Source organism: Callorhinus ursinus, unplaced genomic scaffold (genome assembly GCF_003265705.2).
Source record: "Callorhinus ursinus isolate GAN/ISIS: 27379988/994484 unplaced genomic scaffold, GSC_fseal_2.0 scaffold3, whole genome shotgun sequence".
Taxonomy (NCBI): Eukaryota; Metazoa; Chordata; class Mammalia; order Carnivora; family Otariidae; genus Callorhinus; species Callorhinus ursinus.
The window spans coordinates 16,746,772-16,818,860 of NW_027397065.1; the positions used below are offsets into that span (position 1 = coordinate 16,746,772).

The 72,089-nt window shown below is 35.8% G+C and overlaps 1 protein-coding gene across 3 annotated transcripts; it reads left to right on the top strand.

The window, feature by feature from the left end:
- Positions 1-4,430: 4,430 nt before the first annotated feature.
- On the top strand, positions 4,431-39,164 carry FAM174A (family with sequence similarity 174 member A). Of its 3 annotated transcripts, none has more exons than XM_025866841.2 (3): positions 4,431-5,068; positions 23,906-24,040; positions 38,555-39,164. In XM_025866841.2, exons 1-3 carry the CDS (start codon positions 4,629-4,631, stop codon positions 38,556-38,558), a joined length of 579 nt encoding a protein of 192 aa, XP_025722626.1. In that variant the 5' UTR covers positions 4,431-4,628; the 3' UTR covers positions 38,559-39,164. The 3 variants fall into 3 exon arrangements, with proteins under 3 accessions (XP_025722626.1, XP_073744667.1, XP_025722627.1); XM_073888566.1 differs by lacking the exon at positions 38,555-39,164 and adding an exon at positions 30,380-32,093; XM_025866842.2 differs by lacking the exon at positions 38,555-39,164 and having other exon boundaries at positions 23,906-24,044.
- The last annotated feature ends 32,925 nt before the right edge of the window (positions 39,165-72,089 follow it).

The window sequence follows — 72,089 nt, forward strand, 5'->3', positions numbered from 1 at the left end:
TCTCAGTATGCAGATTAATTTAAGTAAATTTACACAAATTCCTTGTTATAAGATTTTTTCTTCCCTATGGTTGGCACAATTTTGTTTGCAAGCCAAATGAAAACAAGTAAATTAACATGAGTTATTATTATTAACAGAACCAATTCAGAAACATTAATTATACCTAGTATAATAATGTTTTTTAAATAGACATGTGTGGCACGAATTGTCATTTTATATTACACAAGCAAAATACAGTATTTTCTCCCAGGGTTCCTGCTCCTAGTTCCTGTGATGAAATTGAAAATATTTTTTTTCCATTACACTTTGCAAATAATACTGTTCTTCCAAGGACACAATAATTTGTAGATGCTTTGCATGCTTAAGATCACTGGTGCTGAGGACTCAGAATCTCTGTGAAAAATCTACTTGGTGTTGGTTTTTTTTGTTTGTTTGTTTGTCTGTTTGTTTTAAGAGAAATATGAGCTTGAAAGCAACCTCTTCAACCTCAGCTGCAGCAACTTCTTCCGAGAAACATCACCAAAGGCAAGGGAAGCAAGGGCAAAAATGAACTATTGGGATTTCATCAAGATAAAAAGCTTTTGCACAGCAAAAGAAACAGTCCACAGAACCAAAAGACCACCGACAGAATGGGAGAAGATATTTGCAAATGACATATCAGATAATGGGCTAGTATCCAAAATCTATAAAGAACTTACCAAACTCAACACCCAAAGAACAAATAATCCAATCAAGAAATGGGCAGAAGACATGAACAGACATTTTTCCAAAGAGGACATCCAAATGTCCAACAAACATGAAAAAGTGCTCAACATTGCTTGGCATCCAGGAAATCCAAATCAAAACCTCAGTGAGATACCACCTCACACCAGTCAGAATGGCTAAAATTAACAAGTCAGGAAACAACAGGTGTTGGCGGGGATGCAGAGAAAAGGGAACCCTCCTACGCTGTTGGTGGGAATGCAAGCTGGTGCAGCCACTCTGGAAAACAGTATGGAGGTTCTTCAAAAAGTTGGAAACAGAGCTACCATATGACCCAGTATTTGCACTACTGGGTATTTACCTCAAAGATACAAATGTAGGGATCCAAAGGGGTATGTGCACCCCAATGTTTAGAGCAGCAATGTCCACAATAGCCAAACTGTGGAAAGAGCCAAGATGTCCTTTGACAGATGAATGAATAAAGATGTGGTGTATACACACACACACACACACACACACACACACACACACACACACACACTGGAACATTATGCAGCCATCAAAAGGAATGAGATCTTGCCATTTGCAACGATGTGGATGGAACTGGAGGGTATTATGCTGAGTGAAATAAGTCAATCAGAGAAAGACATGTATCATATGATCTCACTGATATAAGGAATTCTTAATCTCAGGAAAGAAACTGAGGGTTGCTGGAGTGGTGGTGGGTGGGAGGGATGGGGTGGCTGGGTGATAGACATTGGGGAGGGTATGTGCTATGGTGAGCACTGTGAATTGTGTAGGACTGTTGAATCACAGACCTGTAACTCTGAAACAAATACTACATTATAAGTTAAAAAAAAAAAAAAGAAGATAGTAGGAAGGGAAAAATGAAGGGGGGGAATCGGAGAGGAAGACAAACCATGAAAGACTATGGACTCTGAGAAACAAACTGAGGGTTCTAGAGGGGAGGGGGTGGGGGATGGGTTAACCCGGTGATGGGTATTAAAGAGGACATGTATTGAATGGAGCACTGGGTGTTATACGCAAACAATGAATCATGGAACATTACATCAAAAACTAATGATGTAATGTATGGTGATTAAAATAACATAATAAAATTAAAAAAGGAAAAAGAAAAGAATGTTTACCCTCACAGTAATATATAAAGTTTAATTGAAGGTAGAAAGGGCTGGGACCCAAGGAGGCTACAGGACAACCTTAGTAAAATAAAAAATGATTCCTTGTCAGAAGCACAGGAGAAAATCGTTAATTAATGAAAAAGATGTTAGGAAAGTGGATAATTTGACAACATCTGGAGGCAGGTGGCAAGAGAAAGGAAAGAAATCTTTAAACTTTAGTGCAAATGAAAATCACTCTGAGAGCTTAGTAAAAATGCTTAGATAGTCCTTGTCCCCATTCCCAAGAATTCTAGCTCAGAATTTCTGGAAGAGTGACCTAGAACCTACAGTTTAAACATATTCTATTTCCGATTCTTTTTTTTTTTAAGATTCTATTTATTTATTTATTCATTTGAGAGAGCGAGAATGAGAGAGAGAGAGAGCACATGAGAGGGGGTAGGGTCAAAGGGAGAAGCAGACTCCCCGCTGAGCAGAGAGCCCAATGCGGGACTTGATCCTGGGACTCCAGGATCATGACCTGAGCCGAAGGCAGTCGCCCAATCAACTGAGCCACCCAGGCGCCCCCATTTCTGATTCTGATTCAGGTGGTTGAGAGTCACATTTGGAGAAAAATTAGAACATAATATACTCTAATCATTTGGAAGCATTAGTTTGACTTTGTACTTCAATTATTTACCACTTTGTATGTCCCAGTTACTGGCAAGGATTGATGCAGATGGTAAACCGATGGTGAAGGATGACTCCGAGATTTCATGCTTAAGCATATGAGAGAAGAATAATGCCATCAATGAAGATGAAGTACACACTGATAAAATGACATACTGGAAGGATGGAAAGATGATGCATTTTTTTTTAAATTTGTTGTATACTGGACTTTTTGAAAGGTGGAGGGGAGCATTAAATACCAACCCTCTTCCGTATATGGCTCTGAAGAAAGTTGTGAATAAGCTAAAATTACGGTGTGTCACTGATGCTCTTCACACTGCAACACAGCATTAAGATGCCTAGTCCCTGCAATCTTACCAGACAGGAGCAATTGCATTACTCTGTTACTTCCAGCTAAAGCATAAAGTTGCTAAAAGATATTATCCCATCCATGCTAACTAAAATAGTCCTTTACCAAAGTTTTACTATAGACCTTGTACTTGTCATTTATAACACACACTTCAGAGTTCAGAAAGAGTGCAATTACTTTTTGTGCTATTAAGATGCACTTAAGTGCTATAAGAACAAGGATCACATCTTATTTGTCTACTGTCAGATACTCATATTTTAGCACACAGCTAAGCAAGGAGTAGAAATTCTAATCAACTTGTTGAATGAATAAGTTTTTTTTTTTAAAAAAAAGAACAATGATGGGCGCCTGGGTGGCTCAGTTGGTTAAGTGTCTGTCTTAGGCTCAGGTCATGATTCCAGGGTCCTGGGATCAAGCCCCCCATGGGGTTCTCTCCTCAGCAGGGAAACTGCTTCTCCCTCTGCCCCTCCCCCTGCTCATGCTCTTGCACTCTCTCTCTCTTTAATAAATAAATAAAATCTGGGCGCCTGGGTGGCTCAGTTGGTTAAGCGACTGCCTTCGGCTCAGGTCATGATCCCGGAGTCCCAGGATCGAGTCCCACATCTGGCTCCCCGCTCAGTGGGGAGTCTGCTTCTCCCTTTGACCCTCTCCCCTCTCATGCTCTCTCTCTCTCTCTCAAATAAATAAATAAAATCTTAAACAATGAAATAAAAAAATAAATAAAATCTTTAGAAAAAAATGTTAACTTCTGGTTCTGGTCAGGCGTTTTTTGTTAATTATCCGCTCAAACCAAAATTCCATGTTACTGATGTCAAAATTAAATAGATAAGGAAGGTTTGATTCAAGATTATGGCAAGAGAGAGGTCACAACTCTATTCCAGCTTACGTCCTTGGAAACTGCTGGAGATTTTAAAAGCTGGGGTAGCGTGCATCATAAACCACTAATTGGCCTTCCCCCAAGGAAATGCTTCCTTTTTACCCTAATTTCGTGACAGAAGGTAGTTTTACAATTTGGCACAAGGTGCGAGCCTGAGTCAGGCTCTCCTACCCTTCCACAGGGACTGGGAGAGAGAAGGGTGGCTGTCTTCTTTGATTACATTTCAAAAAAATGTTCTTTTAAAAAGACAGCCCTTGGTTGTAAAACTGGCACGAACTTTTAAAAGTATTTCTATCTCAGAAGGACAGAGAATGAATTTACAATCACAAGTTTCTAAAGTAAATGCTCTAAGGAAAGGGAGGTAGTCTTAGAGGCAGTCAGAAAGAGGTCCATAATTTATACCTGAGCTGAGGGAAAGTCAAGCTCGTCTTGACCAATGATTAGCTGTTTCTGCAGTTTTGTACCAAGGAACTCAATTATGAGCTTCCAATCTCTCATGGTTCCCTAAGCATCGTTGCTGTTCACTTTACACAACCTCCTTTTGCTTACTTTCCTACTTTCTACTTCTGACCAAAGCGCAGAGCTTGTCCGTTCTTTCTGGCAAGGCGCGTGCGCAGAAGACCGTGCGCGCCTGACGTCATTGAACGCGCCTGCTCCTACTTGTTAGCAACCTAAAGCGTCCGTAGTATCACCGGCTGCTGAGATGTACGAACTTCCGGTTGTCCTGGCAGCTGTCGCTACCGCTGCTGCTGCTCCTGCTCCTGCCACCTGCCAGGGCCGGGCCTCAGTTCAGGGTTTGGTCACTTCTTCGTTCTCCACTGCGCCCATGGTTCCTCCTGGAGCCAGGGCGGCGGGCCCGGCGGCTCCCGCGTGGTGAGAGGGCAGTCCAGGGACGATGAAGGTCCCGCACTGCAGTTGCTGTCTCAGCCACCTCTTGGCCTCCGCCCTCCTGCTGCTGCTATTGCTGCCAGGTTTGGGAGGGCCTTTGACTTTGCTGTTGCAGGCGGCCGAGGCCGCACCGGACCCTGGGCCTCCGGACCGCGGGCCGCGGACCCTGCCGCCCCTGCCTCCCGGCCCCACTGCCGCCCAGTTGCCGGGCGGCGCCCCAGCACAAGCCGCAGGGCCGCGGGGCGCTGAGGGCAGCAATGGCAGTAGCCCCCGGGCGGGGCTCTCAGCAGAAGACTCCGGAGGGAAGGCGGGGGAAGAAGACTCAGTGGGTGGGAGGCTTGCTGTGAGCCCCAACCCCGGCGACAAGCCTATGACCCAGCGGGCCCTGACCGTGTTGATGGTGGTGAGCGGCGCGGTGCTGGTGTACTTCGTCGTCAGGACAGTCAGGTGAGGCTAAGCCTCCATGAGTTTCCCCTGCAGGCCTGGGATGGGCTGCCTGGTGACCTAGCAAGGCAGATTTCTGTGACCTGGCGTTGCACCTGCTTGCCCCCATTATCAGGGATGCCTGCCTGAGTGCGATTGTGATGTTTGTCTTTAAAAGCCTGTGGGTACCATTGGAAGAAGTTAAACCACCAAGTAGTTACTCTCTTTCATTTATAAATTATAAATTAATACCTCACCTCCAAATCTCTTTACTTTGCTCAAAGGGCACACTTTCCTTGAAGACGAAGCAATCTTGTATTGACCACACTATCTTCTAATACTTCCCTTTTTTTACTCTCTATATTGTTGTGTACTTTGTTTTTTTGCCTGTCAATGCAAGCCTCCTAAGGACAGGATTCCTATTAGTAACATCTGTGAGACTTAGAGTTCTTTGTAAAATACTCTCACTTATTAGAAAATTAGTATTACTTGGATTAATAGTAGTGCAGAAAGACCTTATGGATATTTTATAAAATTTAAAATTTATAAATTTAAAAATTTTTAAAAATTTATACAATTTAGAAGAAAAGTTATTCCTTATGAGCAGTTTCTCATATTGGTCTTTAATCGGCCATATAAATAATTAGATTATAATATATGACGTTTCCCACATTCCACTGTTTTTGACCTGGAAAAGTAACAGTTTTGTATGGTTCAGTCTATGCCATGTACCCCATTAATCGGAAAGATTTAGCACTCATTTTGCATGGCACAAAGTATTTCAGTGCAAAATGTTAACAATTGCATGATAAGATGGAAAACCTATGCAACAAAAGAAAAAAATGTCAAATATATTCAATTTTAATATTGGAGCAAATATTTAATACCTAATGAAACTAAACATATCTGACTTCAAATTTACAAAATTTTGAACTCGTAAATGGGTAAATTTGATATTTCACTTACCAAAAAAGCCTTTCTAAAATGAATTCATCTATAAATAATAGTTCTATGTCATTCAAGAGTTTAAATTTATCAAATAAGTCATTTGAGCCTATTCTTATTATAGAATGGTAGATTATGGAATTCTTTAAATTTCAAATTTGGAACACTATGGTGACTTAAAATGACACCTTTCACCTTAACTGTGAGGAAAATGACTCAGAGGAATAAAGTGATTTATCTTGTGTCCCATGGGGTCTAATATCTATGATTATAAATTCCACTGTCTGTTTGAATGTTTTTCCCTCTTTTTCCCCGTTAACAAGAAGTCTAGGTCCGACATATGATCAACCTTTGGATTAAGTAGACCAGGTCATTATGTTGTTTAAGTACCAGGTTATGAATCAGTAGATGATTGATTGCTACTTATTATTCTACTTAATGCCATATAAAGTAGAAAAGGAATTATGTAATCAAATTAATGACATTTATTATTGTTATCTGTCACCTTCATTTGATACATTTTATTACTGAAGTAAAATCGTTTTATGGTGTCAATTGTGATATTTAAATATTCCATGTAATAAGATGACGTGGAAGAAATCTATTGTAAGATTGTAAGGTTGAAAATCTATAATAAGATTATTATTTAAGTGGCTTAGATGGTGACTATCTTTCTGAAGAGCTGACATATAGAGCCAAGACATAACTATTTGAAGGACTCAGCCAAGAAAAGAGCTGAGGGAGCAACTGTCTAAGTAGTTTTTATCTCTTGTGGAGTTTTGGTGTAGTATTAAAAAAAACACTAGTATTTGAGAAGACTATTAAAATGCTGCTCCCTTTTCCAGGTTCATATGTATGGGAACCTGGATTTTCTTTATATATTTCAACCAAACAACATATTGCAAATGATTGAATGCAGGAGAAAATATGAACACCTGGCTGTTTTCCTTTTTCTATCTAGTTCTGTTTGTTTAAGCCAGACATTAAAGGGATTTGAAAAAGTCTCTATCAGTGCCATTTTTCACCTTTTTTCGTTTTATTTTTGACAAGTATATATTTTTTTTATTTTATTATGTTAGTCACCATACAGTATAGTTTTTCATTAAAAAGATATGTTAAAATGTAATGGACTTATTATTTTAAATGATAAATATCATAATGTGTCTTAGGTTTCATATATTAAATATTGATATGTATAATCCACATAAAACATAAGTTCTTTGGAGTACTGAATAATTTTTAAGACTGTAAAGGAATCCCAAGACCAAAACATTTGAGAACCACTGGTGTAAACAGCATTATCTAATCTAGATACTATTGGTTCACAAAGCCAGCAAATCCAGATCCACTTTCTGTTAAAGGGGAAGTGAGAACATGTTCATGAGGTGTTAAAGACATAGCTAGCCACCATATGAGACTTTCTTCTTGATATAAAGATTGAAGAAAATTGAAGCAGAAATTATTTTTCTCACTGTTATTTAATACTATCTGTATAGTTCCTATAAAGATCCAGAGTACCCTGAGTATTATGTTTCTTATGCTTGTAAATTTTGGGTCTGATGATAACTTTTTTGGGATGATCCTTATCTTTTCATTTTGCTTCTACGTAATTTATAATCTTATATATAAATGTTTATTGCCATTGATTTTCTATCTTCAGTTCTGTAAATCTTGGAAGGGTACAGTCTTCAGTATGATTTCATTGGATGGCTCACTAACATATTGTATGTTAACAGCCAAATTCTGAACTATGGCTAAGAAAAACTTCACCTAATCAGTTAACCAGCATCTAATATATTCATTTATTCATTTTTTAACCATCATCTGATATATGAACATTCAGTTCAAGTCCTAAATTTAGTTGGCTACCTGATGTTCCAGGCTTGATTGATGCCAACAGTGTTTGGGCAGTGTTTAGAACTCATATACTTGCTTCAGGATTATGGGATAAAAACTATTTATTTTGATGAATGCCCATTTTGGCTCTCCACTTTGAAAGTATGTGTAACAGCACACCAACATTAGTTTATTTGTGCCGGGGGAAAAGAATGGGCAAAAATCATTTCCTTAACTCTTAGGTGGTAACACTGAGAATATTTTATTTGTAAAATACTTTAACTCCATGAAACTTATAAGTTGTTTTGTTTTAATCTAATTGAGTTATAATGAATATGTGACTGGAAATAATAATAATTCACTTTGAGGCTGAAAATATTCCAAAAAACAATTAGATTGTCTCCGTAGAAATTTAAAAAATATATACAAGGAAAAGAGTAGGCTTCCTAAGATTAAAATATATAGTCTCTATGAGAAGAGGCTCCTTGTCTGTCTTACTCTGTACTATATCCTAAGTGCTGAACATTATGTACAACATATGATAGGCACTGAATAAGTAGTTGTCTAATAAATGAGCATTCTTTTTTTATATATTTTTATAAGTAGATGGTAAAGATTTGGAAATTTAATGGTAATTGCTTCTTATTGATAGAACAAGGAGGAATGAGGATCTCAATTAATAATACTTAGATTTCCTTCCTCTCTGTAGGGCATTCTTCCACAATAAAGCAAGAAAAAAATTGCAGGGTCATTATTTTTTTTAGCATGCATGTTGATCGTTATAAAAGCAATTTTGGTATAACTTTGTGAAGAATGGTCCTTGCCTTTAAAACAAGGAATTATTTCTTTTTTCATGCCATGGCACTGACGCTTTTTCATTTTGTATTCAATATGGTGTATTAGGAGACCAAGGCTTGGATTCCAATCCTGACACTTTTCCTCTCTGATCTTAGCAAGTCACTTAACGTTTCTAGTTTAATATCTCTTGATGTAAAATGGGGAAAGAAAGCTATTTTGTGTAGTGGAGATGAGCATGAAATTTAGTATAGTAGCCTTCATTCAGGCAGTCAGTATTTTATTCAGTTGCTCAGAACTGAGTACTGGGGATCTAATGTGAGCAAAATAGATGTTTCTGCCTCCATGGCACTTAGAGACTAGAGGAGTGGAGAGACACTAATCAAACAATCATATAGATAATAAAGAATGTACAGGATGCTCTGGAAAAGTAATAAAAGCCAGGTCCTATTAAAACTTAGTTTCTAGCAAATTCACAATATTAATTTAATGGTTCCTATACCTATAGGTTAAGACACTAAATTAGTTTTCTTTAAAAGAAACTTACTTTGTAACTGAAACATTTTTGAAATTTTACTTATCATCAGATATCTAACATTTGTTAGTTATTTATGTACCAGATGCAATGCCACATACTTCATGGGCATTTTCCATTTTAATACCTTCCAAAAACCTTGAAAATAAATAACACTATTCTTGTACAGGTAAAGAAATTGAGGTTAAATAATTTGTCCAAGGGCACATAAATAGGCCATGCAGAACTGCATTGAAACCCAGCCCTGTCTGAACTTTTTCAACATGCCTAGTTACCATACTGCTTCATGTTATTACTTAAAGTCATGAATTTAAAGTGATACTGCACATAAGGGTGGCTAGCTTATTTTAGGACAAAAATCAGGTGAATATTATATGTATAGTACCTTTCTGTTTAAAACATAATGGTTTTTGTGAATATTAAAAATCTCAAATTTTATTTTTAAGAAGTGAGTTAACCTTAGCATTTATTGATAGTGTATCTGTGCCAAACTGAAATAATTTAGCATTCTACCTCAACCCCCTACTTCCCTTTCCTCCTCCAAAGGTTTTCTTTATTTCCTAAACATAGTCAGGGAGTAGTGATATTTTACAGCAACTTCTATTAATCTGATCATACATAATTCTTTTTTTTTTTTGATCATACAGATTTCTACCTCAGTTCCTCCTGGAGCAATTCATTATTGAATTATGAATGTGGGATTGGTAATGATATCTTTCCCATCTGGTTACTTAACAAGAATCTCAGTTACAGAATTTATTTTTTTATACTCCCAGAGGACCTATGGTTTTGGCACTACTTATAAAATCATAAGACATCAATAGAAAATCACTCAATTTAAGCAAAAATAGGGAATACTTTGACTACTTAACATTTATGTATTTACTCACTGCCATTTATTCAGTAAGTATGCTTGAGCAATTACAGCATGCTAGTGGTAGGCCCTGTGGTGAGCACAGCAGTGCTCAAGATGAGAAAAGTCCCTGCCTTCTTGGAACTTATAGTCTATGTGTGGATACATCATTGGAAAGTGGATTTTTCTCAACAAGTATAAATTGTTCTGGTTTGCCATTTGTTCAGCTAGGTAGGATATATTGAATGTTTTATATAGAGACTCAGAGCTTGGAAATATATTTAACAAGTATACATTCTTAAAGAATTGATATTCTTTGCACAGATGAAACTTACCTTTCCCAAATGTTTAGTCATACTCTTAAAATATTATAAATTCTAATGTGGCTTTGTGGTCAGATGTCAAAATGTCAAGGTGATTATGTATCACTGGTACATCCAGGGAAACAAAGTTGCTGGGAGACTCATAGAAACTCTATGAGAACAGAGACTATTTACTTATTTTGTACCCAAGACTAAGTGCAGTGTTTATACCCAGATATCTGGTAAATGAAGTAGGTTTGACCAGACAGAGAAAATAAATGTTTAGGTAGGGAAAATAGTTATTAGGTTTTTCAAAAGAAATAACATCCCTCGTCCATCTCGTGTAATTTTCCTTTCCTGCTTCCTTCTAATATTAAAGGATTAGGTTACAGCTTGTATCACTCACCATTTCGGTTAAACACATGAAAACGGTCCTGCTAACTTAAACTAAAGGGTATTTTTTTAATCTCAAAAAGTCAAAGAGTAACTGAAGAATTAGGTTTTAGTAATAGGAACTAAAGCAGTTTAGGAGGTAAGAAACCAAAACGGAAGTTTCTTTCGACTATATAGATATGCAGTGATTTTCAGTCTCTTTGTCCCTCAGTTCAGGAATTGAATTCCATGGAAGGAGAAATAAATTTGGCCTACTTCTTGGCAGAGATGGTTGCAATCCTAATTATTACCTCACCAGACTGTGTTAATTGTGATATAGATACTACCAATAAAGGAATATGAGTGTAAACAGGAAAAGAATACAGTTACCAAAAACAAGAGATGTTTACCTCCCTGATCCTGATCCATCTTTGCTCTGGGTTTCAAGGAGGAATATAAATTATTCATACCCATCTTCCTAGATATTTTTTTTTAATCCAGCAGTTTAAAGTACAAGTTCCTATGACTGGCTAAAAAAGTGTACTGCAATTTGACCATCTGTCCGTAGTCACTAATCACCTTCAAACTATCAAGTGTTCTTTGTTCTACCAGAGGAGTCATTATTCTGAACAGTTTGGCTGCATTTGTTACTTATCACTTAATTCTTGAGTTATTTTTGCTGCCTTGACCTCTGTTTCATTATGCTGTCCTGATCCCATTTCAGTGTAGCCTGATGAGAAGTCAGATTCCCTGAGTTCTAACCGTAGCTTTACATGAGAGTATACTTGCTGTATATCCTTGGCTGAGTTAAATGACAGATCTAAGATTCAGCCCAGGTTTTGTAAAATAGAGAAAATGATAGGATTTACCAGAAAGGATTGTTTCAAGAATCTATACAAAGTACTTAACACAGTTCCTGGCACATAGTAACTACTCAATGAATTTTAGTAGTGATAATGACTATTATTTTTCTTCTTTCATTACTATTTTATGATTTCTTCCACTGGTCTTGTCTCTTTTCTCCTGTAATAATCTTGGCTTTAGGGAGTGCTTTTAAAAAGCTATCTCTCCACTCTGTTTTTCTACATGTGATAATAGGATTTTCTCTACTTAGGCAATGTTCATCAGGTGTGGAGTTTTGGGAGATAAATGGTTAATTCGTTGGGAGTATTAGGCCCAGGGTAACCCTTCCTGACCTTTTTCATGTCATGCCACACTTAGAAATGATATCCATGTGGAGTGAATGCTTGAGACTATTTACCCTGATCTCTGTCCACCTTGGGCCCTGTTAGCAACCCAAGGGCAGAGGGGATTTTTGTTTTGTCACATCAGTAAATCATTTGCATTTATGGCACAGTGGCTGGGGAATGTTTGTAAAATGGTGCTGAATGTGGACTATGCAAAGAAGTGGTTGGAGAAGTTATTGTGTTGGCTACCTTTAAATTCAGTCAAATCATTTCATGATAAGTTTGAGTGACTATTATGTCTCTTAATAAACTGTTCTGGGTATTGGATAAGTTTGAGTGACTTAACAGTCTAAGTATGGGAACTTAAAAGATAATTAAGATGTCTTACTTTTCCTCAAGGAGCTTCACATCTAGTGGAAGAGTATCACTGCTTTTTGTGATAAGAAATTGAACTTTGAGGAATATGGTGGCAAGAGATTAAGGTAGTTGGAGTAGGCTGCTTGGGAGTCTCATTCCCACAGACAAGGCTATTTGGACAGTCAGTTAATACAGCAAAAACTTTAATTTGTATAGAAGGCTGGGATCTTTATTCCTAATCAACATGAATGATCTCTAAGAACTTTCCCTGTAGCTGAATCTAATTTTCAATCAGACTTTTCTCTTTGGATATGTTTTGGTCACTCTTAACAATTTTGGCTGTGCCATCAGGGAGAAGTATTGAATAAGAGGGGGGGTGATGTTCATTTAAGAATATAATATTGAAGTATATTCAGATATTAATAGTAGGAAAAGAGCCAATAGAAAAAGAAATATTGAAATGAGAGGTAAGGAAGGTCCTTGAGAAGACATGGAAAGAAAGAATATAAATAAAGCCCATGTAGTGGGAATAGCATGGGTGAGAGGGAAGAGGTATCCTCCACTGAAATGCTCTTATATCCACACCTTTCATTTGCTCCTCTGGGTTGTTGCAGTCTGGTTTCTCCTTCTACCATTCTAAGTCTTTTTTAAAAATTTTTACTTATTTTATTTGAGAGAGAAAGAGAGAGAGAGCATTAGTGGTGGGGGTATGGGTAGAGGGAGAAGGAGAAACAATGCTGGGCCTAATCCCAGGACCCTGGGATCATGACCTGAGCCGAAGGTAGATGCTTAACTGACTGAGCCATCTACAGTTGTCAGAGCTTGGTAAGAGAGACTAAAGAATGTACAGGGGCTTTTGACTGCTTCAGCCTAGAAAGGAGCCTAATTGTATGAAGGACTGGGAAGTAAGAGAGAGAGAGTGTGTGTATGTTCCAGATTAGGTGAGCACTAGTAACATCTGCCTTATGAAGTGATACGGCACATCAAAGGTCATATAGCTGGAATGCGTCCAAGCTGCTGAAGAATCCAGTTTGAATTTAATTCAAACTTGGCATTCCTTCTATATTGTTCAGTGAGTTCTTAAAGTGATTAATTGATCATATTTTCACTTTTTCATTTGGATGAATTTGCATTTTACAGAATAAGAAAACAAATTCTTAATGATACTGAAAATAATAAGCAATTAAATAAAGCTTTCGCGGTTACCTTAGTCTGTACTATTTCTTACAAATTGTACACATCATAATGAATGCACATTGACACCCATTGGGAAACTATCCTAACTCTTGAAAAAGTAATGCAGCTATATAAAATTAACAAAATTTAACTTTAATTGCCTTCTCTTTTTTCGTCTTGCTTTTGACTGGCTTACTCATTCACTGTGTCGGTCTTTTTCTACTTCATAGATTCCGGCTTCTACTTTTTACTTTCTTAATAAAAATTAAGTAATTTAGTAATTTAGGGCTACTGTGACCCATTATTCCCCTTACTATGTAGACCTTGCAGTCTCTCCATGAGTTTATTAATCTCCATCACAGCTTCAAATTGTCTCATGTTCTTGTTTGCACCTATGTGCATGTGTTTTCTTCTACATTGATTTCCTGTGGTAGATATTCTGATTGGGTTATCTTTATCGACTAGGCCACATCATCAGTCACAATCCAATCTAGAGATTGACAGCCCTTAGAAAAAGTGCCCATCAGAAGGTCATATTGTGGTTGAGAGTAGGGGATTTTGCACAGTAGAATACACCATTAACTGCTGCTACCCACTCAAAAGAGCTTGTAGGCAAAGTAATTTTTCTTAGAGTAGGGCCGCATGACAGGTCCCGTGATAGCAGGCCTTGTGCATTATTTTAATGTTAGAGTCCCATCTTTTTTAGTGGTAGAAACCAGCTACACTTCCACTGAAAAACCTAGGACTCTGAGGAGTCCATTTTAAAAACAGTTGTGTTCATGAATTTGGGCAGCTGAATCTCTGAGGAGAAAAAAAAATGAAAAGGTTATGATCTGGATGGGGATGAGACTACTGGGTTACTGAAAAAAACAAGTGTTGAATGAAACTGAAAAGTTTTAGTGGACTTTTTTGTGGCACTGTGTTTTTTATTGAAAACTGCAAAGAAAAAAAAAGGTGATTGTTCAGAATGGAGGGATTGTTAATAGAACCTGCCTAAAAAATTCTTAAAAAGAAGAAAGAAGCAAATACACATTTGAGTGATGGAAGATTGGCAACCTAACTCAGAGAAGCTAAGATGCTAAGTGCTCTGATCAGTTAAGAAATTTTTACCTCTATGTAATACAATATCCTATTAAAAGTGACTTGAACGTAAAGGCATATTTTGCTGTTGTTATTTACTTATGAATATGGGCAGACTCAGAGTTGATTCAGTGATTTTGTAAGATTATCAAGAATTCTGTTTTTTTTTTTCCATCCTTGTCCCTCCATAAGATGGCTACCTCAGCTTTAACAATTCTGTTCCCACACAGTAGTGTCTCAAAAAGGAAAGAGAGGGGGCCTGAAAAGAAGCCTTCTCTTCTATGTTTTTGTTTTTTTCTTAATCGGAGAAAACTCTTTCCCAGAAACCGCACTGCTAGAGTCATCCCATTCTCTCATTTGTCTGAACTGCTTTATCTGCTCAGCCCTAGACAATGACTGGCAAAAGGAAAATTCTATTTTCATGATTGGTTTACACCAATTATTACGATCATTATATATCTCTTAGGGCTGGCCCCAGTTGCTCTCTAAACAAAATCATGATACTGTTAAAGCAGAATAAGGTTTCCTTTTGGATAAACAAAAAGCAAATTCTGCTGCTGTGATCAAAACTTAGAGATGGCTTAACCAGAATATAAATGTACTTGTTAATGCAAGTAGCTACCAGGTTATTACTTTTTATTATGAAAGGATGAACCAGAAAATGCAGTTCACTAAAATAATATATTTATTTGGTGTAAAATAAGATCATTGTATTGGGGATCAGAAGACTGTTTTGGTAGCTGATTTTGTGACCTCAGTTAAAATTACTTTGATTCATTAGGAAGACAGTCTTGCTTAATGTTTAAGATCCCAGACTTAGGAGTCTAGTGCCTGTGTTGAATCCTAGCTCTACCATGTACTATTTTAAGTTTAATTTTTTCTAAGCCCTGTCTTTCTATGTATAAAATGAAGGTACTTACAGGATTGTTGTGAGGATTATCTTAGGTAATGCTTGTAAGCTGCTTGGCTCAGGCCTGACATATGTGCACACTAGGTAACTATTAACATTATTAGTAATTTCGTATGTCTAGAGTTGCATTTGTAATATATTTTGGAGTTTTTACTGTATTTTTTTGAACCTCTTCACACCATACTCTCCATACTCTGTGTATATAGCATTTGACTTCTGAAAATAGCTGTTATCGGTGAGTGGGTAGGTCTGACAAGTTTAGAGATAGTGTGGGAGCTGGGGAGATTGTAAGAGAAATCTGCTGGGGAGGGGGATGGTTGATCATAGAGTAAGAGGTGAGGTAGAATGAACTTTGGAAATGCTGATTTGTAAATAGGACCTTAAAGTTGGTTGGGAGGGGCTCCTGTGTAGCTCAGTCCATTAAGCTTCTGACTTTGGGTCAGGTCATGATCCCAAAGTCCTGGGATCGAGCCCTGCATTGGGTTCCCTGCTCAGCTGGGAGCCTGCTCTTCCCTCTCCCTCTGCCTACCTCTCCCCCTGCTTGTGCTCTCTCCCTTTTGCTCTCTGTCAAATAAACAAATAAAATCTAAAAAATAAAAAATAAAAAATAAATAAAGTTGGTTGGGAGATAATTCCATGCTGAATTCTTAGAAGTGTAGGTCAGAAGAATTATCAAGCCTCATATCCCAAGCTTTAGTGCCTGAAAAAGAACACCAGGAAATTCATGAAAAGGCCAAGGTGAGAGGTGAACAAGGGAGCTGTGTGCTTTGCACTTTCCTACAGGACATTTCCTAGCTAAGTTATATAATACTTATTTAGGATTTACTTCACCTATGGCTGTCTACCAGTATACCATCAAATAGGAGACAAGTACAATTCAGTGCATAACTATCACAGGAACTGATGGTATGTACTGAATTGTAGGGAACTGGATGAGAAAAAGGATCTATCAAGAGTAAACAATATTGCAGTATCCTAAACATAGATGAACGTGCATTTGATTTTTTTTTTTTTTTAACCTTTGGGCGTTAGCAGTGAACATTTTACTGGAGATGAACAGTGGCAGGATACCTTGTTGGGGGAGTCTTCTGTTTAGAGCTGCACTTGGTCAAGGTCGTATAATGACAGAGCTTGGTAGCTGATAGGCCAATAGAGAAGACCCAAGAATAATTATGAAAACAAACCAAAGGTATTTTAAAAAAAGCACAGTAGTCAGAGAACTTCAACATGGGGTCAACAGCTCCTTACAAAAGAGTAGAATTAACTCATTTATCCTGTATAGTAAGACAGGGATATCTTTAGCATTGGATATAGTTCCACGAATGCTGAGAATTTAAAAGAAGACCAAAAAAAAAAAAAAAAAAGTCACTTTGGCTTTTGAACAGATAAACGTCAATTATTTAGATTGTAAATTAAGTATAACTACATGTTAAAATGTGATAATTGTATACCCAAAAGATAAAAATGAAACTACTCAGTACAGGATGTAAGCTGAGTATTGGTGGTTCTAATTTGGGGATTTGGGTAGTGTATGAGAATCACCTGGACTTGACCTAAAACATACTAAATGAGTACCTAAGAAGTCCTGGAGTGAGTGCATGTTTAATATGTTTAATTATTCTAGTCCTTTTTTTTTCCTGTCCTGAGCCAGAAGGATGTTGTCCATATTATGATTTAAAAATTGTGATGAATTGTTGAACACTACATCTGAAACTAGTGATATACTATGTGTTGGCTAATTGAATTTAAATTTTAAAAAAATTTAAAAAAGTAAAGATTAGCTAGCTCCTGTAGGTTTCGCTGTGGTATATTTTTGGAGATGATGTTGTTTTCAGGCTTCTCTTATCCCAGGAGTGATGATTAACATAAAAATTGTAGGTTTTGTTATACATAGAAAATGCAATATATATTATCAATCCATATATTTTAGTTAGTTCATTTACAGATAGTAGGCATCTGCTTTATGCCATTCCCTGTGTACTGGGGTATAGTGGTAAGCAAAAACACCTGCTCCCATGAAACTAAGTCTAGTAGGGAAGACAGATAGTTTACACAAAAAGTATACAAGTATATCATTAATAAGTACTTTAAAGGAGATGTACAGCGGTGCTATGGAAGCCAATACTAGGTGTTTATTTGTGACCTAGTGAGGTGGATTAGGGAAAGCTTCTCTAAGGAAACTGGAGGTGAAAGAAGAATAGGCGTTAACACAGCAATAGTGTGGTGTGGGGGGGGAAGTATGAGGCCAGTGACAGAGAACACATGGCCATTATAAGGGAATACGAGTTAGAAGGTTTTGTGGCTGGAGTGCAGAAGGTAAAGCAGAATGTAGAGTAAACAGCAAGGTGAGGCTAGCAAGGTAAGTATGAGCTATCCTATGTTGAATTTTATAAGCCATATTATACAGTTGTTACTGCTGAGCAATATGAAACTACTGGAGATGTTAGAGGATGGAGGAGAGGTTAGTGGGTGACCAGAGCAGATAGAGGTACACGGGTATTAAGCTATATCAGTAGTCAAGGCGATTGATGATAGCAGTGGTGAACACTTTAAATGAATTTCAGTGATTCTCAGGAAGTAAAATCCAAGGACTTTGTGATTGTGATGGCCATGGAGCTACCTTGATTAGACTTCCCTTTAAGAGACCCTGCTGTAGGAAACAGTTGACTGACAGCCTCCAGCTGTCACAGATTTGGATCCATTATTGCATCCATGCCAGGGCCATAATTCTTAAGACTTTTCCAGCCAGTGACTGAGTGTGGCCAAACCTGGGCATCCTGATTAACAGAAGACCCCTTCCTCTAATGGGCAACATTTCTTTTTGTGAAGACATCCCATTGGCCTGGTCAAAACTTTCTTAGAACTGCCTTGTAGTCTACTGCTCTTCCTACCCAGCCATCCTTTCTTTCCACTCTCTTTCACAGGTCTTAAGCCTGCATTAACCTTTGTAGGATCTCCTCTTCTCCTTTTCTCTCCCTCCATCCTTTGGAGACTTTCCCCCTAATAAATCCCCTATGATCTATTAGTTTGCCAGAGTTTCCTGCCGTAACAAAGCACTACAAACTGGGTGACTTAAACAACAAAAATTTTTGACTTCACAGTTTTAGAGGCTAGACAACTCAAATCAAGATCCTGGAAGGCTTGGTTCCTTCTGAAAGCTATGAGGGAATGTTCTGGATTGAATGTTTATGCTCCCTCCATTCATATGTGAATGTATTTGAAGATAGGACTTTTAAGAAATGATAAAAGTCAAATGAGGTCATAAGGGCAGTGCCCTCATCCAGTAGGGCTGATTCCTCTTATAAGAAAAGGAAGAGATTCTAGAACTCTCTCCCTGCACGCACAAAGAAGAGGTCATATGAGCACACAGTGAAATGGCGACTGTCTACAAGCCAAGAGAAGCCTCAGAATGAAACCTGGTACTTTGATCTTGGACTTTATAGCGTCCAAAATAGTGACAAATTTCTGTTGTTTAAGCAATCAATGTTATGACATTTTGTTATGGCAGCCTGAGCAGACTACTACACGGAAAGTTCTGTTCCAGATTTCTCTCCTTGGCTTGAAGATGATGATCTTCTTCTCCACTTGGTATTCTTTCTATATGTGTGTCTCTCTGAAGATTGTCTTTTCTTTTTCTTTTTTTTTTTTCCGACGTCATACTGGCTTAGAGCCCATTCTGATGACTTTATATTAACTTGATTGTGTTAAGACTCTATCTTCAAATAAAGTCATAGTCTGAGGAGCTAGGAGTTAGGATTTCAACATACGAATTTGGGGGAGACATAGTTCAACCCATGGCATAATCTTGTCTCTTACTGGTGTCTGCTTCTTGAAGAACTTGAAATGACAACTGATGGATTGGGTTTTGGCAATGGGGGATGAAGATGAGAGAGATGTCAGATAAAAGTATTTTTATATATATGTATTCATTGAGTTGGATTTCTTGATAAATCAGACAACTAAAATTGTGGCTCACTAATTTTTATTTGTATTATGTTGGTAATGGTAAAGTAATTAGTTTCAAAGTCATTCTTGGTCACTATTTTACTTTTTTGCCAAAAATAGCCAAGACTAAAAAATGTTTTATCAGTAGTTGTACATTTTGTTATTAAGAATTACTCTGCTTTATCATTATGTCTTCAGATAGGAGAGTATGTATATAAAATACCCAGTAAATAATATATCCCTCAGTTTAGTTTTGAATGTGCTATCGAAGAAATTCAGGAATTAAGGAATATTGCTTACATCTTTCCATACTTAATAACACCCTACAGGCTTTCATTTAAAAGAAAACAAAAAGAGTAAAACCAGATGGGTACAGCAAGTTACATTGATCAGTTTTCTCTCTCTCATAGAGTAGTAGAATGAAATGGAGTTTTATTCTGTTGTGTTTATGTGGCCTCATACATTTTTACATAAAATTTTATCAGGCTTACTTTAGCAGTTCAGTTTTATTTTTGTACTGTAGCTTTTACATGCTATTTAAACAGAAATAATTCTTACCAACCTGAGTATAATGGAACATTGAGGAATCTGCAACTATATTAGACAGCTATTTGAATGATAACTTGATTATCTAGAATGGATCTGATCAAGATCATTTACCTGTGCATGCCATGTGATGAGTCAGTATCATTCAATATAATCAGTCATATAGCTATTTTCTTTTGTCCTTTTATCTTCCATATTTTCCTCTACAGATTTATAAAGTCCCTATTTTTTTGTTAAGAGCCAACAAAATTTGTTTTCGTACTGCAATATGCATTTACTATGTCTAATAGAAAAGTGTCATATCTATAATTATATGTGTAATTGTCACCACCCATAGACAAGATTGTGTGTCGTGAACTTAATTAAAACATTCATTTGTGAGAAAAGAACTATAACTGTTAAAATTGTGTGAGTTTTAGGGTGCCTGGGTGGCTCAGTTGGTTAAGCGACTGCCTTCGGCTCAGGTCATGCAAGTCCTGCATCGGGCTCCCTGCTCAGCGGGGAGTCTTGTTTCTCCCTCTGACCCTCTTCCCTCTCGTGCTCTCTGTCTCTCACTCTCTCTCTCTCAAATAAATAAATAAAATCTTTAAAAAAAAATTGTGTGAGTTTTAAAGCCCCCTTACACTTTTGCTTAAAAAATAAGGCACATTGCCTATTAAAAAATAAAAGTAGCCTTTTTATTTAAACTTTCAGTATACTTTTATTATGCATATTGTATTTTATGTTTAATATTTACTACTTTAACTAGATGGTTCAGCTACTTTGAATCAGCTCAGTAATTTTGAAGCTTTACTGATGTTTTTGACCTTTCCTGAGAAAAATCACTGCATATGGATATATTTGATGTTTTTATACCCATGTTGCTATCACAATCATGTAGCCATCAGTGCCTCGATCTTTGGACTTAGGGGATACTTTTTATTTTTTTAGAAATTGCATTTCAACTTTAAATTCTATTTAACAGCACACAGTTATGAATTAGTAACATTTACTAAAATGCTAACTTCATTTAAATTGAACTGCATTCCCCCACTTATTTGGTGCCCAATAATGTACCTTCTGCATATATGAAATAGGTTCTTGTTTTTAAAGAGCTTGCATTCATGTTTGGAAAACAGCATTTATATAAATGATTAAAGGAGAGTGCAAGCTAGAATGAATAACAAAGTGCTCACACTGATGCAAACATTGGCACTATACAAAGATAGAGAAAATAGCATTGCTAGCCAGATTAGCCATTCACTGAAAGTTTGGGAATTCATTCAAGAGAGGATGAAGACCTTGGGAGTGGAGAACAATGTCAGCTGAGATAAAATTGCAAAAGTCCTTAAGGTCTATGTTTGTATCCTTTTCTTTTTTAAGACTTGCCAGGGTATCCTGTGACTGGCAATGACTAGGTTATTGGCATATTGATACTTGATATATAGTATATGACCCGGGATGATCTTGTTTTTTCCAAAAATGATTCACATGATATTAATTTCTTCTTTGTTCACTGAAAATGCGAGAATGTTTGGAAAGCCATATATGGTGTAAAAACTTGAGTGAAAACCTGGCAAAAGGGAAGAGGAGAAATTCTAACTCTGAATATCCTTAACTTAGACTGCCAAGTGGCTTCGCTCACTCTTGTGTATTCACTTTTTTAAACCAAAGGAATGCTTGAAGATGTTATTCAGTTATGTGGTTCAAAAGGACTAATGGTGAACTATAATCCCCTGGACCTTTTTATTCCTACTTCCAGGGTCAGTATTTTTATGTTCTTAGTTTTTCTGTGAATTACTTTCAGAAGTCTAAATCACAGGTTGGTACACTATGGCCCATCAGCCAGATCTGGTTCACTGACCTATTTTTTTAAGACCTAGGAACCAAGATTTTTTTTTTTTTTTTTTTTTTTACATTTTTGAAGGGTTGTAAAAAAACCAAACTAAAAACAAAAAATTAAGGTGGATATGTGTCAAGAGACCATATGTGGTCTTTAGAGTCTGTAATATTTACTATTTGATCCTTTGCAGAAAAAGTTTAGATTTTTGATCTACATAGGGTGTGAGTATGTGTGAATGTGCACAAACATGCACACATATATGTACTTGTTAATGTAACAACCTAAACATTTAAGTTCTCACTATATAAAGACTAGCTTATACTTCTTAGTGCCATTTTTTTTTTTTTTAAGTCTTAACATTAGTATTAACTCTTACATTGGTTACATTTGTAGTTTTAAATACTATACTTTAACCTCTTGTTTACTGTTCAGCGCCTTTGGGTAGGTATATAGATAGATCTATAGGCAGTAACTAGTGGAAGCTTACTTGGTTTTTATCTATGCTTAGTGTAATTTTCTAAATTTTCACCACTGAGACCAGGTACTTTACACTCAGAAGCTAGCACAATGCCTGATGCTTACTAAAACTCAAATATCTCTTTTTAAAAAAAAAACAAAAAACTCTTCATTTTATTGGTCTTTTCTGCTTTCTATGCTCTGTTTTTTGTTGTTGTTGATTTTAAAAAGTTTATTCATTTATTTGACAGAGAGAGACACAGCGAGAGAGGGAACGCAAGCAGGGGGAGTGGGAGAGGGAGAAGCAGGCCTCCCACTGAGCAGGAAGCCCAATGCGGGGCTCAATCCCAGGACCCCGGGATCATGACCTGAGCCGAAGGCAGATGCTTAATGACTGAGCCACCCAGGCGCCCCAACTCAAATATCTCTTGAGCATGTGTTTATATGTATCTGTGTATTATATGTATGTATGTGTAGGACAGTTTGTCTCCCAGGGGGATCCCCACAGTCACATATGTAGAAACTTTAGCTCTTTACAGTTGGCCGTGTAGTCATGGTTTTTATTATCACACTTGTTACATCGAATAAAGTGACCCAGAAACATTTAAGTAAACTTTTATGTTGTTACTTACTGAAATATCTTCTATTTTGTTCTTAATCTCCCATAGACATTTGTGTAAAATACATTTTCTTGTGTGTGGATTTGAGGTTATTTCATTGGCGGTAACTTAGGCATTGTAGGGTCAGATTTGGAGCACTGAGCTAGAATATGATTTCACTCAGACCCTGAATAAATATTTAAAGAGCATCTTAATCAGACACTGCTACAAAGTAGTAATACAGTGGTGAACAAGACATGCAAGTTCCACTCATGGAACTTAGTGGGAGAGAGGCAAATAAACACTCAAATAACCATATACATAAGCAAATATAAATGCAAATTGAAGTAAATAATGTGAAGAAAAAAGTTATTTGAGAGAAAAGCATAGAGTATGATTCTAAGTCAGAGAGACTTTGTTATGTATTCAAATAATGATTAATGTTTAGCACCCTGAAATATTTTCATTTCTCTAGAGCAGTGGTTCTGAAACTTTAGCAGTGCATCATACTGACAAGAAGTGTTTGTTAAAACACGGGTTTCTGGGCCCCAAGTTCAGCATTTGTCATTTACTAGGTCTGAGTGGGCATGAAGATTTGCATTTCTAATAAATTCCTAGATGATTGTGATTCTGCTTAGTTCCTTCTCCTTGGAAACTCTGATTTAATTATGTGGAGATAAGGACTAATATACCAAGGGTGATTCTGACATGTAGCCAGGTTTGTAAGCTACTTAGTGCAGAATTTGAACATGTATATACATAATAGTTTCTTAGTGGGACAGAAAGTACCTAATCCTGCACAGTGGTAAGAAGGCATGGGTAAGGTAGGGGAAAGGCTGGAATAGAAGGCTTCAGTGAACGTACGGTTCCTTAAAGATTTATCTGTCCATACCATAAGCTGATAGAGAAGGGAGTAGGTCAGATGGAAGAAATGGTACACAACAAGTAGGATAGATTTTGTTTCATAAATAATCCTACGTAGTAAATCATTTACATTTCTGAAATGTAGTCATTCTGATATTGAGTGCCTCTGATGTCAGCCACAGAGGGATAATTTATTTTTAGTTTAAGTAAATATAAAGTAAGGATCATCTATGCCATATTCAAATAATTTTTATTTATTATTAATATGTTCTATTTAATAGGATGAGAAGAAGAAACCGAAAGACTAGGAGATATGGAGTTTTGGACACTAACATAGAAAACATGGAGTTGACACCTTTAGAACAAGATGATGAGGATGATGATAACACTTTGTTTGATGCCAATCATCCTCGAAGGTAAGTAAAGTGTTGGGCAGTTTCATTCCATGAATTAGGGAGGCAAGTCCTTGATAAGTAAATAAAGTAGAAAAAATACAGTATTTCATTTAGCAGTTTTTATCCTAACAGATTTTATTCGGTTCTATTTAATGAAGTTTTTGTGCTACCCAACCAATAGCTCACATGCATATTGCTTTGCTAAAATAGGTATAAATAATAGAATACCATTCCAAAAAGAAATCTGTATTATAGTTCTCCTTGCAGAGCTTTGTCCTTTTAACTGCTACATACTGACAAGTAATATGTACTAAGTTTTTATGTGTGTGTGAGAGAGAGAAATATTAGTAAAAAATTGATTTTCTTTTTGCATTCTGAAGATATTTTGATTTTAGTCTGTGCTCCTCTATTTGTAAATCATGCTTTCACTCAAAATTGTGGGACTGATGGTCTGCTAGTATAGCTGCGTTATCTATTCTCAGATCTGTTCTTGCTGAGTGTTAAGACCGTTCCTAAGAGATTTGTATAAGCAGAATTACATGGTTATAGATTTAGTTTCAAAGCAAATGGGATAAGGAAAGGAGGTAATAAAGATTCCACTTAGTAGGGAAAGACATGTTGAAACAGAGGGGAGACTATTTGGCTAAAGGAAAACTAGAGTCCACAATCAGGTACAACAAATACCATGAGTACAGAAATCTTGGCTTTTTATACATGCAAGGTTGGGAGGATCAGCTCTGGCAGAACATAGGGATCTGCAAGGTTTTTTGTTGGTTGGTTGGTTGGTTGGTTTTTGAGGGAAATATGTAGAGTTTTTTTTTTTTTTTAATTTTTTTTATTGTTATGTTAATCACCATATATTACATCATTAGTTTTTGATGCAGTGTTCCATGATTCATTGTTTGTTCATAACACCCAGTGCACCATGCAAAACGTGCCCTCCTCAATACCCATCACCAGGCTAACCCATCCCCCCACCCTCCTCCCCTCTAGAACCCTCAGTTTGTTTTTCAGAGTCCATCATCTCTCATGGTTCGTCTCCCCCTCTGACATACTCCCCTTTTCTTCCTCTCCTGTTATCTTCTTCTTTTCCTTTTTTCTTATAATATGTTGCGTTGGAAATATGTAGAGTTTTACAATCTGTTAAAGAGTTTGGTATTACACTGATGTTATTGGAGAACCATTTGTGTTGTTTGTGTGGAGAGTATCTAATGAGATAATCAGATTTGTGTTGTGGAATAATACTTCTTGTATTAGTGGGAAAGTTGGCCTAGAAGAGATGAAGGATGAGAGGGACAGACCAGGGAATGTAGGAGGCACATAAAGAAGGGAATGATTTCCATGAGATTAAATTACCTGTAGTTATCTTTTATTTTGCAGCCTGCCTCATCACAGACCTTTCTCCAATACTTACCCTCTTTTTTTTTTAAAGTAGTTCCTCACATTCACTTTTCATGAATTATGTGTTCTATTAGGGAGCTAGACATTAATCAGAGTTACTTAATAAACAGAATAAGCATAGGGTGATATGTAACTTGTAGTGGGGACATAGAACAAATAACCAAAAACTAATGGTCCATAAACACCTCTTGGACATGATATGTTAATTGAGACCTTAAATGAGTAGAAATTAGCAAAATTAAAAGTGGATATAGGGGTGGGGGTTGGAGAGAGAACAGCAGGCAACAAAGTACCAGAAGCAAAAGAGAGTGTAGAGTATTCAAGGAACTAAAAGAAGTTAAATAGATGCTATATTAATATCTGTGAGAATAAATGAATGAGGGAATGAATAATTTTTGAGCTTTGAATGCAAAAATAAGAGTGATGGGTAAGGCAGGACAAAGAATCAAAAGGCAGATCATGATCCATGGCAGTCAGTGAGAAGTCACTCAACAGATTATGAAAAGCCACTTGGAAAATTTTAAGACAAGGAAACATAATCAAAGTTGTGTTTTGAAGATTACATAAATTGGAGAAAAGCAAGATAAGGAGTAAGGTAACCAGGAAGACCAGTTAGATGGTACAAGTACATGGGGTGGCCAACACCAGAGTGATAGCAAGAGAAATAGAAAGGAGTAAATTATTAAAGAGACTTTGAAAAATATTATGAACAAAATTTAGTAATTTTGTTTGGAGGGTAAAGGAGAAAGAAATGGTTATAATAATGGAGAAGCATGTTTCGGGGGTAATGATAATTATCAATGATATCAGTGATAATGGCATCATCTTCAGATTTTTAGTAGTATGACCCCATATATTTAAAAAAAAAGACTTAGAACTTTAATATAGATATGTTTAGTTAAAGTAAGAACAGCAAATAAACAGTGCTTACCTATTCATTCATTCATTCATTTATTCACTCATCCAAGAAATGAATGATGGAGCAGCTATTTATATAGCAACTGTTGAATGTCTGGCATTGATCTGGCCACTTGGGATACACTACAGCCACAAAACAGAAAAGAAAAAGAAAAACATCCTGACTTTGTGAAGCTTAACTTCTAGTTGTGAAAAGGTGAGATTGGGAGGTTGACAATTTTCATTTTCACTTGTCCTTCTATATCCTCCTATGTTGATTTTTTTTCTCAAAGATCACATATTTGTACATTACTTTAGAAAAAATTTGCCTTTTGTTTGGGAATAATTTCAGAGCTTCAGAATAGTTATAAGAATAAAAATAGTACAGAGAATATCCTATTATTCTTAAATCTAGATTTACTGACATTTTACTTCATTTGTTCTCTTGTGTGCTTTTTTCCTATCTTATAGATACAGAAGAATGCATATTCCTCATTTTATATTTACCTAATGTTCTGATGTTTCCTTATAATTAGATTCAAGTTATGCATTCTTACCTGAAATACCATATAGATCATGACATGTCTTTCTCAGGGTATCCTATCTGGAGACACACAGTGCCCTTCTTTCTTAGCAGTAGTAATTTTGATGCACCTGCTTAAGGTTTTGCCCCGTTTCTTTAGTATGTTACTATTTTTTCCCCATTGCAACTAATAAGACATTTTAAAATCATGAAAATATTCTGCTTTTATCAAAATTTTCCCCTAAGTTTAGCAGTCATTAGTCTTGATTCTTGCCTGATCTAATCTTCACTGTGATAGTTGCAAAAATAATAATTTTCCAGCTTCAACATTTCCTCCATATTTACCAATCAGCATTGATATTGTAGTATAAGCAAGAGCTCCCCCTCATTCCTTCTGTATTCATTTATCTAACTATTGACAGTATGGAGTCATGATTTTTCTTCTTTTTCATTGCTGTCCTTGCCAGAGAGAGCCTCTTCAAGCTGGCTTCTGTGCCCTTGTTACTTGCTTCCATTTTTTTTTTAAAGATTTTATTTATTTATTTGAGAGAGAGAGAATGAGAGATAGAGAGCACGAGAGGGAAGAGGGTCAGAGGGAGAAGCAGACTCCCTGCTGAGCAGGGAGTCCGCTGCAGGACTCGATCCCGGGACTCCAGGATCATGACCTGAGCCGAAGGCAGTCACTTAACCAACTGAGCCACCCAGGTGCCCAACTTCCATTTTTTTTTTTTTTTTTAAAGCAGTTCCTCACATTCTGGCCTAGCAAGATGTTCCAGGCTCATTTTTACCTACCCTCCCCTAGTGATGGAATTAGCCATTTCTCCAAAGAGCCTTGGTTTCTTTGAGTGGGCACTAAGTGAGCTCTTTGTTATTGAAGTGTGTCCTTACTTCTTGGCCCCTTCAGCAGACAGGTCTATGAAATGTATGTATACGTGCACACACACACGCATGCCCATATACATGCATATTCACATATATAGGCATACTTTACATAGTATTTCTTCAGACCTCCCATTCTACCTTGCTGGTCTATTGCCACTGTGTTCTTTCTTGCCTTCTTCCTTTTCCATAGTTGCATTCTCTTTGTTCCATCATGAGAATGACTTCCAACAATCTTCTGGATCCCAACATCAGCATTTACTTATTTACTCAATTCTGTAATAAAACTAATACAGTTTCAGAATCGCTTTGCCTATGGCACTAAAATAAACAAGCCTTCTAGGAAGGTTTAGGATTTGTTAGTTTTCTCCTCACAACACCATCTTGCCCAAGACTGAGATTATATTATTAGATATGTAAGTGATTCGGCCTTGATTCCTCCTCCCTCTTCAGTGTGTTTATCATAATTATTTGAAATGTAATTGAAGTCATTGGAACTTGCTTTCTGTTTTAGATGTTTTCCTCCCCTTCCCATTGTCATTATCATTTTTAATATGAAATATACTAACATGCTTCCAAAATTAAAAACTATACACATTTTTTTTGAATATTATCCACACACATACACTCAAAGAAGTATCATTCTCTCTTGTATTCTTTCCTCTCCATTCTCACCACCTCACCCCTTGTAGGTAATCACTTTCATTATTTATCTGGTTTATCTTCCCTGGATAAAAGTTGGCAGAAATATGTATTTCTTAACACTTTTCTTTCTTATACAAGAGGTAACATACAATATATGTTCTTTTATATTTTTTTGTTGCACTTTGTAATATCTCCTGTAAGTCATGCTGTATAAGTTCATAGAGATATTTTTCATTTTTAACAGCTGCATAGTATCCCATGGTGTGTAGGTACCTTCGTTTATTCAGTCCATTGCCTACACTTTGACATGTAGGTAGTTTTCAAATTATACTTCAATGAATAACCTTGTGCATATGTATTTTTATATTGTTGCAGGTGCATTTTCAGGGTAAATTTCTAGAACTGGGATTATAGGTCAAAAGGTGTGAATCAGTTTCAACCATGAAATTGAGAGGTGACTATGAGGCATCCCAGTAGACATAGCAAATTGCATGGATTCATTTTTTTTCATTAAAAACAGTGATAAACTGCCTGCCATTTGTCCCCAAATACTCTACTAAGCTATGGGGATATGGTGGTGAACAAAATTGGGCGAAATGCCCATCCCCATTTTAGTTAACAATCTAGTATATATACATAGGCCAGAAATACAGAACAAAGACATTTTGGCAAGAGTTGGGATTCCCCTTTACTGGTTTTTGACCTTGCCAAAATCAGGGGTAATGTTCTTCTCTAGGGCAGACCTACTTTTGTCTCTTTTAAAATGAAGCAATAAGATGGATATTTCAGTACACTGAGAAACAAACAGTTTTTCTGTGTTCTTTTTATTCTTCTTCACCCAGTATTAAACATCATTTCAATAACACCTACACTGATTCTAGACCTCTGCTTTGATTTTTTTCATAGTCTGCATTTGCAGACCCGTTTTTGTGACTCTTACTTAGGGGAAGGTATATACATTTCTTTTCTGTGACAGTCTTATTGTAGAAAACAGTCATTTTCTGCTACTGACAACAGTTTCATAGAGGTGTGTTTATATTTCTTTTACCATCTGAAGCTTAGAGATTATTGTCTGTGTTAAGATATACAGTCTGAACTCTGCTGCTTCATTTGAAGCTGATTCATTGGGCAAGACTCTCTCTGATCTTCTAATGTTAGTATTAGAGATTAAACATGCATTATGCCATCAATTTAGTCAACATTTCAAATTTATCCTGTGGGAAAGATACATATAGATCTTATTGTGACTGATTTACGTAACATTATCAGGGTTAATGCCATTTGTTTCTCCCATCAATAAAGGGGGAAAATCAGTACTTTTATATGGAGAGTGTATTATAAGGTATTTTTAGGCCCTGAAAGAGGACTTCCACCTAAGATTTCCCAGCAGTCCTACCATATAAATGGTAGGAAAAAACCAAGGGAATGGATGAAGATAATTGGTAGATGTCTTTAGAAGGATAAGATCAGGGGTCTTATCACTGAGCCCAGGGAAGAGCCTGGACATAGTGGGGTAACAGAACTACACTAGGAGCAATTATAATAGTCACTTGTTAGTAAGTATCTACTTGAGTGCAGAATATACAGATGCTGTGCTAGGCTCCTTACGTATATTATGGAATCATTTAGTCAGTCGTGTAAAGTAGTTCCTTTTGGTCTTATTTTAAAGATAAGAAATCTGAGGCTCAGAGAGTTGAAGTAATTTGGGCTTCTCTTCCTGCTGTAATTTAATTCCATTTTTTTAAATATTTGATTTATACCTTTATAAAGAGAATAATTGTAAATTCTCTTCATTCTGTCTTCTATATCAGCTCTTGCTATTACTCTTTATTTTGCAAAGGAGGACCCTAAAAGTGAAGAATGTAAATATTATGATATACCTACCTTGCCAACTGCAGTGCAGAATCATACTAGTTTATAGTATAATTGCTGGTAATTCTTGTGGGATTAGCTCTTACTGATGCTGCCTTCATTGTTTAAGTGCTTTCTAAAATTAGTTCCTCTTTATTTTCCAGATTTTATCCACAGAATAACAGGAAGCAAGTTATTTCCAGAGAGGCAAATGAATTTCCTTGCTTATAATTTTATCACAGCATAAAACCATCCTTTTGTAGTCAGCTCTTTCTGAGAGGAATGTTTTTATTGTGGTTTTTAATACATCAGAATTTTAATGATTGTTGTTGGTAGTTAGGATTTGGGGTAATTATTTTCACTGTTTCTTTGTATTAGAGGGAACCATATGAACCTGCCAATATATGGTTTTATCTAAATTTCAAGGAAATGTATTATTTCATGTAATAGTATGCCACAGATAGGACCGACTCCAAACAGTGCGTCAAGGCTCTGTCTCCTTTTCTTTGTGATTCCCTTGGTTTTGCACACCATGTGTTGTCTTCTATTTTAGGCTGATAATAGGATGATGCCAGCAGTTCCTATAATCATACCTAGAATGGTAACTTTCAGTGGAAGATAGGGACTTGCTCTCTTGTGTACCTTCCTTAGGAATGAGAAAAATTTCCCCAGAAACTTTAAACAGAGCTGGGCTTTTTTGTTTGTTTGTTTTTGCTTTCCATATCATTGGTCATGTGGCCATTTCTAAATTAAACCCTGGGAAGAAAAATGGAAGTACCATGATTAGCTCAGAATTATCATTTGTGTTTGAATAAATACTGAGAAGTTAACCACCATTACCACTATATCTAGTATTTTAAGCACTGAGGTTAATGCAATCAAATTGGGAAAATGTACAAATGTGAAAAAAAATAACTTGAGCAATTTGGTTAATAAAATTTCTCTTAAATTTGCTATTGACATCCTAATTTTGTATTTTAGGGGTAATTTCTTATGTTTGGTTACTGAAACATTTTGCACAAAGATTTTATAAAACTAAAAGACAAACGTCAACTCTAACTTTTTTTGGGTGTTTCAGCCCTCTTCGATAGAAAAACTGATGAGGAATTAGATAGCATATACTGACTAAAAACTACCTTAATTTTCTCAAAGAAAAATATTGGAAACAAATACTCATAACCAGTCCTTAAAACAGTTTAAAACAGTGCTTTATGACACAAAACCACAAATGGGAACAATACTCTTGCTATTCTGTTTGATTTCTACTGAACCGTAAAATTATTAGTATTTTATGATGATGTACACTTTAAGACATTTTAACAATCTTGCTAGCAGCTTCTAAAAGCTGACACTTACAGCATCACTTCAAGGCTATTGTAGTAATTTTTGTCAAGAATGTAATTTTTAAAACCTAAACTTGCTTTTTAGCTACTTTTGTTCTGCTTCATTAAATTTAATATTGTATGTCTTCATTACATTTGTGCTCAATGTTACTTGACCACAAAATATTTTCTGGTTATTAACATCAGGATATCAGAATTAGAAAGCAGATTTGATATAAATATTTAACCAGAAACACTCATTAAAAAGATCTTATTCAAACAGTTTCCAATTTGAAAATAGTTCTAATTTCTAAAACACTACTTTCAATGTGAAACTTAACATATTATCAGAATAAACACTAAGGTTATTCAAAATAAATAGAATGTAGGAATGTGTCAATTACTAATGTTTATGTTAGATAAAAATTGGTATTTTAGGATGTGTAGTGGTGTGTTACTAGTAGGATCATCTGTACTTTTTTGCTTGAAGTGTATTATCCTGTATTTGTCATTACTGGAATGATAGAAGTAATAAGTAATAAAAGGTAATGAAGAACCTTCATGTTGTTCTTTTTTTGGTATGTTTTACTTTTCTGTGGCCTTAGAAGAAAATTTGCCTTGCCCCATTAATAATTAGGCATCACACACAATATGCTTATTAGTTAAGAACATGAATCATGGGGTGCCTGGGTGGCTCAGTCATTAAGCGTCTGCCTTCAGCTCAGGTCATGATCCCAGGGTCCTGGGATCGAGCCCCACATTGGGCTTCCTGCTCCATGGGAAGCCTGCTTCTCCCTCTCCCACTCCCCCTGCTTGTGTTCCCTCTCTCCCTGTGTCTCTCTCTGTCAAATAAATAAATAAAATCTTTAAAAAAAAAAAAAAACATGAATCATTTGTGTATTATTTTAACAAATGTTGTGTAACCTCAAATTTTATTTGCTAATGCTATTTTCTCATCTCATTGCACGATCTAGAGTTGTCCTGTCTAATTTGATAGCTACTAGCCACATGTGGCTCTTGGGCGTTTGAAATGTGACTAGTGTGACTGAGGAACTGAAGTTTTAATTGTATTGAATTTTACTATAAATTGCCAGATGTGGCTAGTGGCTGTTATATTGGACAGAAAAGACCTGGAGCAAAAGTGTTTGATCTAGTTTAAATTAATTCTATTAAATGAAAACTTATAAAACAATTAAATCACAAATTTCTGTTTATATAGCAGTTGATCCATTTAATGAAATGTTTACTGCTTTTGTTCAGGATTCATATTTTGTGATTGTTTGGATTGCAGTTTCTCTAAGGTGAGATAGATGGATATGGGAGGCAAAGCATAACTACCCATGAGGTTGATATGTGTGAATAGGGTTAAAGACAATACAGGGATAAACATCTCAAGTTTATGGACAGAAAAGTTATAAACACAATTATGCCATTAAACTTTCCCAGTGTTCTCATTATAATATTCTTTAAAATCCACAGATACTCTATCCATTCTTTAAAATCCTTAGATACTGTATCTTTAAAAGAACTTGGGAGAGGGGAAAAAAAAAAGCCATACCTCCAGGAATCTATTTGCAAATTTATTTAAGTGAATAAAGAGTATCAATACTCTTGACTCCACTAGGACAGTTTTGTTTTGTTTCCAAACCTGATGTGATTTGTAGCTGTTTTGATAAAGATCTTCTGAGTAAGCTTTTAAGTTATCCTTTAAAATAGTGTATTTTCTTTTAATCAGTGTATCATTGTATAATATGAAGAGGCAGAACATTCATGAGGTTTGAAAAGTACTCAAACTGAGGTTTCCATAAAATTTATTAATAACTTCACATTCACCTTACCTCACAGAAAAGCATGGTGATTTTTTTTTATTGTATTAAGAATACTTAACAGATCTATCTTCTTAAATTTTTAGATGTACAATATAATATTAACCATACGTGCAATGCTGTCGGACAAATCTCTAGAACTTACTCATCTTGCATAACTCAAACTTTATGCCCATTGAATAGCAACTCCCCATTTCACTCTCCTCTCAAACCTCAGCAACCACCAGTTTACTCTCTGCTTCTCTAAGATTGACTATTTTTTACTACTTTTTTACTTTTGTCTATTTTAATGAAGAACATAGACTTACAGAAGTTTTTTTCTGAATTTAGGAGTTTTTCTCATGTCATAAGAAGTCTGTAGTAATTGGCTCCTGGTATTGATTCAATGGCTATTTGATCATAGGGTCTACGTTTATGCAGTTTTCTCCAACCTTCCCTCATGCTTGTCTTGTCTTGCTTATATGGCTGCTGTAATTTCAGCCATTGCATCTGTGTTTCAGGCAACAAGAGCCTGGAAGGCAAGAACTCACCTCACATCACTCTCTATCAGGACATCAAAATTTCTCAGAACTACCCTCTTCTTCCCAACAGTCTTTTGCCCACCTCGCTAGCAGAAACACAAACAAACAAACAAAAAGTCAATATTTTATTAGCAAACAAAAAGGAGATAATAAGTGTTGAATAGACAGTTTATAATATGTCACCCTGACTATTCAGAATGTTTTCTGAAGGTTAAATTTGGCAGCTGGTAAGAGAGAAATATTTGGGTTTGGAGGTCACTGAATAAAGGTATGAGTTCTAAGGAATTACTGTTCACGAGTAGCAGTTTTACAGAGCAGTAAGATAGGCATTTAACATAAACAGATTAGCTTTTATTTTTTTTTAGCACGGTGGGAATTCTGTAAATGGTGGAACAATAGAGCATTTGACATCTGGTCTAATCTTTAGACTTCAGCGACGAAATCGTCATGACTGAGAAGTATTGTGGTAAAATAAGGAGCAGCAGAATATGATTATGTAGACTCAAGCACTTCTTGAGCTTCTGGCATTGATAACAATCTCCTTACTTCAGTCTCCCAAATCTTGGCTCTTCTTCCTTACCAAGTCACCTGACAAATTGTGTGACTGGACTGCATCTCTAAATGCTTTTTCAGCTTGGGCTCTAATGATTTCTGTTTTCATCCTGAAGACTTCCATAAAAAGACATGCTTAATCTCTTAGAAACTGTTTTATCCCATTCTTATGAAGAAGAAGGACTTATCCAGTAAATAATTGATCAGGATGGTACTAGAATTCAGACTTCCTTTCTAGGCCAAGGTTTTTTGTCCTCTAAGTGATTTCCATGCTGTATTTGTGGCTCTATAATAAGAGCAGGGAATTATGTTTATTGTTTTTCTTCTTTTTTCTTTTTTTGTCATAACCATCTTCCCCAGTATCAAGCAGTTTTCCTGGCAAATCATAGCTCAGTATATGTTTGGTGATTGAATGAATGTCATTTTTTTAAAAAAATGTACTTAAATGTTAAACTTAGTAGCACACACAGCCCAATATGTTGCATACCCTATTTTAAATAAATCAAGACGTTAAGTATTGTGGTTACCTATGCCTGTCTTCACATGAGACTGTATTTGAAATAGATTTGTCTGTACTTGTTCTCCATGTCAATACCATAGAATGTGGTTGAGCAAGGGTATGATGTTCTTAGAGTTTTTTAGATCTTAAATTCTAAATGGTGAAAAACTTGAACTTCTTAATTTCAGTAGATATTTACAGCTTAAAAATTGTCAATTCAAAATTTAAACATAATACATCTTTCCCTTACTCCCTTCACTCTAAGGTGATATAAGTTCTGTGGAGATTTGTACCATTTAATCTAAGACATTATTAATTTTAAGCTGTTACACTAAGAAAGAAAAAATAGTCAATTATGAAATAATATGATATTTCATGTAATGCAGGAACTGTACATATCAGCTTCTCAATACCTTTACATTCTTCATTGCTTCTAAAGAATTTGGCAGTTGCTTCTGCCTTCACTGCATTTCTTGGTTTGTAATAGTTTCTCAGAACGGAAATTAGCAGAGTTTTGTCTACCTGGGACATTGGGACCTCTTCTCATTTTTAAAGACATGGTTGTTTCTTGGAAAAATATGGAATTCACACCATTGTTCCAGTAATAAACTATACCCTGCTACTTTCTTTTCTTTGTACATATACAGTAACTTTTGCTTCAGTGATGATTCATGATATTATCTTTTTTTTAGTATATGTGCTGCCGAAGTGAGCACCATGATATTATCTTTTTAAAGGCATTCCAAACATTAAACTCATTCCTTGTAATACCAACAACACATATAATTCTGTTGAAGTGATAACAGTACCAAGAGCTTGATCAACTTTGTGCACATATAGGCAGTGACAACTATGTAGTAACTACCACCTGTCTGATGGCAATTCTAAGATGCCTGCCATCAATTGGAAGGTGCATCTCAAGGTCAGTGATGTTAATATATGAAAATATATTTTAGAAACTATGAAATATAGTCTATCCATACGAGAAGGTAGCCTTACTCTATTGCTTGGTTTTGGGGCTTGAGCCTCTGGTCCTGCCACTTCTGCCAAAAGAGGCTCTTGTTAACGAGTCCACATGGATTATGCTATGTACTCCTGGCTCTGTCTCCCAGCTTCTTTGAGTCTCCAGTCTGCCTTATACAATTTTGCCTCTCCTAGTACTGGTAACCCTTGGTTATTTTCCTCATACTATGCTAAGGCTCCACATTTTTCAAATTGCTGTGAGAACTCTGAGAAACTGAGTTTGGGGTAGAAAATAGGAGAGTTCACTGAAGAGGTGATATTTGAGTTGTAGTTACTTTTAAAACTAGTAAGTTATTCAAATAAGAGCCTTATGATAAAGGAAAGTTGTATGTGAAGTTAAAGCATGCATCAAGGGATGCCCCGTATGAGAGTGTGTGCATGTGGTATGTTGTGAGCCTCTTTAGAACACAGGCTATGTCCTAGGGTCATGGAAAATCAGTCAGATTTGGGGCCAGATCTAGAAGGCCATGTTAAAAATATATATATTAAAGATACAAATTTTACCATTTGTGAAAATGGTCATAAACATCAACTGCTTTGGAGTGGAGTGATTCCATGAGATATATGTTCTAGTAAAAGGAACCAGTGAGCCTATGAAAAAATTAGAGTTGGGAAGAAACTAAGGTCTAATATTTTGAAGTTGTTTCAGTTGTTCACTTGAGAGGCATCAAAACAGAAGAAAAAGCTAGTTTAGGAGGGGAAGAAAATGAAAAACTCTGACAAGACAGTAATACTCAATAGAATGCAGAGAGGACCTCGGTATCCACCCCTCCCCCAGTGGAATGGTGACTAGGTAGGTTGCATTACCACTGTGAGTTAAGAGGGTTCAGAGGAAGACCAGGTTTAAGGCTAGAAGATGATGGGTTTGATTCTTGATAGGTTAAAATTGTTTCGTATGGGGCATGTAGAGAAAGAACATCTTCAGTGTTGGTGATCTGTACTTTAGTCATGCCAAAGAAATTAGGGAATGGTGGTTCTGCATAGCACATTATAAGTGTTAGGCAGGATGAAACATCTGGAATGGAATTCTGAGGAAATCCCAACTCAAGGAATGCAGTATTCTAAGTAGGAAAGCAGGTTGTACGGTCTGGAAAATAAAAAGAGGTTCAATAAAATGTTTGGTATATGAAAAATAATAGACAGGTATACATGTTCACCTGTTTTGGGGTTGATTATGAATCTTAAAATGCATTCCTGAAACTGTACATTAAGAGATTGTTCATGTACTAGGTACTTCTTGATTCCAAAACATCTTATAAACATTGTTAAATGTTGCCTAGGTTCTCAAAAGTGGTCTGAGTTCAAAAGTCTATTTAATGCTACAGTTGGGAATTAGGTACCTATCATTTTATGTTCTTACTCTGCTAAATGGAACTGCAAGTTTTATTAATCTAATTTTTTTCATAGTCCACAAATTCATTATCGAAACGATCAAGAGTTTCAGTCATGCAAAGGACAAGAGTTGTGTAAAATGAGGACTAGGTTACATTGTTTTTTAATAACCTTCAATATTTTTGTTAAAAAACTTAAATTTATCCTCAAATTAAAATATATTAGACTTTCATTAGCTTTAGGTTGTTTACTAAAGATTCAGATAAAACAATAAATTAGAAGAGAGTATTATTCATATCTCCAATGAAGTTCTAAATGTTAATGGTGATTATAAAGAAAGATTTATTTAGTTAGTAAGATTTGCACAACTTTGGCTGTTCTTTTACTCCAAATACTTTTTGTTGTAATGGTTCTTACTAGCAGAAGTTTCTTGGGACCTATGGTTTAGATTAACAGTACAGCCTGATGTATAATTAGAATTAAGGTCAATAAAGATGTATGTGATAAAAATATAACCTCATATTACCATAAACTCGTAAGTAAAGTAAGAAAATAGGCAAACCTATGGAAAACCTCTTTATGGATACATTTTGAAACTGTATGATAAATATTAAAAATATTTTTGTGGGGGGCACCAGGATGGCTTAGTCAGTTAAGCGTTGGACTCTTGGTTTTGGCTGAAGTTGTGATCTCCTGGTTGTGAGATGGAGCCCCTGCTCTCAGTCCAGAGTCTTCTTGGGATTCTTTCTCCCTTTCCCTCTGCCCCTCCCACTGGTGTGTGTGCAGGTGCACGTGTGCTTGCTCTCTCTCTCAAATAAATAAATTAAAAAAAAACACATTTTTTTTTGTTTGTTTCAGAGTATACTTTAGGCCCACAGCTTTCATTAAATCCTCATTTCTGAGGGTTTAGAAATAGAATCAGTTAAGAATTGTATTTACAGAAACTATAGAAACAAATAACTATATTGTTTACTTAAGTCAGTTAAGAATATTATATGAGGGTATCACTTTAGTATGACTGAAATAATTTTTAATTACCCACACAAATCTCTTTGAAAATGTTAGAATCATATTTCGAAAGATAGAATCTGATATAATTAATATAGGCAAAATAATCATGTGTTTTATCAGTGCCATTCATTATAATTCCCTCAAACACTGTCATTACCTTCCTGCCACTCCAAACCTTCAGGAATATTTTAAAACGTTTAAATTTGTTCCAGGATGACTATTTCAAGTTTTGTTTTATTTTTTTTTCTTGCAGATAAGAATGTGCCTTTTGATGAGAGGACTTCATCTTTCTACAATGAAGAGCAGAATTTCTATGTTTAAGGAATAAGAAGCCACTTTATCACTGGGGGTGGGGGGGTATTTAAGTTACATATATTATGACAAACTTTAATTTGTTGTTGCAGTAAATACTGTGTCATTTTGTTATGTCTTTGTATGTATAGAAGTGCTCTTAATGGGCTCAGAGTTGTTGGGAGTGAACTGCACTATAATAGAAATCTGTGTGAAAATTACTCTAATTACTTTAGAGCAGGGTGTTCTCTGATCAGTTACTGTTTCTTGCTTACCATATTGTAAACAATTTTATATATTAATCAGTTAATGTTGTTTTGTTTGGGTTCTTTTTTTTTTTTTTTTGGAGGGTTGCCCATTGGTTGTTTTTCTTTTTCTCCATTAATTGTTTTTTGCTGAAACTGTAATCCCAGCAGCAAACTGGTGTGTAAAAATAATTTAAGATTTCTTTACAGAGATGTATTCCCCATTTTTGTGGGAAAAAGAAGCCAACTTTATTACTTTGCATTTGGTTTTTTTTAGATATTAATAAATGAGTTCTGTGCAAAAAAATAAATATGATTTAAAAATGACTTTTAAAGTGGTACAGACAGAATATGTTTACAAAATAAATACAAAGAGTATAAAATTATATATTAACAAAAGTATTTTAATGGTTTCTAGAAAAATTTTTCAAAAATAGGTTATTGTATTTAGCAACTTGTTAAGATACCTACTTTGATTAGATATTTTAGGAAATGGTGAATTTCAAAGCCATTTTATTTATTTGCAGTATTGTGAAAGATAGAAGTAATGGCATAGCCTTCCAATCATATATTAAAGTGCAGGAGAGTAAGAAATTAAAGTAAGTGTGTAGACTTTGGAGTCAGACAGACCTGGATACAGAGATTGACTTAACAGCTCTGAACAAATTATTTAACCCTGTTGAGCTTCAGTTTTTCACATTCTACAAAATTAGAGGGCAACTTATAGGAAAAGCATGGGTCTCAAATTTAGTTCCTTATAGAGGCCAAGGATGTAATGTAAATATGTGGTGTCTGTCAGGATAGGCTAAGTTTTATAGTAGTAACAGATGGTCCCCAAATCACAGTGGGTTACAACAAAGATTTATTTCTCACTCATGCTGCCCATTTGTTATGGACTGTGATTTTGCTCTTCATTATCTTTTCTTCAGGGTCAAGGCTAATGGAGAAACCTCTGCTTGGAATATTACCTCGTAGCTAAATGTCCAGCTGTGTGAACTGCATGCTAGTTCATAAGCTTCTGCCCTAAAGTGATATATTTCATTTCCATCTACATTTTATTGGTCCAAACAAACCCTAAGGCTACTCCAGAGTTCAACAAGGCAAGGATAGGTAATCTTCTAACAATGAGGTAAGTTGAAGTATTTGGCCACCCAAAATGCCAACTTAGTTTTACCAAGTATGCTAACTGGCTTCAACACAGTGAGTCAAGTTCCCCTGATGTCACTGTATTTTTATATGTTGTGTAAGCAAGGACTTAAAGTGAAAATACATTTCCTCTTCTAAAGGGATCAGCCTCTGCTTGGTTTTCATAATAGTTACTATGAGGAAACACTTGCCTAGTGCTACTAAGTCATAGTTTTATATCCCAGGAGAAGGCAAGACTCCAGGTTTCTTTTATGAAGTTTCCTCATTTTGAAATGTTACTAAAACAGAACACATTTTTGTATTTTAAGTTTAGCTCTATACCTACCATTTTGTGATATTTGAAAATCACATACAATAGTATCTTAGAAATAGTGGTAATTAATTTACTGACCACTGTTATTTATGAACTGACTTTTGCATCAAAACTTAATGGAGGTAAGAATCAAATGTACTCTAGAATAAGAATTCTGTTTAAGATAAAGTAATGATAATTTTAATAAATGATCTCCAAGTTAGGCTTAAAGATGTTACTGAAATGTTTTAAGCAGCGGCAGCAGCTTTATTAGAAATACACAATTTCTCCAGGTGACTGCCTGCTTTAAAGAGAATATCTTTCAACTGAATATGGAAATTCTGGCATGTTTGTTGAAAATGCTCTTATTTCATTACATTCAATAGTCATTCCTGAACTGCAGATCTACTGTTAAATAATCATCATAATAACCCACACTCTAATTAAAATGCCAGATAGTTTGCCAGATTTTAGCTTCATTAAGTATGTAACAAGCATGCTGATAAAATGGTTAGAATTTTCATCTACAAAACCGTATGTACATTATAAAATAGCTGGGGATCATAGTTGTTGTGAAAACCTGTTACTGTTCTCCTTTCCCATTTTGTACTTCTTTGTGGCTATTTTGTTGTTAAGAGCCTAAACTAGGAATCAGAGATCAATAGAGAGTAATATAATTGTGTTCATAGTTTAGGATTAGAGTATATTAGAGAAAGGATAGGTTTGGAATAATTTATAGATCATGTACACTTGAACTGACCAACCACTGCATGGGGCTAGAAGATTAAGTAGCTTCTTTCTGCCTAATTTCTTGTAATTAGTAGGTATATAACCACTACAGTCCAGTGAAAACGAGCCCTTGGGCTTGGTACTCAAACTGCACCCAGCCAGCATCTAGGTGTTTACTGGCTTTAGTTGCCTCACTGAAGGTATAATCTATTACCTTGTATCACCTATCTTTCTTTTTTTGCTACTTTAGTTTTAATTTTATTCATTTTTACTTATGTAGTATAGTTTTTTTTTATTATGTTCAGTTAGCCAGCATATAGTATATCATAAGTTTTTGATGTAGTGTTCAATGATTCATCAGTTGCGTATAACACTCAGTGCTCATCACAACAGGTCCCCTCCTTAATACCCATCACCTGGTTAGCCCATCCCCCAACCCCCCTCCCTTCTGTAACCCTCAGTTTGTTTCCTGGGAGTCCAGCGTCTCTCATGGTTTGTCTCCTTCTCTTGATTTCTTCTCATTCAGTTTTCCCTCCCTGGAAAGATACTTATGTAGTATAGTTTTATATAATTTATCTCTCTAAGTGAAACAATAAAGGAAAGATGGTTTGTTTTTCTCATTTTGGGATGTAAAAAGAACTTATATTTTAAAAAAAGAGGATTGAAGGGATGAATATAGCAAAATAATCTATTCCATAAACATTTAGAATACTCCTTTGGCTACCTCACCAAGGCTACCTGAGTCAAAGATGACTTTCAGTGACTTGTAAGAATCAAACAAGAAATATTCTTATTATAGATGCTATTCTTGATTTAGTAAGATAGATGTTTTATATTTTCTCTCCTTTTACACTATCAGTCCCTATAACAGAAATTGAGCATTTTAAATCCACAGACTCCAGTGTTTTTTACCTACCCATGGCAATAACATGTTACAAAGCAAGAAGTAAAGATAGAAGGGAAGAAATTGGGGTGGGGGGAATCCGCCTCAAAACTTTCATGACTGGGGTGCCTGGGTGGCTCAGTCGTTAAGTGTCTGCCTTCTGCTCAGGTCATGATCCCAGGGTCCTGGGATCGAGCCCCACATCGGGCACCCTGCTCCGTGGGAAGCCTGCTTCTCCCTCTCCCACTCCCCCTACTTGTGTTCCCTCTCTCGCTCTCTCAAATAAATAAATAAAATCTTAAAAAAAAAAAACCTTTCATGAGTAGCTGTTTGAAAACTCCTGAGTGCTATGTGTTCCATTAAAAGATTCTATCATAGAGCCACAGTATAGGATGTATAGGCAGGTGTCTGGCTCTATTTGTTTTTGTTTTTGTTTTTGTTTTTTACATATGACTCTAAATTTGTGTGTTTTTATTTGGATTTCTCTTTATTCCTTTTTTTTCATTTTAAAAAATTTATTTATTTTTATTATGTTCAGTCTTTATTCTTATTATATAGGTTCCTTTAGTGCCCATACTGTACCATTTAGGCTGATAAGGCAAACTTACTCAGATTGCTTTGGTCAAATAGGCATTTGAAGCAAAGTAGGCCAAACATCTCTGATAGTTATTTTTGTTAATCTGCCATGGTCCTTTTTGGAGCAAATTGGGTCCGCACCTATTGTTATTACCTAGGAAGGATCAGGAGTTCATTTCACCCTTTGACTCTGCTCATCCCCTTGCCTGAAGAAAGTTCTTGAAATCGAGTGCAGCTTGGGCTGTGTTTGTTTGTTCGTTTGTTTGTCCTTTATCTCCAGAACAGGAAGGGTCGTAAGCTTCAGACTTTAGCTCTTCTCCCTTTATATCATGTATTTTTCCCACTGAATCTGTTGCTACTCTTCATCTGTTCAGGGTCTTATCTCCTTTCCTAAAATTTTTATTTTACTTCAGAAGCTTTTCATAGGCTAATAGTTTCTCGTGGGTAAATCAGCTAAATTTTAGGTAGACTAGTACCAGTGTAGTCAGGGAGATCCAGGAAGCCTGCACAATAACTTGTTTCCAAGCAACAGATATGTGACCTTTGATTAGTTGCTGTTAGATTTGCAATACACCATACTCAAAGCTATGGATTTAACAAATCCTAAGATCTTAGGTAAAATCAATAGGTACAGTCTTTCAGAAAAGATAAATTCTCTATCATTTCTGCTGATGATTATTTCTTTCTTGAAATATGGCAAACTAGGCTCCAAAAGTAATCATCCCAATTCTTTGGCTTACCCTTTTAATAGATTTCAGTATTCTGTGTCCAAGATATGGATAAATTAATTTTATTTCACAATATCCCATAGTTTTGGGGTTTCCCCCCAACTTTCTGTGGTAAAATAGACTTTGACAGATAGGGGTAGATTGATCAAGCTTATTTCTTGTGTTCATAGGGATCCATTGCTTATTGCTCCTGAATTAGTTGCCTCTCAAGGTACTCAATGTTATTCCCAGAAAAGCACCTATTCTGGATATCTGCTCACAGTTTTATTTACTTTTAACATCTTTATGATGTACATGGTTTAAAAAACAATTATATCTGGGGATCTGAAAGCCTAAATTGTACTGGGACTCTTCATAGAAGTGTTGAAGAGCAAGATTTCTTTTCTGCAGGAAGTGTGATGGTTTCTAGCCTGGGCGGGGCGGCCAAGGGGGCGGGGGGTGCTGAAGAACACATGTGCTGGTTCCACACTCAAAAAATTCTTGTTATATCGGCATAGGGGATGGCTTAATTAAGCTACATGAGTGATTCTTTCGTAAACTCAGAATAAGATCCTTTTCCAGTCTAAAGATTAACCACATTATGATTGAGAGCAGAGCTTCAGAGTCTAACAGACCTGTACTGAATTATGGCTCCATCATTTTCCCCTTGGTATCTTCAATATTTTTTTTCGCAGTCTTCTATTCTCCACATACAACGAATAGTTCAGACTAACTGAACACTTGTGTGCTAAATGCTTTAGATTTGTTTATCCATTCAGTCCTCACACTAACTCTTTGAGAGATTATTATCCTCACTTTGCCGATAAGGATACAAGGCTCAGAAAGATTGGAGAATTTGTTTCAAATCCAACAGCTAGAAAGTAGCAGAATGGCCTATTGAATATGAGTTCGGAATATTTGTTTTTACTAATGTAAATCTCACTTTGTTTCCAAAGAAAAGATAAGGTTGTTTACAAATGTACATACAACAAAGAAGATAAAATCAGTTTGTGGAGGTGAGGAAATTGAGGCACAGGGAAAGAAAGAACGGGTAGGAAAATAAGGTCATAATGTGATTTTATTTTCTCTTATCTATACCGTGAAATTCCCTATACTTGCTATAAGCATGCCATAAATGTCACTGAAGAAAGCAGCAAAGCTATTCAGGTATCGCTAATACAGGGACTAGAGGGAAATTTTTCCTGGGCTCTCGGGTAGTCATTAATGAAGGTCCTCTGAGATACAGTAATGAACTCTTTCCTCCACATCTTTACAATAAACTCACAAAATATATCATGCACATCTTTTTAAATAATGTCTTCTAATACAGACTATGGGAATCACACTCCAATATATTTTAGTAAAATTAATTTCACAGGAAAGTAAAATAATCCTGTTTGTGTGCAACCACCTACTGATTTATATTAACTGAAGGGTAAGTCTTAATGGTATCTAAGGCAGTCTTTCCCAAAATATTCTATAAAAAATTTATAAAAGAAATCACTTCTTCACTTATTTGATATCCCGTTTATTTATTTATCCATTTGTTTGCTTTTCCTCCTCTCTTTCTCCTTTTGATTGTAGCTCTCTTTACCTTTAGGTTTCTCCCAGATCCTCTCCTCTTTACACTTTGATCTGTCCTTAGGCATAACTCATGACTTCAGTTATTATACAGCCAGTGTGAAATCAGAAATTGTACCAGTCAAGGAAGACTTTATTCAAGGATCTTACAATAGTGGACAAAATAGAGGCCAGAACAAAATCTAAATTCCATTGAAACAAAGATCAGAAGGACTCTTCAGCCCTAAAGTACTGGAGGATATTGGGGAAGTTATAGGCCATATATGTTTGCTAATTAGGTTTATCCAAAGGGAAAATGAACTTCTCATATCTTTATGAGGAGAGATAGTTTTGCATCTTGGCCACACCAAAGTTAGGCTCTTACTCTCCCACAAAAACTGGGAGATAGGGGTACTGTCTCCTTTGTTGTTTACTTATGCTTCCAACAGATGGCTCCCAGGTCCCTAAGAAAGACTCTGGGTTGTAGAGCTGTCAGGAGTTTTGTTGTTGTTGTTTTGTTTTGTTTTGTTTTTTTAAGATTTACATCTCAAAGGGGCAGAAAATTTATAATTATGTTTTCTAAAATAAATACTCAAAAAAAAGGTAGATAAGGAATCATGAGTTAGGAAGAGGTCTATCATTTTAGTCAAGCTAGGGGGAATGGAATGTTAAGGCCGTTTTGGCCAACAGGTTACTCACAGGTGTGTATTTTCTTAAATTTCTGTGACATTTAAGTCCCATATATGTAAACAACATATACTTCCCCCCACTATTTGGATGGCCCATAGAACCCTCAAATTCGCGATCATCCTCACACAAAATAGGCCTTATTCTGTGTTCCCATTCTCAGTAAAGGACATCAACAGTCATTCAAGTATGCAAGCCAGAAGTCACAGAATCTTCCTTAGCATCTCTCTCACCTCCCATATTCAGATCAATGCCATGTTCACATATACGTGCAATCAAAGAGAGCATTTGGCGGTACACAATTTAATTTTTTCCAAGTTAAAATAACGGGACATAAAAAAATTATGAGGCATATACTATATGAGCTAGATTATTAGCTTCTCGGTTTGCCGTTTTTGTTGTAAAATAAATAGAAATGTTCTGTGAGAAAATCCTAACTCTGTTACTGGCTACTATCTCAACTAGTCTGCACACTCCTTCCACCCAGGCACATATCTTGATTAGGCTCTTCAGTTTCCATAAGAGAATGTTAACTCTATCTCCATATCAGCATTTGAGCCTGGAGCATTACAGTGCTGGGTTTTATCAGATTGATTGATCAAAATCTTACTAGCAAGAAGTTTTTATGACGATTGGTGGTAGAAATCACTGGCCACCAATTCCTCTACATTTGAATTTTATTCTTGGATTAATTCAGGCTGCCAAGAGCTGTAAAACTGGACTTCATTGTTTTTCATTTTGTAGAATTGCTTTGGACTATCTGGCATTATGCCTTTGCTGAAGAGTGATGTTATAAAATATTTAGCTGTGAAGGATAAGGTTATATTTAACTTGTTAACAATGAGTAAGTTGTATACGACATCACATCATATCTTTTTTTTTCTTTTTTTTTTTTGGATATGAGAGGATATGAGAAATATTTCCTTCAATTCAGTGTCAGAAATGTTTGGGTTCCCATTGACCAGCTAGTTTGATGTTTACTTTATGTACTTTGGCAATTTTGTAATTGTATTACTGACTCTTTTTCTTTGCCCATAAAACTTGAAGCTGAACCAACAACCCTGTTTAGTAAAATACACACCTTTATGGAATCATTTTGTGTATTCACCTCATTCCTGAAGTATCAGCTTATTTACATGGCTACGTGTGACCAAAAACCCAAATAGGAGATTCTTTTTTTCTATTTTCTTGAAGTCAGGAAGTTTGTGGTTGCTAGTGCTTCTTTTATAGCCCTAGGAATTCAGGGTCAAGGTCTCTAAAAATGTCATGGTATTTCCTTCATGGTCTCAAGATGATTATTACAGCTGTAGGAATCATGCCTTTGATTGCAAAAGGAAGGAAGAAAGAACCAGAAGAAAAATTGTTGGTCCTGATAACAGGTGATTTTTGCCATCTATTATTTCATATCAAACCTTCTCAAAACTTTGTAGCTTAAAATAATTTAGTATCATCATAGATGGTTCTGTGTAATGACTAGGCTCAACTGGCTGTTCTTACTTGGGATCTCTCGTGTTTGCAGCCGAATTGTGACTGGGACTGGAGGCATGTTATGCTTAACTGGGCTCACTATCCAAGGTGACACATTCCTGTGGCTAAGCTGATCTGGGAGCTCAGCTGAAATGCTTACACATGGCTTTGGCTTCTCATAGCGTGGCAGCTGCGTTCTGAGATAGTGTCTCAAGAGTAAGTATTAAAAATGAAGGCAGCAAGGCTTTTTATGACCTGGTCTCTGATGTTTGAGAATATTGCTTCTAGTCTCACATTCTGTTAGTCAAGAAAATAAGGTGTACTCAGAACAAGGAAAGGAAATTCGAGCCTACCTTGTCAGTGAGAAGCAGCATAGGCATGGAGACAAGGAATCAGTGGTGGCCAATTTTGCAGAGTATCTATCACAATCTGCTCTCTGGCTACCAATATTCATGTCCCTTCCACATGCAAAGTAGATATCCCCCAAATTATGGCATTATGACATTGGTTTCAAGTCCAGGATTCATAATTTAAATCAGGCTCAAGCGGAGATGAGGGTCCCACTTTCTCAGATGCAGTTTCTCAAGTATGATTTCTCTCTAATGAAACATTTTTTAAACTAAAGAGACAAGTTATCTTCCCAGTAAGCTCAGTTAGTTATCTGTTCAACACACTCAGTATTATAGTGGTGATACACATGTATGAAATTTGCAAAAACAATTTCCCAGTTTTAAAGAGAAATGGGGTCTGACAGGAGACACATAATAGTTGCTAGCCCACAGGAAGTCTGAAATCTGCCTGAGCACACGACACCACTTCCTTATGTGGGGCCACTGCTCCCTGAGAGTGAGGCTCTTGCCAGTTGGTCAGGCGTCTAGGTTTCTAGTGCTGCATTCTGAGACTTTCCCTCTTTTCCTTTAGAATTGGCCTATGTTTGCTACTGAGTAGCTTTCTCAGTCTGCTCTCTGCCTTTAGAAGGTTGGAGCCCCCCTCCCAAGGGCTCTTTTTTGTTTTGAACTACCTTTATCACTTTTAGTCCAGTTTTATTGGGGTTCAGTCCACTAGAAAAAAAAATTCTTTTTTTTTTTTTTTTTTTTTTGCCACAAAGCCTCCTCTCTACTGTGGACTGAGTCTTGGTGGTATGGTATCATATCTTTAAGATTCTTAGGAGCCCTATTTTCTAGTTAAGAATGTGTGAAAGACACTCAATGATATTCATAGAACCCTTCTTTTTTTTTAAATGTTATGTTAGTCACCATACAGTACATCATTAGTTTTTGATGTAGTGTTCCATGATTCATTGCATAGAACCCTTTTTTTGTCTGGTTGAAGACCTGCCATAAATGCTTCTGAGGTGTCAGGAAAAGGTGCTCTAAATGCACCATTGAAGTGAACTTTACCCTCCTATTATGTGTTACCAGCATATTCTGAGTTTGAGTTTTGTCCTGATCCCATTTCTTGTTTTGAGAAACTTTTTGCAGGCTGCGAAGATTGGAGATGATAAACACTTCTATTTTTGAGCCGAATCAAGTCCTAACACTTTTGTTTGTCCTCTAAATTCTTCTATAAAACATTGAATATTGCCTGTTTTTAGCTCATTCTTTCTTTATCTAGATCTTATCCTCTGCATCTAACAGAAACCAATTGGCACATTCAGTATTCTGCCTGGAAATTTTCTTAGCCTGATGTATCTATTCATTAGGACAAGTTTCTATTTTCTACCTAACTATAGCATGCTATCACTTAACTTTGTGCCACTAAAAGTTTTCCTATGACCTAATTTCACAAGTTCTGAATATCACTTCTATATCCTGTCAGTCAAATCAGTCACTAAGGCCATCTCAGACTGATGGAAAGAGGAACTAAACCTCTGCCTCTTGATCTGTGAAGAAGCATGCAGAAGGGATTTGTGGTGGTCATCTTTGGAGATTATCTCCCACATCAGGAAAGTAAAATTTTCCAGAAATCCTTAGCATAGTTCTCTCATTGGCCAGAATTGTTTCATAGTTTGGTAAAGGAACAGTACAGAAACTAGGAAATGTGGGCTTTTTCTTTTCTGTTATTAAAATTCCTATTTGGGAATAGAGGATTTATTTATTTTTATTTTTTTAAAGATTTTATTTATTTATTTGAGAGAGAGAGAATGAGAGATAGAGAGCACAAGAGGGAAGAGGGTCAGAGGGAGAAGCAGACTCACTGCTGAGCAGGGAGCCTGATGTGGGACTCGATCCCGGGACTCCAGGATCATGACCTGAGCCAAAGGCAGTCGCTTAACCAGCTGAGCCACCCAGGCGCCCGGGAATAGAGGATTTAAAAAATACAGAGAAGTAACATTCATAGCCATTTTAAAATCCTGTTGAGCAGGTGTAGCAAAGTCTTCCTGAATTAGTGGTAGAGTAAGCTCTGGGTCAGTCTTTTACTCTCTCATTCCATTTTTGTGGTCTCTGGCTCTGCCCTCTGAGATGCTACACAGATCTGATACTTGAGGCTCTTGTATATTTTAAAAAATAATTGCATGTGATTGTGTGTTGGGGGATCCTGGGAATAATTTCCTACCTTTTGAGTGGAGCAGTAACAGTTGCAAGAGTTTACAGTCCAGACTGGATGTTTGGGCACCATACAGTTCTGTCACAACACTAGTATATTACGCAGTCTAATCACCATCCCGTAGGTACAACTATATCTAAAGATATCTAGTCAAGGTTTTTAACCTTGGATATTGTCTTTATTGACTGGCCATTACATTCTGCCCACTCTTCCTGCTTTAACTTAATGGTCGTTGCCTTGGTATAATTTAAAATCATATATCTTTTGGGCAAAGCTAAACCCTTTATTTAATTTTTGCCTTCATACTGGCTGCATTTCGCTGGCTGTCTACCAGTTTTATCTCTTACTAAGTTTGCTGCTTCGCTACTCCTGCAATGGCTTCAATTTAGGATGTGAAACATGGTTTTATTTTTTAGCCTTCTGAGGCTTCAAATTATAGGATTCTCTGACAATGCAGATGTCCAACTGTAAGGAGAGACTCCTTCTCTTACCAAGTGGCATTTCCTTCTATCTGTGCTTCTAAGTTACATCTATCTACTTCTCACCTGGGTTCATCTAGCTCTTGTAGAATTATCCTAAAGGTGGCAGTAGAGCCTATTGTAGCCAACATTCCGATCAGTGCCACTCTTCCCAACAGCACACGCTCAGTTACTGTATAGTTTGCTTTCAAAGTTCATCAGATGACTAACCAAATATTTCCCATTGTGCATAAAGCATGACCAATTTTCTAGTGTCAAGTATCTAATACCTGAATTTTCATCTCCATCATTAAGTCAGTTTCACATTTTAGTTCCTGTTACTTACAGCAACTTATTTCTAGTAACGATTGCTGAACCAATCTCAGTACTTCTGTGCAAGCACAACGCATTTTAAATAATTTAATTAGTAGTAGTTCGTAAAATCCCCAAAAGGGCCAGAGAAAAACTGTTCAACTTAAGACACTAGGAACTAGGTAACAAACTGTGATAGCTGCCCCAGAAAAACATACCTCTGTGATTTTGCATGCCACGAGATCAGATCCCCCTGCCCAAAGGCTGACTGAGTGGGTTCCCATTTATTGCAACACTTCTGTTTGATATTGCAAAGCAGTCTGTGGATTGCCATTATTAGCTTTATAATCTGTTGTACAGAAAGGGAAGCTAAAAACTATATAAGAATGGATATTGAATAACCAGATACGTAGTAGAATCTGCCTGTATTTTTTCTTCCCTGTTGAGAGCAATGTATCATAGTGACACATACAACATAATAGGTTCAGCACTCAGACCTACGTGGCATCCACACTCCACTAGCTGTGGTCATAGGCATTACTTAATTTTTATAAACCTCAGTATGCCTATTCTGAGAAACAGGCAAAGAAAACTCAGTGTGACAACTATCCAGGTTATGTTAGCATAGTGTCTACATGAAAGCATTTCTCACTAAGTAGTAGTGATTGCCATTATATATTAGTTCCACTTTGAAGCAATCTCCTACCTTAGTTTTTTTTTTCTCAATTTGGAATTTTTACTAGACGTAGTTTCAAAAGGTACTTTAAGGTTTTGAAGTCTATTTTTAGAATGAGGCATAGCTTTAATAAACATAATTCTGAGTATTAAAATATTGAGAAGTTTGCATGAAAATTTAAGACTTCGAAAGTATCTCAGGATTTTTCAGGGAGAGTTATAAAGGCCATCTGTAAACTTTTTAGTTTGTCATACTTCACATTTCTCTTTGAATTATGGATAATGTTATTGAGTCTTAATATTTAGTCACTAATTCCAGAAAATATTTTAAGCACATACTATCTGCTAGTCACGTTGCCTAAAGGTGAAAAGACTGACAAGATCTCCACTGCAAGTTTATATCCCAATAAGGGAGACAATAAACCAGTCACAAGCGTAGGTAACATGATTACAGATTGTGACAAGTACCCCGAAGGAAATATGGAGTTGCTATGTTAGAAAACTATTGGTAGGGGCAGGATAAGCCACTTCACATAGAAGTCAAGAAATGCTTCCCAAAGAGGGTACATTTGAACTGAGACCTTGAATGTAAAGAGACGTATGTGTGAAAAACTAGCGGGAAAGAATTCCAGGGAATTATAATCTCAAAGTTCCCTAAATGGAAACTTATTTGAACCATTCAAGAAACTGAGAGAACACCAGGATGCCCAGGGTTTAGTGAGCTAGTGGGAGAGACGAGCACAAAGTTTGAAAGCCAACATGGGCCAGATTATGCAGTTACAAAGGCCTGGCAAGATGTTTGAGGTTTATTATAACTGAAATGCAGATGGGAAGCTATGGAAAGGATTAAAATAGGAAGTGATTTAATCTAATTTGTGTTTAAAAAGATCCCTTTGGCTGTTATACAGAGACTACACTGGAGTGAGTTCAGAGAAAATTAGAGAAGCTAGTTAAGAGGCTCTTGAAATAGGTGGTGTGCAGGACTAAGGTGGTAAGAGATGAAATGGTTCTAAGTAGGTGATATGTAATACAGTTTAGACACACAACAAACCAATCGGAGCTATTGATGGTTTGGGTGAGGGAGATTAAAAAAGGGGGGAAGTCAAAATGACTTCTCATTTTCTTTAGTAATACGGTCAGTTGCAGTATTCTAACTGAGATAGGGCAGGTTAACAAAAGATTATGTTTGAGGTAACTCCTTTCTGTGGATGAGCAATAAATCAAGATTTTCATTTTAAGATTTCAGTGAGATGGGCACGTAAGGGTATCAAGTAGACACTTGCACTGGTATCTAAATCTGTGGCTCTTGGGGCGCCTGGCTAGCTTAATCAGTAAAGCATGCAACTCTTGATCTCCGGGTTGTGAGTTCAAGGCCCATGTTGGGTGTAGAGTTTACTTAAAAATAAAATCTTTAAAAAAATAAATCTGTGGCTCTTGGATCGAGATAAAAATATTGTGCATTGTCAATGTAAGACAGTATTTATCAAGGGGTAGAAATGAAATCATCTGTGTAGATTGTATAGATTTAGGGAGGAGAAGTCATAAGATCACTGTCTGAGAAACCTCAGTGTACATAGTTTGTAAAGAATTCTTATTTATGTTTGTTCTTTGCTCATTATATAGGTTATGGAAAATGTATATGTGTGTGTCTGTGAGTAATATTTGATTTTGCAAAAAAGTCATGGGAATGGACAGGGTTCCCTGGTCACATAGGGAGAACATGTGGATTTAGAAGAGTAGAGGGCCCCACCCTGAGCTCTGAGAAACTTCAACTCTTAAAGGTTTAGTGGAGACTGATATGCAAAAGAATTAAAAAAAAAAAAAACTACCACAGAAATAGGGAAAAAGTCATCTGTACTAACACCATGACTGAGAGAGGGAAATGGAAAATGTTTTGGGAAAGCTGGAGTGGTCAGCTCTATCATATACTTCTGGAAGTTTTAATAATACGAAATAAAAGTATATATTGAGCTGAGAAACACGAACTTCTTGATGGCCTTATTAATTAAATGGTGGAAATTTAACTCAGAAAACATAAATTTAAGACTGAATTTGAGATAAAGTTGGAGCAATACAAAAAACAGTTTCATTTTTTCTTATAGAGAACATGAGTGAAGAAACAGGACTTAAGGAATTGAAGTCCTTTAGAGAGCAAGGATGCTGGAGACGAGAAGCACAAAGTTTTCTTCAAATGTAACAAAAGGGAAGGAGAAGTTGGATGCAGATACTAATAAGATTGAAAAATCAGTAATTGAAAAAAATGAGGGATTTTACATTTGATTTTGATAAGATAATCAGTAAGAATAGAGCTAAGAAAATGTTTGAAGGGGAATGGGGAATAACTGTTGTGTAGGTATTGAGCTATTTACGTGATAGCTGGGTAGATCTAGGTTTAGGTTTTGCCAAGTGATTACAAAAGAAAGAATGGAAGACAAGGTAATTGGGAGTATTTGCAGAAATGTGAAAACATGAATCTTGATGGATTGTGAGAAAGTGAAGAGATCAGTGTGTTGGCGATTTTGAAGAAGTCAGAGAATTGCAGAAATGATGAGAATATTATTACAAGTAAGCTTTCCAGATGGAAAATAGTCTGGGATTGTAAAATATTTGAAATTATGATTATGAGGATGATAGACTTTCTGGCATTAATTCTGGTTAATCATTTAACATTTATCTTATTATAATAGGATGCGGGTTCAAAAATGAGTCATTGGGCCAAGACTTTTATTTTTTCCATAGGTTACAAAAATTGGGCTTAAAGACAAGTTTGAACTATTAAAGAGTTGGTATCACTACTAAAATGTAGTTTGTTAAGATTTCAGAGTTATCTCAGTTAATAATAGGTGGGGAATAAATACATATTTCATGGGGGAATACTGAAAATGAAAGGATATGAAGTATGTAATATACATGATGTTTGCAAAATGTTTATCTTTTGCAGACATAAAAAATATGGTATATGAAGAAATCACCTTGGACTTAATGGACCTATTCTGTAGTTCGGCACCAATACCTTGACTTTAAAAAATGAATACCATTATCCAAAATTTTTAGTTAATTAAAGAGAATTAAAAATAGTGAAGGATGACATTTGATTGCCCAGATATCAGGAAGGGACCTTTAATAAGTTGGGTTCCTTAGTGAAGATCTAGATTTTATTTTCTATCCATTTATTTCTTTTGTCTGTACCCTAGCAGCATGCTTTTGGTCTTTAGCATGCTCCCTTGCAGAATGAATACCTATGTATGTTAGCTGAAGCCATGAAAACCTGCCAAGGTTGCTGTTAGAGTCAGACTCTACATTACAGATTGTGTCTCACAATCAAAGTTGGCTGACTGACATGATTTAGGTTTATGTTTCCATGGTTAGCAAGCCTTGTTTTATGCAAAAATATCTGTTGGCCAGGCATCAGGGTTCATAAACATAGCTGCCTCCTACTTGGAGGCATGCTTTTCCTTTTTTTTTTTTTCTCTTCCTCTAAAAAGCTTAGAGCTATTGTTGCCTTCAAAGCTTAGGGAAAAGTCAGCCTCATTGGGTAGGCCAGCTTTTGTGTGCATCGGTTAAATTCTAGGCCAAGATGCGTTAATTATTTATGAAGTTTGGGTTTTTAAAATGTTTCACCTTGGAAAAAAATCCATTTCTACTCCCACTGTTCTTAGACTTAAAAAGGAAAGAGTAAGTATGTGGCACAGGAAAAATTAAAATAAGGATAAGGCTTCTAAAGCTCAAGAATTTTTAAAAGGTAGTTTCCATACAGGGCGCCTGGGTGGCTCAGTTGGTTAAGCAACTGCCTTCGGCTCAGGTCATGATCCTGGAGTCCTGGGATCGAGTCCCGCATCAGGCTCCCTGCTCAGCAGGGAGTCTGCTTCTCCCTCTGCCCCTCCTCCTTCTCATGCTCGCTCTCTCTCTCTCTCTCTCTCTCTCTCCCCCTCATTCTCTCTCTCAAATAAATAAAATCTTTAAAAAAAAAGGTAGTTACCATGCAGAAATATGAACTAGAGAACAAAATATTTATATCACAAGAAGGATAGGTTTTATGAATTTGACCTTGTCATTTTCCAGATTTATCTAATTGTATTTACCACTTTTTACTTTTGGAAATTTCAGTCAGTTCTGTTCAATTCAGCAGTGATTTAATGATCACTTACTACATGGGGAGTACTAGGCTGATGCATTAGAAAGTAAAAATTACAGTTATTTGCCCAACCCTCAAGGAACTTAGATTGTATCTAGTGCTTTAAAAGCAGTCAAGTTCAGTAAATTTTTTAGTTGCACAAGCCCACTAGAGTTTGCTTTGGATACATGTTTTTAAGACATAATTCAGAACAGAAATTTCGGTATTTTTTCCTAAACATACAGATAAACAAAAGCATCTTCCAAAGCTTACAAACTCATTGTTTCTTAATACTTCTCTTCATTCTTCTCATTTACCTCATTATTTCCCTTAAGTTTTGTATATTGGCACATTTTCTCTCCACTGATATTTTGATCCATTTGTTTCTTCCCTTTGTATTCAATGAATTTTTCATACCACCATCAACGTAGTATACTTTACACATTTCATTGATGTGCTGATCTATCAGGTCATTAATGAAACCATGAGGAAGTTACTAAATAATTTACTGCTTTGCTTGGAAGAGCCCAAGTTTTATGACCCTTGGGGCATAATGGAAGATCCATCTGTTTACCAGATATATGCCAGATGAAGCAACAGGCTCAAGATCCCAAATATGAGTCCCAGAGTGTTGTAAAAAGCATTATTTTGGTGAAAAATGATAGAATGAACAGATCACAAGCTAAACAGTATCTTTTTATTAAATTATTTGTTTTTAGTATATTACCAATCCCAGCTGTTTTCACTGTGGAAATCTAGTATTACCTTTAAGAAATTGAACATTTTTAATTCTGTCTTCTGAAATAAGGAAATGTTCCTCATAAAAATTTTAGAAAATGCACATTCAGAGCCCACAAATTTAAAATAAACCGATATCCTATCACTGTAACATGTTGTATATGCACACACATACTCAAACATGTAAATGCTTTATCATACATATACTAACTTATATAAATGCTACTTTTTAATTTGGGAAATTAATATATGTTCAGCTTTGTCAGTAGTCTTTAACATAATTATTTTTATGGACTGCACATACTCTATTCTGTGAAATAGTGTACAATCAGACCCTTTTGTCAATCATTTATTTCATTTTTTATTTTTATTAACAATGTGAAAATATCTTTGTATATATATCTCTGCATAGATCTCACTGTTCAGAATAAATTATAGAAGTCATGATACTAGATTAAGTATACAAGGATAACTGTTCTCACTTCTGCAAATACATAGAAATAGTTTATGAGATGATAAGAGAGTATCACAGTGCTAAAAAAAAAAATACACAAACAAGAAATATTTTGAAGTCAACAATAGGAAATGAAGCCCTATGGCCCAAGAGATACTGAGTTCAGAAGCAGGAGTTGAGACTAGAATTTCAACCCTTGCATATGAAAAGAGACAGCATAGCTCTTGCCTGAGTCCCAAAGCCAGGCTAGCTACATGAATGTAGTTGGTAAAGTTTTGCCCACTTGTAGGACAGACAGACTGACACAACCTCAGAAAATACTGCACAGATTGGGGTGGCCTGGTGGAAAAGAGAAATATTCCACTGCAAGATGAGTTTTCAAGCTAAGATTTACTGACTTAAAGGTTTAGAGGTTTCTCACGTAACAGTACAGAGTGGGGAATTTTAATTTGTCACTGTCTTTGACAGATGCAGTTGTTCAGTGACCCGGACTTGTATGTGGTTGTTCCATCTTGAGTACTTGGCTTTAGAATTGCTCCTCTCACCATCTTGAAGGCAATAAGAAAGTGGACAGAGCATGAGAAAAAATGGATGGGAGGTTTACTATTCACTTGTGGAAGTGGTACATGCTGCTTTTACTCAGAACCTGCTCACAGACATCTAGGTGTCTCAGAATAGTCAAGTGAAGAGTGGAGCAAACGCATGCAGTTCTTAATCAATAACAGACTAATATAAAAATTAACTGATTAAAATATTGGAATTAAAATTTAATAGTTGATACTCTATATTTTAATAGAAAAGCTCTATAGTAAACTGGGCACATACAAATAATTAGAAATATAAAACTGAGAAAATCACTCAGAATTTTAGAACCATAAGAGAAGAAAATTCAACAAGTGTGTAATTGAATTTCTAGGGGCAGCACAGAGAGCTAATTAGAGAGAGATACAATTCAGAGTTTTAATGGCTAAAATTTTTGAGACTCTAAGAAAGGTGAGAGTACTCAACAAATAATAAAGCAAGTGGGACAAAAAAATATACACTTCATACAGACTAATAAAGTTACTAAATATCTAGGACAGGTTGAAAAAACTCAACTTCCAAAGAGAAAAGAATAATTACTAATGAAAAAAAAATACTGAATTATAGCAGACATCATCCTTAATAAAAAATGTCAGGAGACAATAGAAATATATTTGAAAACTACTAAGGAGAAATTGTTATAAGCCTTGAATCCTCTATTCAGCTAATCTTTTACCCAAAAGTGAAAATAACATAAATATGTGTTTAAGCAAAATATGACTAAGAGTTTGATAGCTGTGGGAACTCTAGGAAAGAAATATTAAAAGATACACTTCAATAAGAAATAAAATGAACTTAGAAGAAAGGAGTGGAAAGAAAGAAGGTATGGTGAAAAAATTAATTTGTAAACCAGTTGTTAAATACAAACAAATGTAAGTTTAGAAGGAGAAGATGGATAAAGACGAGTATGAGAGGAAATGAAATATATTTATATGCTGGTTTTGAACTTTGTAAGAAACCTATAAGGTTGATAAATTTGTTCAGTATTTAAGGCTAATCACTGAGGTTAGAAATAGAATGTATAACTTAATAATGAGTAATGGGGGGAAAGGAGGAACTTACTAATTTAAAAAAAAAAAAAAAACGTAAAAGGAAAAGAAAGCAAAGGCAACATGGCATATATACCAGATTGCAAAAGTTAAACCAAATGCACATTGGTGTTAATATCCACAATAAAGATAAATGGAATAAACTTACTGTTTCTAAGAAACACAGAGGTGAGAATTATATAACTATTTCTCATTTAAAGCTGCACACTTGTCATAAAATAATATTAAAAGGATGGAAAAGGATTCACTAGCTAAAGACTAGCAAAAGAAAAGCATTATATGAAAAACAGAATTTAAGGCAAATTAAAATATAAGTAAAGGGCTTTACTTGATGTTAAAAGGAAAATAATATCAATCCTAAGTGTATATATCTAAAGGACAGCCTAGAAAAATACAAAGTAAAACCTGAGGATTACAGGAGGAAAAAAACAAAATAAATAATCATATCAGGTTTTCTATATCCATTGCTAAAAACAAAATCAAAGGTAAATAAACCAGTTTTTTCTATCTTTGACCAGTGTTACAGTAGAGTGGTGTGATGTGAAAGACCCTCTACCTTGCAAATAACTATATCGTAGCTGTGACACATGCAGGTATTACTCTCCCACGTGGGGTAATAGTGGCCTCCAAGGCTAACCCTCCCAAACAGAGCAAATAAGACATGAACTGGTGCTAGAGATGCAGGCAGTAAGTAGAGGCACGGTGTATATGTGTAGCATAAAAGCTGTCCGGATACTGTGCTTTGAGCCAGAATCAAGGTGGAGGAACTGAGGCTGGGACTTCCTAGTGAAACCACTCACCTAAAAGTGGTTCGGTGCCACCCATGTGGGTAGTGCCTCCCAGCCACCCAAAGAAGTAGAAGCAGACCTCTTGAGGAAAGCTTTCCTAGTTTAGGCCCACAGGACTGCCCTAGATTAAAGTAAAGCAATGAGCTCACAGTTGAAGATAATAAAATATAGGAGTTGTCAAGGCAACATACGTAATAGAAATAAAGTATCATATTTTACTACAGGCTGAACAAAAAGTAATTTAGAGGATTTAGGAAGCCATGCACTAAATAGCAAGATAATCACAAAGTTGAGCAAGAAATAAATGATTAGTATAAAGGTAGAGGCAAATTTGAAAGAAAAGTGGAACTGCTAAAAAAGAAAAAAAAATTAGAAAATCATCAGCATACTAAGCCGCAGAATACACACAGCTAAAACAAAAAAGTATATTTTAAGAAGTTACCTGATGATGAAGTTCTGGATACTTTTTAAAAGTATAGCTAACAGGATTTGCTCATGAATTGGAGACAGTTTTTTCAAAGAAAATGAGGAATCAAGAATGACTCCAAATCATTTTGCTTTAGCAAATGGATAGAATTGCATTTAACTGAGATAGAGTTGGTTTGAAGGAGGGCTACCAGTACTTCATTTCAAGGTGTCTTAAGTTGGTTAGGTCTTTTAGATAATGCTGTTATTGAGAAGGTAATCAGAATATGTCTGAAGATCAGAAAGAGGTCCAGACTGCAGAGATACATTTAAGAGTCCTCAGCTTATATAGTTGGTGTTTAAAGCAAAAGATGAAACATGATTGCAAAAGGCAAAGATGTAGCTTAGGTGGAGAAGTGAGTGAGACTTGGAGGACTCCCACACTGAAAGGTCTAGGGAACAGAGGGAGGAAAAGGAATCTCAAACTTTTAAATAGGATGCAGATAGATGGACAGAAACGTTCTGTGCTGAGAAGAGTAGTCTAGTAAGAATGTCTGAGTTTGAGTTTAGGCTTCACTCTGACAGGGTGACTGACCTTAGGCAAGTTCCTTAGTCACTTTAAGGATCTCACTCACTGATTTTCCACATACCTACTCAGGTCCAGCTATGATTTAGGTTCAATTTAAATGCCACTTTCCGGGGCGCCTGGATGGCTCAGTTGTTGAGCGTCTGCCTTCGGCTCAGGTCATGGTCCCAGGGTCCTGGGATCGAGACCCACATTGGGTTCCCTGCCCGGCGGGAGGCCTGCTTCTCCCTCTCCCACTCCCCCTGCTTATGTTCCTACTCCTGCTATCTCTCTCTCTGTCAAACGAATAAATAAAATCTTTAAAAAAACAAATAAATGTCACTTTCCCACAGAGGTTTCCCATGTGCATTTTACCCATCACTCAGCTAGTTACTCCTTATTACCATGTCTTGTTTGTTTCATTTGCTTAATCCCAGTCTAAAATTAGCTTATGTATTTACTTACATGAATTGTATGCCTCCTTCTCTCTCACCACCACACAGATATGTACACTGCATGTAGGTAAGTTTTTGCCTTGTTCATAACCCTGTCTTCAATTCCTCGCTTGGTGTCTGGTACATAGAACAAGATCAATAAATGACCATGATATAAATGAATTTCCCAAGAATGAGAAACACTGAACTGAAAATTTGCTTAGATCCTAAAGGATGCTCCACTCACTAAGCAAATTAATTTAGATATTCGAGGAGATTTAAATATTTAGTATGTTGCTTAAAAATACTCAATTTTCTGAAAGAAAACCGTTTTATATTTTTGTAAGTGCGTTTTTGTGAATCATTTCTGTATCTCTTATCCTTTCTAGCCACATCTACTTATACCCATTTGTTCCAGGCATTTTAAATATTGGGCAAAAACTTGCATACCATCTACATCAGAGGAAAAATAATTCCAGAGAGATTGTGGAGGAATTCTCCGTCCCCCAAAATATGGGCATTTTTGCATTCTGAAACATGTCATAGATGGATCGGTTTGGATTATTTTTCTACTCATGAGGTATTTACACATGCCTATAGAAGTGAAATGTTTTTACATGCACCATCATGTCTAAATTCCTAAGAGAAGTTCTTTGAATTATCCCAGTCCCTTCACCCTGTTTGCCACATACATTCAGAATCACCTGGAGTTTCTTTCCTTTGACATACAGCTATAATAAGGAATCTCTTTCTGTCATCTCTTCTGTTTCTCTTAATCTCTCTAAATACGTGGGAAAGGAAGAGTAATAACTTTTGAATAATGAAATTTAATTAAATTACAGATATAAGTATGTGTATTTTATTTTATAAGAACTCATAGAAACAGGAATTTTATCAAACTATGAAAATTAGGAAGCACTAAATTATTTTTTTTAAAAAGACAGTTCTCATAGGAAAGCAGAACATTCTCACAGAAAAACTGCAGTTTCTTAACAAAGATTGTAAATGACATATTTGCAGCTTCCTAAGTGACTGCCCAGTTACATAAGTAATTTAAAGACCACCATCTTGACTTTTACAGCTAAATAAACTGTGAACACTGTGCTCTCTTTCATGTCAATGCCGTGGATTTATGATCTCTTTATCTCAGAATAAAAGAGCTTTTTAATTTGCCCATGAATTTAAGGATCTCTGGTTGTATTGTTTATTAGAAATAAACAAATTCAGCAAGAATGAAGAATCCTTTAGAGTTTCCTTCTGGAATTTCCTTTGAACAAATGTATGACACATTTGCTTTTAAAAAATATTTCTCTTCCATGATACAGATACTGTTTTTTTTTTTACATTAATTTGTTAAAGTGACTATAACTGTTATGAAAGTGACATGATTAAGATAAAATTTTATTAAGGAGTTTATGGTTTCTATTGAAAATGGAATTATTTCACCAAGTCCTATACACTTATTTCATCTTCCTTTATAGTAATGGGTTTTTATGAGCCAGTATTTATACCATAGGAAATACATACATAACTTTGAATTTCTCCAAAAGTACATGTTGTACATTGTATAATTTAGGTAGCAGTTTCTAACCTTTCATTTTTGGCAAAGTAAAAATTATGACAAGTAAGTAAAACCCCTCATATTTATCATAAAACTAATTTACATATGTGGTTTAAGAAATCACTTCTGAAAATACTCAGTACAGTGATTTCATATGTATTCAACATTTATATAGTAATGTAACTATTTTCTGATGCATTCTGTTATATAAGTGTATGTTTTTGTTATCTTTCCTCTTTTGTTAGTGTCATGATGGATTCATAGATTCTTATTCAGTGTTTCACCTCCAATATAGTCACTTGTGATGCTTTAATTGGCCAGTGAGGGGGCCCTTTCAATTGGACTTTTATGTTCTTTAGACAATTTTTCCCTTTAGGCTTCTTTGTTTTCTTCTACAACAGAAGTCCCAGGCTCATGTTGTGTTTTCTTTGTTCTGATCCTGGAATGTGTCCAAGAGACCTGGTTTATTTAAATAGTATATGGAAACCAAGATCTGGGTTTCTGGGTTTTAGGGCTACTTAGTGCTACTGGAATTTCTTGATCTTTTAGTGACTTAAAAACCATATGTACATATTGACATGTCTAACTTAAATTTAACATGGCATAATATTTCTTAACTTCTTCAATTTTATAATTTTGTCTCTTCTATTTGATGAAAAATCGCAGTCACTGATATCACTAACACACCTATTTGATTTAGCCTGCAATTTGAATATAGTTGTTACAAAATTACAATACCAACATACATGTTTTTTTTTACTAACCGTTGTTTTTACTAACAATAAAGCTACTGAGAGAAGTTAAAGATTTCTTTGCAATTCTTTTTATTCTTAAAGATACTTCACTAATGATGTTCAGTCTGAGTTGTGCTCAAAGCTACGTGTGTTTTTTTTTTTACCCCTTGTGGTTCTGTTACTAACTTGGTACATACATAGTTAGGTTTCACTCAAATAATTCCAGTTCCACTCTTCCTACTTCCCACTTTAGTGTTTCTTCCCCAGTCTCATTTTGTCAAGATCTATACCTAGCTTGGGTAATCTTGATTATTTGTTTTCTCTCCTTGTGTGACACTGCTGATTAAGGGGATAATGTAACCATCCTTCTTAGGTTCAATATATGTTGATGTTTTAGACTTGAACTGACCCCTGACTCATGTTTTATAATTATTTTTATTCATCTGTGGATGACTTCCTATCATGATTTCTAATATTAGCTTCTAGACTTTTTCCTCTTTATGGTTCCAGTGAAATTTTTATGTATAACAATGACCCTGTTTTGGTTTATCAAGAAGCCAATAGTGTGATCAATATTTAGAATCTTTACGTTTGGGAATTTGAAATGCTCTCTGAATTAATCTTCTTTCCTATATATGCTTAGAGATTTTAATGGGATCTTCCAGCTAAAAGTCAAAACTATAGGGCTACTTGGAATCTCCTGGGCTGAGTCAACATGGGCAAGTCTGGTGTCCACTGCCTCCAAAACCCCGAGTGACCAATGAAGCATTGTAATTCTTTCTTAGTGACAGGATGTACATGGTACAATGACTTGCTTTATGCTTTAGAGGGGATGTACTGGCATTACCAGGCCATTGAATAACTAAACTCGACACCAATGGCAACTTCTTGAATTTTTAGGTTTTATTTCTCACATTCGGGCATGTATCTTTCCAAGGCATCAAGAATACTTACTACTTTGTGCTACTCATTTCTGATTAACATGAAGTAATCACTACAGAGCTACAGTTATGTTCTGTGGAATACCCAGATAATTGAATTCCTTTTGGACTGTGTTATATTAGCAGGACAGTTAGTAGAACTTCAGGGCAAGACGAGGAGTGTATGTTCTAAGTGAATTAAATTTCTGAGTATCCCTCCTTGTAAGAGGGACTTGCCAAAATAAAGCATTTGGCAAATTACTAGCTGCATACTAAGTATCAGAGGTTGTGTTGGTCTGTTCAAGTAAAGATACTACATTTTCCCAGTAGCTGCAATTGGGCTGTCACCTGATTAAGTTTATGGTAGTCCATCATGACCTTCCAAATTCATCCAATTTTTTGTAGAGACCAGATTGATGAATGAAACAGGTATATGATGGGAACCACCAATATAATCTTGGCACTAATCTCTGCCATTCTACTTGGGATGCAGAGTTGCTTCTGGTTTTTCATCTTGGTAGAGGAGAGGACAATTTCATGGTGTTCCTCTTGCCTTTTCTTAAAATTACATCCCTTACCCAAAAGTCAAGGAATAACATAAGGATTCAGCCAGCTGCTAACCATACACACTTCAGTTATGCTTTCACGGTCTGGGAAAATGATCCCAGGGTAGATTCATAGACATTGAACATAATATGAGTTGAACTTGGGTCATGATTCTATTTACCATATAGCCTCTGTATGCTGCCAAGCTAATAGGAGATCTCTGATGCTGGTTTGGACACTAATATTAGTTTCAGCTCAAATTCTGAATCCAACTACCTTCAAAAACTCTTGCTGTTCCTCCTGCCTCATTATACTAGTCCTTGGGTACTCTTATGTAAATTAACTTAGTTTGCTTTGGGGAAATCTTGAAAACATCATCACATGCACTTGTCATGATGTTGCAGAGTTCTATCCTGCATGATATCTAGGCAGAAGGAGGAGACTATCCTCTAGTAAGGGTATGAGCCACATTTGCGTGCTCAGATGATTTAATGTAACAGAAGGTTCAAGGTTAGAATCTACTTCCAGATACTTTCTTCCCAAGTCTCCGTATCTCAGTAATTCCATATTAGGGCCCTGATTTTAGCCTAGGAGACTTGTTAAGGCTGTGAATTAAGACTTCTTTGTAATCCTTTTCCTGAAACAGTTGGTCTTAGGCTTGATTTTCTGCCCAGTCTACCCCCCTGGTGCAGATTATAATATTTTCTTTATAAACATTCTAGCTTTCAAATCATGGCCTAAATTGACTCTTGGCTGGGTTGAGCCTGCCCCTCTATTCTTTCAGTACTCATTCAAGTCTGGAGCCTTTTAAATTACTACCATTTCTCCCAAATTGTAGAGAGATTGCATGAATCTGTGCTTCCCTTTTTAACTGTATCATATCCACTTCACCATAGTAATAATGATACTACAGTGTACCGATGGTATCATCACCCAGTTTACAAACAGCTGTGGCATTTTTTTTTGCCAATCTGATTAGTGTATTTTCCAATTTTATAATTCCATCCTGAAGTTCTGATGTTTAGGACAGTTTCTGATACCAGGTATCTTAGGGTTTCCCCAGAAGCTGATTCTTTTTTTTTTTTTTTTTTAAGATTTTATTTATTTACTTGACAGAGAGAGACACAGCGAGAGAGGGAACACAAGCAGGGGGAGTGGGAGAGGGAGAAGCAGGCTTCCCACAGAGCAGGGAGCCCGATGTGGGGCTCGATCCTAGGACTTCGTGATCATGACCTGAGCCGAAGGCAGACACTTAACGACTGAGCCACCCAGGCGCCCCTCCCCAGAAGCTGATTCTAATGCAAGGATTTGAGTATAATAATTTATTTGGTAAGTTCAGAAACTACTGGTAGGGATTGAGAAAGTGACTCACAGGAGGAAAAGCAGTTGCTAAGGTTCATTTCAAAGTGAGAATACTTAAGCTTAATCTCAAGGGAAATTGTGGGAGAAAAAGAAAAAAATCAAGATGAGTGGGTCCCAGGCCTTCCTGTAAGTAGAATTATAGTATCCTCATCAACTTCCCTGTGATACTCAGATATAGTCTGGATGTAAGACAGGATCCCTGTTAGAGTACTAACTAGTATATTCACATGTTTTTATTCATTATTATCTAAAAATAAAAGTAGATCCCACTGTAATTTCTTCACCATATTAATAAGCACATTTATCAGTGCATATTTCTGAATAGATACATAATACAAAACTTCTCCCCTTAGGATTGTTGGTTTTGTGACAAAATTTTTGCTAAATATATTAGAATGTTCTAAATTATGTTGACAAAATACTTAAAATCAATAATTTTTATAATATCTCTTACATAAATTTAATCTAATCATTGGTGTTCAGCAATTTATAGATACCTTATGTTTGCTTATTCAACATTGTGCGGGTTTGTAGTCACCTAATATCTGTGTTAAAACAAAATTCGTAAAGTGTATGTGTATGTGGGTATCTGTAATTTATCTACAATTTAAGGTCTCTTACTTCATAATATGTCTTTTTTTAGAGTTAATTCTCTCACTATTCATACAACGTGACAGGTCAGTGAAATTGGATTATGTGGGATAAAAGGCTCAACGGATAACATTGAACAGATTTGCTGCAATCTCACCACATTTGGCAGCATGGTTAATGAAAGCTATTTAAGCCACTCAGATATTGTTTTAAATCCCAGTGACTTTACTTAAACTCTGTGCCTCCATTTAGTACCCGGCAAAATTGAAAAGCTTTTGTCTACACCACTAAGTTGTTGTAGGATGAAATGAGATTATATATACCTTTATATTTAACCACCTCTTTACTTACCTTTACCTTCTTTCAACATGTGCTCTTGAGACTATTCTTTTCCTTTCCTTTCCTGAGTGAGCAATTTCTGAATGAATGAAATAATGAACGAACAAAAGAACTTTAAAGCATTTAGAGGGAGAACTCCCAGAGATAATATCAAAAGACAGCTTTTAGATGGGGAAAAATATTGCAATACATCTGACATTATAAAGATTACTTTCCTTAGTATTCAAAATGCCCATACAAATTGAAAACATAAAAATAAACAAATGAGGAAAATGAGTTAAGTAAAAAGACAATTCACAGAACAATGTATGTTATCAATAAATAGTATCTTTAAAGGGAAATTTAAGTAAAAACTTCTAATTGTTCACCAATTACTATTATCCTTCCTAAATATCTATCAAATATATCCTTTTAGTTTTACTCTCACTTCCGGTAACTGCATTCATTTTCCCTTTATCTCTTTCCTGTTGCTGTACTAACCTAATGGTGTTTCTTTACTCTGGAAACAATGGAACACTTATGAAAGAAATTGAAGAAGATGAAATGGAAAAACATTCCATGATCATGGATTGGAAGAACAAACATTGTTAAAATGTCTATACTACCCAAAGCAATCTACACGTTTAATGCAAACCCTATCAAAATACCATCAGCATTTTTCACAGAGCTAGAACAAACTATCCTAAAATTTGTATGGAACCACAAAAGACTGTGAATAGCCAAAGCAACCCTGAGAAAGAAAAGCAAAGCTGGAGGCATCACAATTCTGGATTTCAAACTATATTACAAAGTGGTCGTCATCAGGACAGTATGGTACTGACACAAAAACGGACACATAGATCATTGGAATAGAATAGAAAACCTAGAAATGAACCCACATCTATAGGGCCAACTAATCTTTAACAAAACAGGAAAGAATAGGGATGCCTGTGTGGCTCCATCAGTTAAGCGCCTGCCTTCAATTTAGGTCATGATCACAGGGTCCTGGGATTGAGTCCCACATCAGGCTCCTTGCTCAGTGGGGAGCCTGCTTCTCCCTCTGCCTGCCACTTCCCCCTGCTTGTGTTCTCTCTCTCTCTGACAAATAAATAAAATCTTAAAAAAAAAAAAAAGTAGGCAAGAATATTCAATGGAAAAAAGCATCTTCAACAAATGGTGTTGGGAAAATTGGACAGCCACATGCAGAAGAATGAAACTGGACCACTTTCTTACACCATACACAAAAATAAATTCAAAATGGATGTAAGACCTAAATGTGAGACAGGGAACCATCAGAATCCTAGAGGAGAACACAGGCAGCAACCACTTTGACATGAGCAGTAGCAAACTGCTTACTAGACACAACTGAGGCAAGGGAAAAGCAAAAATGAACTCTTGGGATCTCATTAAGATAATAAAATCTTCTTGGTAGCAAAGGAAACAACAAAACTAGAGGCAGCCTACAGAATGGGAGAAGATATTTGCAAATGACATATCTGATAAGGGGATAGTATACAAAATCTGTAAAGAACTTACCAAACTCAACAGCCCAAAAATGAATAATCCAGTTAAGAATTGGGCAGTAGACAGGAATGGGCATTTCTCCAAAGAAAACATCCAGATGGCCAACAGACACATGAAAAGATGCTCAACATCACTCATCATCAGGGAAATACAAATCAAAACCACGATGAGATGCCCCCTCACCTCTCAGAATGGCTAACATTAACAACACAAGAAACAACAGGTGTTGGCAAGGATGTGGAGAGAGGGGAAACCTCTTGCACTATTAGTGGGAATACAAAGTGGTGTAGCCATTCTGGAGAATAGTATAGAGGTTCCTCAAAAAATTAAAAATCGAACTACCCTATGATCCAACAATTGCAGTACCATTTACCCAAAGGATACAAAAATACAGATTCGAAGGAACACATGCATCCTGATGTTTATAGCAGCATTATCAACAATAGCCAAATTACTGAAAGAGCCCAAATGTCCATCGGCTGATGAATGGATACAGTAGTTGTGGTATATATATACAAAGGGATATTACTCAGCCATCGAAAAGAATGAGATCTTGCTATTTGCAGTGACATGGATGGAGCTAGTGTCTTATGACAAGTGAAATAAGTCAGAGAAAGGAAAATACCATATGATTCCTGTCACATGTGGAATTTAAGAAACAAAGGAGATGAACATATGGGAGGAAGGGAAAAAAAAAAGAGAGAGAGGGAAACAAACCATAAGAGACTTTTAAGGATACAGAACAAACTGAGGGTTGATAGAGGGAAGTGGGTGGGAGGATCAGATGGGTGATGGGTATTTAGGAGCGCACTCCTTATGAAGAGCACTGGGTGTTGTATATAAATGATGAACCACTGAATTCTCCTGAAACCAATATGCACTGTATGTTAACTAACCAGAATTTAAATAAAAAGTTGGAAAAAAAAAAAAGATGTTTTTCTAGCCTTCTGACTTGCAACCTAGGTTTTTTTCCTATAAAATTTGATCATCTCATCAACCTACTTTAAACTCACTAATGAGTACTTAGTAAACTTAATGTAAAGTTATTTCTCTGGGATTATTTTTTTTTTACCACATACTTCTACCCCGACTTCCTATCCTTTTTATTTTCTTAAGTTACTCAAACTACCATATGCTGTGCTTCACATAAGTTATATTCTACTCCAGGAATATTTTCCCTACCTTTGCCTACTTAACTTAATTCTCATATCACTTGTTCCAGATATGAAGATAGTGACCCCCAACCTTGAGTTATATGTTTTTATTATGTGCTTCTAGATCACCTATCGAAAGTTACTCCATTTAGGTTATTTGTATTATTTCTTATCACTTGCTTCCCTAAAGTGTGACTTTTTCAAGTATAGGGAAAGTGTGCAAGCAGTACCTGAATCATCTTTAGTGTTCCACTATGTTACATTTCCAACATATTGAATGGCATAATAATCTATTATAATTATCAAATAGATAACTGATGAATGTAATCTATGTCTGACGAGTAAGCATCATTTTAACTAATGTATATAAAATACCAATTTTAGTGCCCAGGGAATATTTATATAAATCAGTTATATATCATGCCAAAAAGGAAACCTCAATAAATTCCAGTAGGAAAACATCACATCTGCTATATTTCATGACCAAAATACCAGAAAACTGTAAATAAAAATTAGCCAGAAATAATCTAACAATCTAAAATTTTTAAATACTATGAGAATCTCTTGAGTTAAAGAGGAAATGACAATTGAAATTACAGGTTCTTTGAAAATTATTTAATTTTATATTTCAAAAATTATGGACTCTGGCCAAAGCTGTATTCAGAACAAATTTGTAGCCTTTTCTTTTTTTTTTAATAAACTACAGGAGAAAGAAGGAACATAATTCAAAAATAGCATTTGATTCCAGGAGCCTTAAAAAAAAAACTACAAAACAAACAAAAAAATAAAAAAACTATAATAAATTTTACAGAGGAAGTTAGAATTAGACAAAATAAAGTAATAGCTTAATGGGTTGGAAAAATGTGATTTATTAGAACTCTAACATGGATACTTAAAAATAAGACTAGAAAAAATTTTCAAATTTTTATTTATTCTAAAGGAAACAAATACTTAAGGATGAAATGGAATATAATCACAGAGATTAGAATTAAGAGAATGGTGTTTTCAATTTCATGAAATTTGTGTTCATTTCTATATTAATAAAGTTTTGAAAATTTAGATTATATCATTTCATTGGACACTCTTTAATATAAAAAACTAATGTAGACTTTGAAGGAGGGCTATAAGATCGAAGATACTGGGAAAGCACTAGAATCAGATAAATGTTTATGTTGAATCTCTGGTTTTACCTTTTCTTTCTATGTTGGATATAGCATGGGAAAAAAACAAAATGGTTCTAAATAATCAAATTAACACAAGCCATAGCATGGAGGATATACTCAAATTGTCCCTATCAATACCCAACAATTAGATCTCTCTATATGTAGATTGAAAAAGGTTTGTTATACATTGGACAATCTCATATTTTAAGTATAAGGTATATGTGGTCTTACAACTAGAGCAATTAAATATATAGCCCAACATTTCTAAAAGTGAAAAATAGAGAGTACACCTCCTATGATATCAGAAGGAAAAAATTTAAAGTGCTAGGTACTACAGGGCTTCCTAGGAAGTATGTTAGTAGATGTAAAGAGAAATAACAAGGCCTTGCTTCCATAAAGACGTATCTATATAAAAATTTTTCCTAAAAAAAAATAAAATTTTTCCTAAGGGGAAAGTAGAACTAAAAAAGTAAATAAAACTTGAAGTGTGGCCACACTGCTAGTATTTGTGTTGTTTTGTGATTATTGAATGCAGAGAGATGACTGCAGAGGCTGGAAAGCAAAAGGGCTGAATCTGAACTCATCCTTAAGTGATTTCTTTTTCTCTTCTCTGAGAGACACAACAGAAATAGCGGACTGCAGTCATTAAGTTTCTGATTTAAAAAGGAACCCAGTAGGGAGAACTTCCCTTCATGTTTCCAAGGCCAAGGGCAAGAGCACAGATGGAAGGTCCTGGACTCCCACCATTATTTTCCCACCTCCTACCTCCAACATCACTCACCAGTCCTACTAAAGGTCCCATAAGTAGGCTCAGGGCTGTTAAGGCAGGGAATATCTGGACTCACGTATACAGAATGTGGTCCAGAAGAGACACAGGAGTGAGATCACACTGACTCCATAGATTCTTTTATCCCAAGAGTGGGTGTGCAGCTGTGCGCCAGAGGTAGTCTCTATAAATTATTAAAAAAAAAAAATTCAGGGTATTTTGGGAGATAATGCAGGAAAATACAAATTATATTTTAAATGTAAATTTTGACCAGTATGTCCTCCCTAGAGGGCTTTCCAAGGAAATTCCTATTGCTCTAAAACTGAATGGATATAGATATTAGGCGTAAGAAGTTGGATTAAAGAGAATTCTAGAAAGATTGAGTTATATGGGCAATACTTTAAGATATATCACTTTTACCTCAATAAAGTTCTAAAAATAAATAATAGTTTATGATAGATTAGTATAAAAGGTGAGGGAAAGGAAATTTAAAGAATAAAGCCCTGATCACTGGCTAGAACCTGAAGGAATCCAAATGCTATCAAACAAGATATACAGAAGCATATTTTAGATGGAGAGAGATAATGAATTTGCATTTACAGATACTATGTTTCAGATCCCTGTGAGATATACAAGTGGATAGGGCTCAGGGAAGAGGCCAAGTTCAAAGATAAAAATTTGAGAGTTACCAGAATTGGAATCCAAAGCCATGAGGAGAACATCTAGGAAGAGATTAGAAAATAAAAAAAAAAAACAACCAAAAAGAGACCCTAGGACTAAATCCTGAGTTATTCTGACATTCAGAGGACAGAAGAGAAGGAGCTAGCAAAGGAGACTGGAAAAAAAGTAAAGTAAGAGAATTAGAAATAATAGAAGTAGAGTTTAGAGTCTGAAGGTTAAAATGAAAAAGAGAGGAGTTGGGAGAGACTGGGAAACTTGAATGCTGCCAATAAATCAAAATAAAAGGACAGAAGAGTGTCCATTAGATATGCCAACCTTGAGTTGACCTAAGTGGGAAGAGTGTAGAGGTAGAGAAAGAGTTCTGATGTGAATAATAGATTAGTAGGCAAAGCCAGTACTGTTTGAGGACATGGATTTGAATGTGTTGGGGTAATATGCATTATTGACTAAATATTCCAGCTTTCCTCTACCAAACCCCTCCTCGCTAAGCTTATCCCATAGACATCAGGCATGGCCATGCAATATGCTTTGTCTAATGAAATGTGAGTGGAAGTGAGCTATACTATTTCCAAACAAAACCACGAATAGTCATTAGTTGGCTCCACCATGGCTCCTTTGCCCTGCCACTTACTTGGCATGTATGCACTGGGGCTGCTTTTGTTTTGTTTTGTTTTGTTTTAAAGATTTTATTTATTTATTTGAAAGAGAGAGAGAGAAAACAAGCAGGGGGAGCTGCAGGCAGAGGGAGAGGGAGAAGCAGGCTT

Bases quoted from the DNA above. Each gene is read 5' to 3' on its own strand.
- FAM174A (XM_073888566.1), top strand. From the start codon at position 4,629: ATGAAGGTCCCGCACTGCAGTTGCTGTCTCAGCCACCTCTTGGCCTCC. The intron at 5,069-23,905 runs GTGAGGCTAAGC...TCTATTTAATAG, and splicing joins TTCGTCGTCAGGACAGTCAG to GATGAGAAGAAGAAACCGAA. The intron at 24,041-30,379 runs GTAAGTAAAGTG...TTTATTTTCCAG, and splicing joins GATGCCAATCATCCTCGAAG to ATTTTATCCACAGAATAACA.